This window comes from Ictidomys tridecemlineatus, chromosome 12 (assembly GCF_052094955.1).
Source record: "Ictidomys tridecemlineatus isolate mIctTri1 chromosome 12, mIctTri1.hap1, whole genome shotgun sequence".
In the NCBI taxonomy this organism is placed as follows: Eukaryota; Metazoa; Chordata; class Mammalia; order Rodentia; family Sciuridae; genus Ictidomys; species Ictidomys tridecemlineatus.
The window spans coordinates 72,380,293-72,452,381 of NC_135488.1; the positions used below are offsets into that span (position 1 = coordinate 72,380,293).

A 72,089-nucleotide genomic window follows, 5' to 3' on the forward strand; every position below is an offset into this window, starting at 1 on the left:
TTTTCATGAGAATTGTGGATATTCTTTGATACTATACTAAAATTTGACAAATTTATATCATGTAGAAAATGAAATGGATATCAGTGAACTTTTCCAACTCTGTTTCATTAAACTCCTCAGTCTGTCATTCTTGGAATGGATAAAATTAGATATGCTTTTATAATATTATGTGTTTGTTATTTGGAAAATATTGGTTCACTGAGTTATGCAGATCTCCAATTATTGGCACATTCCATTACGTGATTTCAAGTATACAGTATGGAATATACAGTATCCAAAAGTCACTTGTTAACATCACTACAAATCTCATTTGAAGAGTACTAGGAAAATGTCAAGTGCATCGTGGCAAATAAAATTTCACCTAACTTCAAAATTTTATTTGAAAGCTTGAATTTTATCGTTGCCAGGAAATACTGTCAACTATTTTCCTTTAAGCAGTGGACTCAGTTATTTTGAAGATAATGTCTGCCTCTTATTCCAGTCTGAAGAGCTACTGTTTGTTCGTTCTTTCAAATAAAAATGGTGTTGCATGAAAACCTCTGCTGGTTCAGCCTACAACTTAGCAACTGCATGGTGCTTTTGCTCAGGATTTTTGTACCAGAATGCGACAGATACGCTTTGTGTACTTCCCATTTTGTTTCATAGAATATTAAGTCAAGGGTTGAGATGTAATAAAATTTATAATTTTTTAGTGCTTCATTAAAGGCATTCTTATGGGATACTGGCTTTTATCTTTTCTCCCTCCCTCCCTTCCTTCCTTCTTAGTACTGGAGATTGAACTCAGGGGCAATTTACACTAAGCTACATCCCCAGAAGGCTGGATTTTTCTTTTGTAACTACTACTAATAGGTGGCAAAGAGTACAATGACTGTTAAAACAGTTTGGTGCACTGGCTTGATTCATGGTAAGGTACCAGTAGTTTTGTCCACCATTGCTTTTTTTTTTCTTCCACGCAATTGGCAAAAGGGGATTTATTGGTGATCCATTCCAGCGCGCTGGGGCCCCGTGCTCACTCAAGAAGGGAGAGCAGCCCGGAGCCCACACCATTGCTTTTGTATCATGAATGCAAATATTGTCACAGTGAAAAAGGAAATGTCTTAGTGTTTTAGTCAGCTTTTTTGCTGCTGTGACTAAAAGACCTGACAAGCACAATCAGAGGAGGAAAAGTTTATTTGGGGGCTCATGGCTTCAGAGGTCTCACTCCATAGATAGCTGACTCCATTCCTTGGGGCTAATGGTGAAGCAATACATCATGGTGGAAGGGTGTGGTGGAGGCAAGCAGCTTACATGATCATCAGAAAGCAAGAGAGAGAGTCTGCTTATCAGATACAAAATATATACCCCAAAGGCACACCCCCCCCCAATGACCCACCTCCTCCAGTCACCACTCAGTCAATCCCATCAGGGGATTAATTCATTAATTGGGTCAAGGCTCTAATAACCTAATCATTTTACCTCTGAGCCTTCTTGCATTTTTTTCTCACACATGAGCTCCTGGGGGACACCTAATATCTAACCCATAACTCTTAGTACTATTGTGAAATAAACTTTGACCCTTCAGGTGCCCCTGAAAAGGTCTTGGGGGCCCCAAGGAATCTGTGCTCTGTATTTTGAGAACAACTGGATTTGATCTTCTTGAAAGTCTTCTGCCTTGCTCTAAGAATCTTAGATGAGGACAAATCAGATGCATTTACTTTCCTATCTGATCCCTCTTTGTGTGCATTTTTTAGGCAGTTGTTTGAGTCTAGGTGTTCAGTGTGTGACCCTGGAATAGATAGTAATTCAAAGCCTAGTAGTTAAGGATGTGGACTCTGGAGCTATACCCTTGAAACCTGGCTCTATCCCTTCCCAGCTGTATCAGCGGGGCAAGTTATACCTCTCAATGCTTTTATTTTTTCATCTCTAAAATGGGCACAATAAAAGTTCACAGGTTGTTGTGAAAATGAGGAAAGCTCATTACACTTAAAATGATTAGAACAGTGCCCAGGATATAGCCTGTCCTCAATAAACATTACTTATCATTATGATCGCTGACCCGTAGGAGGCCCCATCACCCTGGCTTCAAAACTATGACATATTACTTTATACCTGGTAGGGTGGCTATAATCAGAAAGTCAGACAATAAATAGCAAGCATTGGCGAGGATGTAGAGAAATCAGAACTCTCAAACATTGCTGGTGGGAATGTGAAATGGTGAGACTATTTTGGAAAACAGTTTGTCATTACCCCAAGAAGTCAAACATAAAGTTATCATTGACCCAGCAGTTTGATTCTTTAGTATATACCCAAGAGAAATGAAAACATATGTTCACACAATCACTTCTACACAAATGTTCACAGCAGCATTATTCATAATAGCTAAAATCAAAAAGTGAAAAAAGTACATCAATTGATGAATGAATAAACAAAATATAGTATTTGTATGCCATGAAGCAGTATCCAGCCATAGAAAGGAATAGAGTACTGATTCATGCCGCAAAGTGGAGGAATCTTGAAAACTACGTTAAGTGAAAAGAAACCATTCACAAAACTCACATGCTGTATGGGTTCATTTACATGAAAGGCCCAGAGCAGACAAATACAGAGATGGGAAGTGGGTCTGTGGTTGGTCAGGGATGCAGAAGGGGTTAATGAGAGGATTAGGGGTGATGGATTAAAGCACAGAGGTAATGAAAGGTCCTTCAGAGGTAATGAAATTGTTCTAAAGTTCGTTGTGGCCACTATTGCACAACTCTGCAAATGTACTCAACAGTATTGAATCGTACACTTTAAGTGGGTGAATTGCTTGGTCTGTAAGTTATAGCTCAATAAAACTATTACAAATAAAAAGGAATGTCATCAATGAAAGCTTGGCCATGGATGTCTGTAGAGAAGGGAGGCATGAGGCTCTTCCTCGACAAGACTTATCTGATGTAAGCAAATGCGTCTCAACTCATTCTACCTCCCTGGGGTCTGCTTTGATCTCACCAAGAAATCTGTAGATCATTGATTCAGCATGACACAGGGGAAGGGTGGAAGATGGGTTAGTGGACTGGAAATTTCTGGCTTCTGGAAGGGGATAACCCATATTTTTAAAAAAAGGCTAAACTGGCATTTGGATTTATATTTTAGCCTCTTGTGAGTTTAGTTAGCTATTGTTTATAACTGAAAATTTGCTCATCTTGGGGTTAGTAGATCAAGTCCATTTTCAAATACTGCAAGGTCACGGGTCTCATGCTGGACAATAAAGTGTTCACCAAGAGCAGTTTCAGTTGTGAGGCCTCTTGAAGACCCAGCAGCTAACTTTCCCTGGACAACACCATGACCTTCTTGCTCACATGTCTTTCTAACAGCCTATGTGGCACCATAATACATTCACACACATTGATCTTCAGTGTGCAGCAAGAATCCTGCCAGTTCCATGGACTGACCATCTGGTTTTTAAGCAAGACCCTTAATTGCTATTGACAGATCTGACATTCTCAGTATGGGCTTGTGGTCATTTATTTGGCTGCTTTGACTTGGGAGGGTGAAAAATGCTCTCAGAAATGGAATAGTGTTTGACCCCATCAGGAGACTCAGTGGCTTAGAACTTGTTACTCAGGCAATTTTGTGCATATCTCTTCTGCTCTCTGCCCTGCTTCCCCAGCTGCCACAAGAAGGCACTTCCTCCAAGGACTACAATGGAAAGTGAGGTGAATGAACCATCTAGGAAGCAGGTCACAGGTGTGGGCAAGGATGACTTAAAGGCATATATGGAGCCTTACTCTCTCCCTGGGGGTTTTCATTTATACAACAAATACTTGGTGAGTTCCAGGCGAGGCAGTACCAACAACAGACAAGAGAAACCAGCCACTGCCCCCAAGGTGTTTATATTATGAAATATGGATATGGGGATCATATTCATTAATCTGCTAATGAGGACATCTACCTGGTTTTATAGTTCTACACATGGTCATTGGTTCCAAATATTTCAGTCATGGGGTTGCCAGAAGGGTCAGAAGTTTCAGGTCTGGGGAAGGTGGGAAGGATACAGATAATGTATAATAATAATAAAATTCATGTGCTCCAACACAAAAAAAAAATGAACGCCTGGGGCAAACTTGAGCAGCAGATTCCCAGAGTGAGATTTACATGTTGATTTGAATATGCATATTGCATGTTGACTACACCTTCCCCCTTTTATTCTCCAACACCCATCTCAAGGTACCCTCCAAGGCCCCATGTTTTAGAGATCCTGTAATAATCACCCGATTTGCTGCAATGCATCAGGGGTACCACATAGAAAAGAGACAAAGGTTGACCTTGAAGGGAATATCAGACCTGGGTGGTGACCTCAGACCTGTTAGAGGCTGTGAGAAAAGAGTTAGAAGAATGGTAAATTTGCAGAAAATTTGGAGACTGAACCCCGTGCAATGATGCATGCCTGTAATCCCAGTGGCTTGGGACTCTGAGACAGGAAGATTGCAAGTTCAAAGCCAGGCTCAGAAACTTAGGGAGGCCCTGTCTCAAAATAAAAAAGGGCTGGAAATGTTGGAGAAGTGCCTCAGTGGTTAACTGCCCCTGGGTCCAATCCTCAGTACCAAAAAATTAAAAAATAAAAAAAATTGGAGACTGGAAAAGGAAGAACCCCAGAAAGGATGGCCAGAGTAGGTTAGCAAGACGGAGCAGAGGGGCCTGGCAGAGGTGCTCTGCAGCAATCAGCCCTGCTCCACGATGGATGGGGTCCTAACAGTATTATTGTTTCCATTTCACCAGACGGTTGTCATTTATACTTTAAAATATTATGAGGTGCAGCAGGGGAGAGGGAGATGGTATGAGATGCAGCAGAAGTTTGACAGTAATAGGCATCACTAGGCAGCAAAATGAAAACAAGCAGATAAGAATAGATTAGGATGTTAAGAAAAACAAGGTATTTCTTTTTTTAAAAAAAAAGGAAGAGAAACTGAAGTCAAAAGAGAAATTTAAAGAAGGGTGAGTTTTATCACAGCACTGGGAGTTAGAAGCCGGCATGAGCAAGTAATTTCTGTTCACAGGGGCCAGATCTAGGCTTTGGGGGCTTAAACCAGAACAGTCTGGGGAAAGGTGGGCCCTGAGTTTTGGCTGCAATGGCTTCACAGGAAATCCTCCCATGACTACATGGTGGCACCTGCAGGGACCACCTAACTAACTCCTCCAATATGGTCTCCCTTAACCTTCAGCATAACTTCTAGATGGCTCCATTGGAGGCCTGGCATGGGTGAGGCATTCGTAAACCTGCTGGTGGGCACCTCAGACTTCCCATGGGCCAGCCTGTCTCCCCTTCCCCTTCACACTCCACAGCTTGCCAACCCCACGTTACCTGTCACTGCCTTGAGGTCAACAATACCAAATACTCATTTTGAGGCCTCTGCCTGCATTATCTCCCATTCATACCCCCACCTCTTCTTTGTTTTCATCCTTTGAGAGTGGGGCCCCTACTCCCCCTATCCTGGGCAAGGTGACCTGTGCAGGCTCATGCTCTCCTAGAACTCTGTACATATCCTCATCACAGAACTTTCCACATGGTCCTGTATTTACCTGTTACCTTCTGTTGTCTGCATCGCGGACTGGGTAGTTGAAATCCTGGGCACTGGAACAGACTGGATTATATTGTGGTTTCAACCTTGAGCAGGTAGCTTTACTTTTTCGATGCTTCCTCAGGCAGGAGAGGAGTAATGATAGTTAATGCTTACCTTGAAGAGCTGTTGCAAGGACCACAAGTAATGGCCTTCAACTCACTTTAGCTGGAATGAATCCAGGCAAAGTGATAAGCTTGGCAGGTGGATGGTGATGGGTGGTACTTAGCCCACAGCCACGGAGAACAGGGACTACTAAGCCCATTCTTGTGTCTCCTGTGTCATGCAAAGGGCCTGGTGTTTAGCAAGCACCAATGAATTGAGCCAGGACAGATAACTTTGCATTAACCTGGGAGATTTTAGTTTAAATGACCAAGAAGTAAAAATTACAAAATGCTTTCAGGCCTCCTGAGAAAATAGTCATTTTCTTGATTATAAGAAGGAAGCATACTAAAATGTACAAACACAAAAATAAAGTAAAACCACCAATAGCTAGGGTGACTACATAATTTATCATAAAACAGGAGTGCTTTTGAGAGTGAACCACAGTGCTCTTAAAATTAGACTGTTTCTGGTAAACCAGGACATCTATATGCTCTGCTCCCCAGAGATGGCCAAAGTTAACAGTTTTGTTACATAGTCTTCTAGTCTTTTTTCCTTATGCTTATTCTGTGAATATTTTTTCTAACTTGGTTTCCTTTTACTTAATAATACATCATGACATCCCTTCATGACATAAATATAGATCTTTATCATTATTTTTAATGAGTGCATACTACTTATTTGGATTTACTTTAATTTATTCAACTGATCCTGTATTGATGGATATCTAGATTGTTCCAATTTTTGAGAATGATAAAATATTTATAAAGAAATCTTCAAGTTGCTTGTTATCACTTTGTGGATTGGAATTTTGCAGGGACAATATTCAGATGGCCAATTATTTTCTCTAAGGTGCTTTTCCCTCCACAGTGGCTGTATCTGTTGCCTCCAGGGACTTAGTTACAATCTTGTGGACTGGCTAGCTATTTTCCCTATGGGCATATGCAGAGAAAAGTTAGCATATCCTCCCCCTCCATTAAATATTATTAAAAATAGAGTCATTTTATAAAACCAACCAAACAGAAATAATAACTAATGTTACTGACAATTGCATTTAAATAGGTGACACACTATTTCAAAGAGGTAAGGATCTGTGAATGCTGGTATTTAATTAGGTACCATTTTTATTGGCCCTCAATTCTGATGCTACTTGAGTAAAATGTTTAGTTCATTCATTCATAAATTCATTCATTCAAAAAATGACTAATTGCAGGCTTGTGCCAGTCATAGAGCAACTTTCAGCAATTTAAATCAAATACAATAAAACCTCATTTATGCAGATTCCACTGACTCATTAAGAAATTTTACTGTACTCCTGCTTGGCGTCATTCATTCAAACACCTCACTTTAATTGAGAATCCTGGCTACTATCCTATCCCGTGAGCCACTCCACCGCACATCAGCTTCTTGATATCCTCAAGGGATATAGTCAGGAGAACTTTGCAATCTTCAAATTTGGGAACTCCATTAAAGCACTTTTTGCATAGTGTTGTGTAGATGAAGATAAGTAGAGCAAAACAAAGCTGTGCTGATGCAGATGCCCGGCTGTCAGAGAACCTAGCAGGTTGGTGTGGCACGGGAGGCTGAGGATTTCTGGAAGCACTGAGTATTGGCCAGTTGTTTCAAAATAGGACAATAAGCCAAGACTTGAAAGCATACTGGTAAAAAGATAAAGAGAGTTTGAAGATTAAAAATGGAGAGATGGGTGAGAAGTTTTTTTGGGGGAAGAAAAGATAAAGATGATCAAGCTAAACAGAAACTGGCTTGTATTAGTTAGATCCTACTTTAAAACTGGCAGGATATGTAGGGTTTTCTTTTCTTTTTTTTTTTTTTTCTTGGTACTGGGGATTGAACCCAGGGGCACTTAACCACTGAGCCACATCTCCAGCCCTTTTTATTTTTTATGTTGAAACAGGGTCTCGCTAATTTGCTTAGGGCCTCAGTAAATTGCTGAGGCTGGCTTTGAACTTGCCATCCTCCTGCCTCAGCCTCCAGAGCTGCTGGGATTACAGGTGTGCACCACCGTCCACAGCATAAAATTGTCAGGGTATGATGAAGTCCTAGAGGGAATGCTAAGGCTTGGCAGGTGGTAGGTGGATTCACGTTTTAGAAACTTCGTCTCCAAAGTTGTGTTAATGATATTTGGGAGTGGAGACTTTGGTGGTAATTAGGATTAGATAAAGTCATTCCTGCCATGGCATTGGTGGCTATATAAAAAGAGGAAAAGACGCCTGGGGGAGTGTGCTTGCTCTATTTTGCCATGTGCTGCCCTCCACCTTTTATAGCAGGAAGGCCTTTCACAGATACTGAGCAGATGCCGGCACCATGCTCCTGAACCTCCCAGCCTCCAGAATTATAAGAAATAAATTTCTTTATAAATTACTCAGCCTCAGGTGTTTGCTATAACAACAGAAAACGGGCCCAGTCAATGAGTGCCTCAGTTTTATATTGCTATGTAACAAATTCCCATGAACATGAACGTGTCTTAACAACACCCAGATATCTTACAGTTTCTGTAGGAAGTCTGGACATAGTCTCTCTGCTGAGTTCTCTTATATAACTGGAATCAAGTTGTCAACAGGGCTCTGGTCTAATCTAGAGCATAGGGTTCCCTTCTGCACTCATTCAAGTTCAGGTAGAATTCAGCTCCTTGTGGTTGTAGGGCTGATTGCCGCTTTCTTCCTGGCTATTGGCAGGGACTGCTCTGCACTCCCAAGGGGGCTCTCAGGCCCTAGCTACATGGCCCCCTCCACCAGCAGTTGCTTTCTACCAAGCCAACATATGTCTCTTTTAAGGGCTCACATAATTAGGTCATGCCCATTGAGACAATCTCTCTTTTAATTAACTCAAAACCAACTGATTAGGGACCTTAATGACCTTTGTAAAGTCCTCGTGCTGGTATTCATAGACCTGCTTGCACCCAGGGCAAGGTGTTATTTGGGACACATACACCAGGGGGCAGAAGTCGTAAAGGACATCTTAGGATTTTGCCAAACCCAATGAGATAAGCAAAAACAACTAGAAAAAGCATTGCTATCGTGGTCTTGAAGTCACTTGGGCTCATAAACATGAATGTGGTTAACAGTTCATGCCAGGCCAAATGTTCTGTTTGTAACAATTGCAAACCTTTAAAGAGCAGAAGGAGAATCTCCAGGAACCATGCCTTGGGCCATCCTCTAGGTTAATGTCCCAGTTGAGAGGTCAGTACAGGAGGGGCAGGGTGGCAGAGTTTGACTGGGGACATCATTCTTTCTACTGAGGCCAAGTGAGTCTGTTTTCTGTCTACTAGTTAAGTCCTGAGGGACCACTCAGGGTAAAAACTACTGGCAATGCCCAAGCCTCTAAGCAAAGGTCTTCAGGAATGAACACCTAGCAAAGGATGGTTAGGATGGTGCTGTGTGTGTGGCAGTGTGTATGTGTGTGTGTGTGTGTGTGTGTGTGTGTGTGTGTGGAGGGGGACGGGTTAACTTTCAATTAAATATCAACACCCCAAATAAGTGTGGCTGCATTTAACCTCCACACTCATTCTTAATGGACAGACATTCAAGATGTCACATACAAAAAGGCAATTTTCCAGAGGGAGAATCTATCCCAGACCTGCTCTAAATCAGTAGGTCCATATTAGGAGACCCATGGTGATTTATTGCAGCAAGATTTTACCCTCTTACCCGTCACAGGTGCTTGTGGGTGGGAGAACAAGGCACCTCATTGTGGTCACTGTCCTATATGCAGCTGTTTTTACCTGACACACCTCCAGCTGCCAAGTACTCTATCACCCCAAATGCCAACATTCCTGCAGTGGTAAAAACGGGAGGGAGAAGTAGGGGGCTGTTAGGGCCATTGTGGTCTGGAACAGGTACCCCATTAGTCAGATTCCTACAGGGGAGAAGCTTAGGGGGAGAGCGGGAATCCTTGCCATCATGGGAACTGATGATATAAACTCAGAAAAAAAAAAATAGATTTGAGCTCTGAGTCGAACACAGTTGAGGGCCTAGAATCCGAAACTCTTGTCCCTGAGGCCTCTATCTTGGGCTACAGACAGACCAGGTTAAGTCTATGTTTGCAAAGCTAAGGGACAGGCATCCATTTGCAGTTTCTGAAAACCGTCAGCATCAGAGAGAGAGATCTGGATGGAACCGAAAAGAGTCGCAAAACTTGGAAACCCCAGAATCTGCAGGAACTTAAATCACCCAGGACCTGGGGACATACAAAACAGAGAAGGAGGGGAGATGCCAGGTGAGGATACAGCCTCTGAATTTTGTGGACACTCTACTGCTGGGCAGAAGATGAGGCTCACTCATTAGTGATGTGAAGCAATGCCCAGTGTCCTCCTTGTTGGACTCAAGATTTAAATAAATGCCTCAGAAGAGTGACAGCTTGAGTAGGTCATGGGCTTCAGGGTCCCTGATGAAAAGTGCTGCATTATTGATGAGCACTGAGGGTCACCTCTTTTCTCTGCATGAAGGCCTGGGCTGAAAAATTAGAAGGAAGAAGGGGTCCAGCCCCATGCCTGCCATCGAATGGTCCACTATCTGCCAGGAACTCTTCTAAGTGATTTATGTAGGAATGGTTATTTTTGTTTAAAGGGGAAGCTAAGGAACACATAGAGAGATGAGGTGTTTGAGGCTACATGAATAACAAGTGGCACACCTAGGATTTGAATGGGCTTGGAATCACAGTAGGGTCAGAGTCCTTGTGGTTGGGGGTAGGGGCAGGCTATTTTGGTCTCCTGTCATGCTGGGCTGCTTCATCCAACCAGAGCAGAGAACCCACAGGATTTCGCAGTCTTTTCCAAGCATGCAATGCCCACAAAACAGGTAAAAAAATGTCAAGTGCACAGAAGCCAGTAAAATGAAGCCTGGAGTTGCTGGGTGGCAATGACAGGCCTAAGGAGGTACCCCTTTCTCTCCACTGCACACTGCCTGCAAGATTATTGATTGCCACATTACAGAAATGCCACTTTCCACTTCAGGGCAATTGTTACTTGCAGTACCAGATGGCTGTCCTCAGGGTTCACCTCAGCTCAGCATAAATATAAAACTCACTATTTCTGAGGGGGGTCCGACGATGCCCAGGTGTGTGGTTCCAAAGCAATTTTACTTCGAGTAAATCAGTAGGTCCATATTAGGAGACACATGGTAATTTATTGCAGCAAGATTTTATGTCTTTGTCAGTCATTAGCAAAATTTTGTACCAGAAATTCTTTCCTCTTTAATCTTGGCGGGATTGGCATTACACATAACTCGACGATTAAGACAAGAATATCTTGCAGATAGGGAGGTCGTTAATCTAAAGGGTTTCTGCAGTGTGAAATGCAAATGCTCAGTGACAGGTATGTCAGGATCCCCCAAAGCCTTCTTAATCTGCCATAAAGGGATCCAAGGAAAGGTTTGATTATTTTGTTAACACAAATAAGAAGCCTGTTTGCAGCTCAGCTCTCTTTGCAGCTCCAATTCCTTTACCATTTGTTCAGATAAACTTTCCAGCCCCTGGAGGGTCAGCTCATCAACAGCTTCTTTCCCTCTGTGTTCTCAATGACAGACCTGGGATTTGGGGGTCTGCATGCACAGAAGGTGAGGGTAAAACAGACAGTGTTGCTCTCTCTCTTTCTAGTGTTGCTCTGTGGATCATGACCAGCTCTTTTCTCCTACACCCCCCCTTGGGTGTGTGTGTGTGTGTGTGCGCGCGCTCACACTCAGAGCAAGGGGGCGCGGCGGTGGAGGGGGCAGACGTGAACTTTCCATACTCATCTTCTGGAGTGATGCTGTTATTGGTTCATTCTGGGAGATGAGCAATGTTGGCACATGAGTCAGCCTTGCTGGGTTTTAGGAAGCTCCATTTCTAACCCAGCTTTGCCACCGTAAACTGTATGACTTTGAGCAAGTCATCCCTGTTGCTTTAGTTTCCCTGACTCGAACTAATGATTACAAAAGTCTTTTTAGTTTTAGATCCCACACCCCTGTTACCTTTGCTCCACAATACACTCAGAGGCCCTCAGTGAAGAATCTCACAATTGGCTCACTTTATTTGGTTAAGTTTTGCCTTCTATTGTCTTACACTAGCCCAGACAATAATGTGCCAGATAGAAAACAGTGTGTTCAAAGGGTGGAGGCTGGTGTTGGATTTCCAGTTCAAATCTTGGCTCTGCATGAGCCACAGGAAATCTTGTAACCTCTCTATGCTTTAGTTCTCTTGTCTCAAAAAATAGACAGGACATAATAGTACCAACCTCATAGACACCTTGTGAAAATTAAATAAAACATTTAGCACAATTCTTGATCTACACTGAATACTAAACATTAGCTATATTATTATTTTCATTATTCTCTATACCTTGTGGGGAAAAAAAATCTATGAGATCTCATTCCTATTACAAATTTAATCAGTACATCACTTCCACCACCAGTCAAAACAATGAGTCTTTATTTAGAGATTGGTATAAAATAATGGGGACTCCCTTCTTCACATATGCCCCAAGATTTTGTGGGGCTGTCCATCTTATCTGGGAGGATGAAGATGAGGACAGCAACATTTTTGGGTTCTGCAGCAGGGCTTCCCGGCATTGGCCCATGATCTGCTTCCTTCCTGCTTTTCTGGAACCCAAGATCCTTACCCTTAACCCAAGTGTGCTGCCTGTATACAGCTTTCTGGTTTGCTCTCAAAACCTACGGAGCATTTGTAGAAACTTCCATGGTTTCATGCCAGTGAGGGATCTTTGTGTCTTTCTTTCCCCTTCACCATTTTCTCTCCCTCCTCCTTGGCTTTTTTCCCTTTTTCTTCCCCAGGGGGTCTCTCTGGTTGCTCTCTTCATCTTCTCTTCATCCCCAGAGTTCTCCAGGGGCTCATCCACCATGGTCTCGGCTTAGTGCCTTGCAAAGAAAATTCTGTCCCTCTGCACCTTTCAGCAAAACTATCAGCCCAAAAAGTTTCGGAAAAAAAAAATTCATTATCTTTAATGGGATTTCTTTACCAGTCCTGGCCAGGAGGGACCCGGGTTCCCAGGAAATCTAAATTAATGAATGCCCTACCATGGGGTGTGGAGGGGAGTGGGGGAAGCCAACCAAACTGAGATATAATTTCTTTTTGAGCTTTGCAATGAAGGGTGAGAGTCTAAAACAGAAAACCTAAAAGACTGACTAGCTAGGAAAAAAGAATTTAAAGTTTTCCCGAGAACCCCAGGCCTGTTCTGAATCCGTTCTGAGCCAAGTAGAAATATTTGGATAAGGGAAATGGCTGCTCTCTTGTAATTGGCATCTCGTTGATCAGGGACGACTATCTAAGACCATGAGAGGGTTGTCAGGAAAATCAGCGTATAGAACATTTCACTAACAGATTCCTAATTTCATCTGTGCCAACCATGAAACTTATTGTACTCATTTTGGCTCTTGAATGAAAGAGCAACTGGCGGGTACCTTTGGGGTCTTGGAAGGAGATTTAGAGAGGTTTGTTAGTCTATTAGAAAGCAGAGGGAGCGGTCTTCCCTTCAGCTGTAAACTCCAGAGAAGTCTATTAGAAGTCTCCACGTACAACTCGAATCTCTTTCCCCTTTGATTCAATCACCCCGAGTCATTAGGCTGGCTGAACAGCACTTTGGACTGCGCACTATAAATAATTAAAATGTAGAAACATGTGTGGTCACCTGACACAGCCCCCAGAGCTGGGCAGAGGCAGAGGATGTCTGGCTTTGTGCTGAGCTTCTTGCTGAGGCTGGAAGTTTTAAAGCTGCCTGTCTAGTCCCAGCCTCGTCCTCCCAGCGACAGCCTCACATTCTTCACTGACCCTGAGCTGGCATTTGGTACACCTGTCACACTCCGCAGCTCCTTGGGGAACCTGCCCTTCTAGGCCAGCTCTCCCTACTGATGCTATGTTTCCAGACTGTCCCTCCAATTGATGTCCCTCCAGGTATGGCAGATGGCATTTTCCAAAAGAGGCTGTGTGTTAGTTCCGAGGGCTGCCATAAGTTTACCATGAACTTGGTGTTTTAAAATCCTACAAGTACCTTCTCTCACAGTTTTGGAGGTTGGAAATCTGAACATGGAGCTGCCCACAGGGCCATGCTCCTTCTGAAGGTGCAAGGGGAGGGTACTTCTGTGCCTCTTCCCACTTCTGGTGGTTCCTGGCTCTCCTTGGCTTGTGGAGGCATCACTCCAGTCTCTGCTTCTGTCTTCCCTTGTGCCTGCCTCCTCTGTGACTGTGTGACAGATCCTCTGTTTATAAGGACACTAGTCACTGGACTTAGGGCTCATCCTAATCCAGTATGACCTCATCTTAATTATATCTGCAAAGACCCTTTTTCCAAATAAGGTCATATTCTGAAGTTTAAGGACACATGAATTTGAGAGTGAGAGGACACTATTTAATCTATTACCACCCTCTATCATCTTTCCTACCCGCATGGCCTTCCAGAAATTGACACTCTCCCATTAAGAGCCAAAGTCTGTGCCCCATCCCCTAACCTGGATGAACTTCTGTGACCACTTCAACTAACAGAGTATGGTGGAGATGATGTTGTGTGGCTTCCAGGGGTCCCAAAAGACATACAGCTTCTGCCTGCCCCTCTGTCCCTTGCAGTGCATGCCAAGATATCATGTGGCAGGTAACTGTAGTTCCCCAAGCTTTCTAACAGCAAAGCCAGGGGCCAGTCATGTGAGTGAGCTATGAAAGAAATGGTGTTGCATGGAGCCCAGACTTCGCCACCTAGCCAGACCCAAATAGCATATTCAAAAGCAAGCAATGACTGTTGTTTTAATTCTCTGTGTCTTAGGGTGGTATTTTATGCAGGTTTAGGTATTCCTGGTAAATACAGCCTAAACTTCAGAACTTTGTAACTCTTCTCCATAGTCTCCTCTTTTCTACCTCTTGAGTAGTTAAGTCCATAAATCTCCCCTCTTCTTGCCCTGCCTAACTGGGCATTTCACTCTGAATTGGATCATTAGCATCTTAACTGGCTTCTAAACTTTGGTCTCTCCCTTCCTCCATCCTATCAAATTATCTCTTTAGCGCAATTTGGCTTTGCCACTATTGTGCTCAAAATTCACTGATGGCTCTCCATTTCTTAGGGGATTAAAAAAAAAAGAAAATTCCTTAAATGAGAGTCAAGCCTTCTTTTATTTAGCCTCAGTTTACTTTTCCTGCCTCATTGGCTGTATCTTTTCCATAAAGATTCTGTGCATCTAACAAGTCAGACTCTTCACTGTTCCAAACACACCTTGAGCCGGATCTTTCTCCTTGGTATCTTGTTCAGTTTTTAGTTATACTTTCAACCTTTAGTCATACTTTCTGAGCACCTCTTCATGCCAGGCAATGTACAGGAAACTGAAGGACCCTGGAACACTTCTCCTCTTCATCTTCTCACTTCGTCTCACTGGAGTCCTACCTACTTGCCAAGGCATAGCTCCAAACTTCACTTGCTCCATGAAACCTTCCCAGATTTCTTAGGCAAAAGTTATCTTTTTTTTTTTCCTTTCCTCCCTCTGAAATCTTGTATCTTTTTCTCCAGTCAAACCCATGTAACCACACCCATGCTTCTCAAGCCTCTGGACTCTTATGCATGCTGGGTTTTCTTCCTTTGCCCTTTCCAGTTGGTTGACATCCAGTTACCTTCATACCCATCTTTTCAGAAATTTTCTGTGACCCACTTTGTTTGATTTAGATACCCTAATGTACAACAGTCTTTGTCCTGGAATGGATCCTGTGGTTACCTCTGGGGGCTCTGAAAGGGCAGGGATTAGGTCATTTATTCCTGTTTGTACTTCATGTAGCTAGCCCATAGAGAGAGCTATGTAAATGTTTCTTGAATGACTCAATATTGAACACGTGAAGATCATGCTAGAGAGGTCTAAAAGGTTTTTTTTTTTTTGACATGATTGGAAAAAGATTTGGAAATGAATTAAAACTAAAACAAACAAAAAGATTTGGAAATGAGAATTTGCTTAACCACTAAAGGTTCATGGTTGCATTTTAGGTTCTTTGAGTTGATTATTGAGCTTGACTCCAGGTAAAAGGAATTTATGTATTAGTCCCCCCTTTACCCTCAGGGATACATTCCCAAGATCATAGGGTGAAGACATGAAACTGTAGATAATGTCCAAGCCTATATGTACTAAGTTTTTTCCTATATGTATATACCTATGATAAAGTTTAATTTATAAATTAGGCACAGTAAGAGATTAACAGCAACTAATAATAAAGTAGAATAATTGTAGCAATATGCTATCATAAAAGTTTTGTGAATGTGGTCTTTTTCTCAAAAGACTTTACATTGTACTGTGTTTTCAGACTGAGATTGACCTCAGGTAGCTGCATCTGTGAAAAAGAAAACTGTAGACAAAGGGGTTACTACACATAGTCCTTTATTGGCCCCCAACCATGTTTTGGTAACAAAGAAACATTTTAACCATAAGATATTCAATTTTGTATTTTACTAATGTTTCTTTTGTTCTCAGTATAAACATCTTTTATCTGTTCAGCAAAATTATAAATTTACAAGGATAGATTTTGCATATTTCATTTATTTTAATTTTAATTTTATTTTCTTATAATTCTGACGCATAGTGAAATTTTAAAATCATGGCTCTAAAGAAAACAATTTGGCCAGTTTGGCAAAACCCCCCAAAGATCCAATCTGAGAATAAGTGTTTCGTTAAAGTTGATATCTTTGTCTGCCCTTCATCTTACTCCAAATCAAACCCTATATCAACAGTTCTGAACCTTTGACTGGAAAACTTTTATTTTTTATTTTTTATAATTTTTTTGTTGTAGATGGACACAATACCTTTATTTATTTATTTATTTATTTTAAATATTTATTTTTTAGTTTTAGTTGGACACAATACCTTTACTTATTTTATATTTATTTTTATGTGGTGCTGAGGATTGAACCCAGGACCTCACATGTGCTAGGTGAACACTTAACCATTGAGCCACAACCCCAGCCCCTTATTTATTTATTTATTTATTTATATGTAGTGCTGAGGATCGAACCCAGGGCCTAAAGCATGCAAGGCAATTGCTCTACCACTGAGCCACAAACCCAGCCCCAAAACTTGTATTTTTTTGACATTTTTAGATGGACAAATAAATATTGTAACATTTATTGTGTACGGGTTGTTTTGAAACACATTGTCCTTATCATCCTTGGAGGATTGGTTCTGGGATCTCCTGCAAATGCTCAAATCCATGGATGCTCAAGTGCTTTATCTAAAATTGCATTGTTTATACATGTAACTTACCCATGACCTCCTGTGTTCTTTAAATCATCTCTAGATTACTTACAATACTTAATACAATGTAAGTGCTATATAAAGAATTGTTATATTGTATTATTTATGGAATGATAACAAGAAATATCTGTACATGTAAAGTGCTATGCATTTTTAAAAAAATATATTTTTTGATCTGTGGGTTATTGACTCCTTCAAAGCAGAGGCCTAAGAATATGAAGGATCACCTGTCCGAATATACTGTGGAATGGCTATGTCGAGCTAATTAGGATATGCACTAACTTGCACACCTCTCATTTTTTGCAGTTAGAATACTTAGCTAATCTCCTAGCAATTTTGGGGGAATATAATATGTTGCTATTAACTGTAGCCACCATTTTGTACAATTGCATATTTTTTTCTCCCACAATCCCTATTTTATTTTGGGAACATATAACCCCCTTAATATTTATTTTCATGAGGAGACAACTAGTCTTCCACCTCCCAATTATTATTGATTTCCTTTGAAAATCACTGCTTTCACATGTACTAATCTAGAAAGCTGCTTCCTTACCTTGAATGGAAAAAGAAGCTTCTAGATGTCGAACTATGGGAAGTGAATTCTGAAGAGAGATGCTTTCTGGGAGGGAAGCGCCATCTCACACTCTAACTCATCTTTTCTTTCAAGGATAGGATTGTGAACCCCGAGTTTCTTGAGATGTCATTATGCATGCTGGGATTTAATCATCTGAGACCCCCCCACACACACATCACCTAAAGTGCCCCTGGGGACCAGGAGGACATTACTGTAGGAGAGAGGTAGGAGCTTAGAAAAATCCAGAGTGTGAGCTATGTAGTTCCCTGACCCCTCCTAGGCTCTAATATTAAATCCGTGACTCTTGAGAGCATTTGCTGAGGGAATCCATCATCCTTTTATTTTGTATTTCCTGGGTCTTATTCAATATTATGACCCTAGGGGGGAAAAATACCGCCACTGGTAGTACTTGAGTTAATGTTACTTGCAGCTTTATCCAGGAACAATTCTGCCATGAAATACTCAGCTGTAAAAGAAACGAGATGACTGAGAAGGATTCTTTTGAGTGTCTCTGGCATGCAGAGAGGCGATGGGGATCTTCGTGTGTACGTGTGGGAAAGTGAGGCGGGATGATAAATAGTGTGCTACCTCTCCTTTAAGAGCACGTCCTTTTATTTCTGACACTTAAAAAGACACTGTCAAAAAGATGTTTTACTGATTTGACTTTCTGTGCGGGAGAACGTGCAACAGTTACCTAGTAAGTGGTTTTATAGGGAGTTTCACCCACACGTTATAATAAACTGAGCCCGAAGATAACATATCTTTTGTGCTTTTACAGTGCTTGGATGATAACTGTGAAAAATTATCTAGTGGAGGTTAGCAAACTGTACCTGTGGTCTTTTTCTCATGACCTCTGTATGATAAAGTTGACTATCTTGGAGCATGATGCATCGTCAAATAATAGGTTTGCTTGTCTGGCCAACAAGAAGTAATTGAGGAGTGTTATAGTTTTACAATCGTGTTTCAGTGACTCTGTTGCTTTTGAGTTGTTAGACCTGAACAAAATGGGTCAATGTTGAAAGAATAAAGTTTTCTCTCTCTCCCCCCTCCCTCATCTCCCACCTTCCTTCATTTCCAAGTCTTTATTTTTTGTTTTGTTTTGTTTTTGTTTTTTTCAAGGGTAGGATGGGGGTCATGGGCCTTGTGTATCATGATTTTTCTGCCCAAGAATTCTGGACTCTTCTTTTGGGGCTTCAGATGGAAGGTTTGATCTTAGTTTAATGACTAAAAGCCAATTTTATTTGACTTATCCATTGAGAACTCTTGTATTCTTTCTGTCTTTGGGGAGAAAATAGGTTAATAAGATTATTTTGTTCCTGGGGTTCTTGAGACTCCAGATGTATGTCTTTAAGGAATAATTTCCCCTGTACTTTCTTAAGACTTTTTGGGAATAGAGCAAAGATGAATGACCTAGGGTAGGTAGCAAATTAAAGGACATTTGATTTTGCTACATTCTATGTTCTTTGGGGCAGGTCTCACCAGAATTTCATAAAGTATTACACCTAACACTAGTTCCATGTAATGTGTGACGAAGTGAGTTTGGGAAACATTGTGTACCTAATCTAAACCCTTATTTTGGGGTCTCCATGATGAACATCAACACATGAGAAGCCTGGAGAAGTCCAAGAGAGAAACGTTCAATACTGGCATTTCCCAAGATGACCACAGAATCCCCCAAGAGCCCCAGCCTCCTGTACAGCTTATGTGCTGCACAATGTATTTAGGAGAATTTTGAAAAAACGGAGGTTTTTGTGATTTATAAATATAGCTGTTGTTCTTTCCAAAAAGAAACCATCAAGAGACCAATCACTGCTTAGCAACAGCCCCCCCACCGCCACCCTAGACATATGCACATATGTACTTATCTTAGAAATAATTTTTTAAAAATTGGGCTATCAGAATCAAAACTTGAGAACTTGTGCATGCATAGAAAGAGTTATTTTACTGTTATGATAGCCAAGGAGCTTTTTAGGAAAATAAACAAGATAAATGATTAAGATTTGCATTTGTGTAGGAGTGTTTGATGGACTTGTTTGTGTTTGCTGCTGGTGAGAGTTATGGGAAATGAAGGAGGGAACTACTGGGGTTTGGGAGAGAATTTATTTCAAAGAACAAAAATCGCAGGTATGATTGACCAGAGGTGAAAAGGAAGTGATGGGTCAAGGATGTAGATCGGAGGTAGAGCACTTGCCTAGCATGTGCGAGGCCCTGGGTTTAAGCTCCAACCCCGCATAAAACAAAAACAGAAAAGCTAAAATGAAATGGAGCAATGGTTCCTCTCTGGTGTGTTGCCTGCTGCCTGAATATGGCAGCCGAGCGGTGGCACCCTCCCTGCAGAAGGGAAGGCTGTGTGCCAGCCCCATACTGCCTTGGGACTCCTATAGGAGATATGAATGGAGGGATGATAGCTATTAGATAAACCAGCATCCAGTGACAATGACATGGCTTAGGGAGCATGACTCAGTAGCTGAGAAGTGGGCAATGATAGCAGCGTGAGCAGTAGCCCTGGGGAGACAGAGAAGGGCCTTGGAGGTGAGTTGTGGCAGCTGCATGGTATGTGGAAAGTATACAGATTTAAACTGGGAGTTCTGTGGACATACCTCCCCCTCTGCCAGGGGCTTGAGAATCTTGAAAGCAGGTCATGGGGGCTAATAGAAGCTAGCACCTCTATAAAAATAGAACTTAATTTGCACCACAGGGTAAAGTCCCATGACTCTAGCAAATTACACTCCTGGCCAGTCGAGTCCAACTGTTGCAGACAGAAGAGACAGACACTTCAGGGAGTGCAGCTGGGCCATCAGATGAGGTCCCATAGGATCGTTGTATTAGTTATGTATTGCTGCATAACAAATCACCTCAACCCTTAAAGGCTTAAACCCATATAAATATTTATTATCTCACATAGTAGGGCAGGAATTCAGGAGCAGCTTATATGGGTGGTTCTGTCTCAGAAACTTTCATGAGGTCAAAGTGAAGGTGTCATCTGAAGGCTTGACTGGAACTCAAGATCTGCTTTTCAAGATGGCACACGACATGGCTATAGGCCCAGTCCTCAGTGCCTTGCTGGCTGTTGGCAGGAAGCCTCAATTCCTTCCCATGTGCCTTTATGACATGGCAGCTGGCTTTCCCCAGAATGAGTGATCCTTTTATAACCAAGACTCAGAAGTCTAACACATCACTTTGCTATATTCTCTTTGTTAGAAGCTTAACACTAAGTCCATCCCACATGTAAGGGGAAGGGAATTAAGCTCCACTTTTTGAAGGGAGAAGTGTCAAAGACATTGTGGATGTATTTTAAGACCACTACAATGGTGGTTCACTTCTATTTAATCCCTTCAAGAAGTTAAAGGGTAATAGGAGTGTCAGGGAACATAGGAGAGAAAGGTGTGGATAAATGTGCTGGCCTGCCCAGAGGTGAAATCTATTATGAGTTATAGAAAAATCTTTTTTTTTAATTTATTTTGAAATCAAAAGATGGGCTCCAGACAGGATTGCTTGTTAAGTTGGATGAAATTAAAAATAGCTTAAACGTTTGGGAAGAGGGGGGAGATGATTAGTTCTCAGGATATATTAAATGTCCTCACACGAGAAGGGAGTCAGCTATTGGGAAGGGCTGCTTTGGAAAACATATGCTGTGTCAAACTCTGCCAGCAGATGCAGAATCTGCTGCTAAAGTTAGCTCCCGAGAACAGGGCTGGATGGGCTGCCATCACAGATGTCTCTGGAGCCAGCACCCGAGACAAATATAATTCTTACCCCTGGAAAGCAAGGCTCCATGCTAGAGCTTCTCACCCCGGTGGAGGGGTTAAAGGGAGGTGTGAAGGCAGATTTAGGACCCCAAATGCCGACTTCTCTGTGATTCCTGAGAATAACGGATGATTTTGAAGCCACAAGGTATGCTGGTATTTTGCATTTCTAAATTTGGGAATCCTTCATAAGGTGAATTCTTGTTTCTTTAAGAGGAACCCAAGGCCTGATTGGAAGGCTTTTGAAACATATATTTTGAGATTTATAGTCTGAAATGTTAGAGGAGATGAGATAAGTGTGCAGAATGCCTAAAACAGCCGAAGAGGAGTTAGAGCACAACAATAATGAGAAATGATTTAAGTGATTTCTTTAGTGCAGGAAGCAAACACTTTTCCCCCAACAAGAAGGGGACCCAGTTTTATGGCTGATGACAGACAGATGTTGTCCCCATGCTGAGCAATCCAACATCATAGAGCAGGGTTTCCCAAAGTAGATTTCATAGAATTCGGTCCACAAGGATGCCTCACTGAAGAAGAATACTATGACTAATGAATCTGGGGAAGGGTGCAGCACGAGTCTCCTATTAGAAACGTTCAGCATTGTAACGGCTTTGAGAAGTCCTGGAATGAAGAATCCTGCTTAATTTTGTTTGGTTCCTTAGTTCCCAAATAGATGACCCTGGAGTTCCCCTCCCCCAACTTCTATGGATCTTCAGTTTCTATTTCTATCTCTTCAGAGTGCCAGCTTTGCAGGGAAAGTTTTCATCTGTTTTATTCATAATTATGGTCCCACAGCCAAGAACAGTGCCTGGAACTAGAGGAGAAAGTGCTGAGCTGTAACAGAGCTTTAGCTTTGGACCCCTCCATTTACACACGTTTCCTTCCGGGGCCCTGGATCCACTGCTGGCTGGGACATATTAGGTGCTCAACAAATAATTATTGAGTAAGTGAATGAACAAATGGGCACTGTGAAGCCAGTGTTCCTTGCAACATACACATTGGGAAATGCCATTCTAGAGACAGGAGACCCCAGACAGGGGAGCACAATGGTTAATGTTCACATTAACTTGAGGAGGAACGAGAGAGGAATAAAATCTCATCTGGGAAAGAAAATAACTGCAAAATGTTGGAGTTGGAAATAAAGTCCAATTGATTTACGATTGACTCTGTGGGCTTAACAGTGTCTGGTGTTTTCACCAGGTAGGATTTATCTGATATAATGTGAGAGAATTTCATTCCAAGGGTTTAGAGGGCAAACAAAAATCACAATGTGATATTTAATCATCTCACCTAGTCACAAAGTTTCCTGAGAAGGGAAAGTCTGGGGAGGGACCCCCGGCACTCCTGGGCTCCTGGCCGTGGCTCTCCCAGCCTGGTGTGGGATCCCTCTTAGATGCAGCAAATTGGATTCTGATGGTGGAGGATGATGAACAGAGAGTTGCCATAAAACCTGGGGGTTGCCTGGTTCTGACCCTTCCCACCAGTTTTCCCCCTTTCGCTTCTAAATGTGAGTTTGACCCTTAAGTAATGAGGCAGGTTTTTAATAGTCCCACCAGCCCTTGCAAGTCCAGACGAACATTGTCTCTTAAAGACTGTGCTTTGGGGAGCAGCACACGGACTCCAATACAGCTGTTACTAATAAAAATGTTTGTGGCCCTCTTTTGGAATTGCCTTTTGTGTCAATTATGAGGTGCAGGAGACAAATCCAGCCCTCTGGCCATATGTTGTTTTTGACCAAAAATGGTCTTACCCAGCTTATCCGGCAAAATGGCCCAGCAAATTCAGCTAGCTGGCTTTGGGAAATGGCTTAAGGATTTTTGTCCAAATTCAAATCCGGTGTCAAAAGACAACACTTTGCCAGTATCGAGTGTTCCAAAGTATATGCCTTGTGATCTGAAAGCAACTCCTCAAGAGGAAACCAGAGCCATTTTGAGCAAGGACATTCTCTCTGTAGAAAGCAGAATCTCCCCAGAGGCTGCCTCCGAGGGATGGTCAGTGTCTTCATTTGTCAAGTTTGAGTAGAGTTTTGAAAGCTCTGATTCTGAATCCCGGCTACTCATCAGAACTGCCTGGGAAGCTGGCAAAACTCTTCATGCTCAGACCTACTCCCCAGAGGCTCAGATTCAACTGGCCTAGGGTGGGGCCCAGGCATTGACTCTGTGTGTATGTGTGTGTGTGTGTGTGTGTGTGTGTGTGTGATTTCAATGTCTAGCAAAGATAAACCTCTCTGTTAAACAATCAATCTTATTAATTTCAGTCACAGTTGTTCTGTTTAACTTTTTTTTTTTTTTTTTGGTTGAGATAAAAATCTGTTGCAGCTAGGCCAAGAGGCATCACTGAAGGTTAATCAAACACAGATGGGGGAAAGGGTTTGAGGGGGGTTGGACTGTTATTAGCATAAATTGGCATTGTGTGCCATGACCACGAGGGGGCAGACTGTAATACTTACCAATAAGTGTGCAAAGAAATTAGCTTTTAATAGAAAAACAAAAACAAAAACAAAACCCAAACCCAAGAAATGAAAGGGAAACTGGTTGGAAGTTTTGTTGGTGATCAGTTCACTCCCTCCTTTCACTAGGTCTTTCAGATGCATGAGTCCCTCTAAGATGCCACAATGGAACTGCCAGCGCCCACTAGAGAAAATGGGGTGGCATTGCTGATGGGTTTTGAGCATTGTGGCTGAGTGCATGGGGTGTGTTGTATCCGTCAGTCCATCACCTTATGTAATCCCTTAGTAACCCTAAGAGACAGCATTATCCCCTCCTTTTTGTAGATGAGAAAACCGAGGCCCAGAGAGGTAAAGTCTCTTCCATAGCATCACATGACTATTAAGTACCAATAGGAGATCAGAGTTTCAAATATGGGTCTTTTTGATTCCTAAATCCATGCTCCTTCTTGACGTACACTGCCTCTATGTGGAAAGATGTTGCTCTAGTGTGTGAATTTTCATGATTGCTTTGTTATTGTGGATCAGGTAGATTAAAATGGTGCTCTTCCTGTCATTCTTACAAATGACATGCACTACAACTGCAGATGCACCATCTCAGATGTGAAGAGTCAGATTCTGTGTCCCAATAGCAGCTTGAAGTGTAGGGGAAGGAGATCAGGGCTAAAGGCCTATGAGGAAATGGTCCCTTGGCTGCCTATGTCCCCTGAGAGAATGAAAGCCCTGTGGGGATAAGGCCCTGTCTGACTCACCAATCTAGTTTTGGCACATCATGGATACTTAGAAATATTTGTCGAATACCCTAGTTGAAGAATGCATGCATACGTGAAAGTCTTGAGGTCTAAATTAAATTCCTGATCTGAAGAGTATTACCTACCTCATCTTGTCTAAGTTTCTCTGCATGTAGCCTCCTTATCATTAGGTCCAATTGATGGTTCTAGGTGAGATCTAAGATTCTGCTAAGATCCAGCACTTCCAGACTCAGCTTCCCCCTGCTCTTTGGGTAGATGAATATGAGCAGGACTCTGGGGTTCAGCTCCAGGGACAGAGGGAAGGAAAGGAGAAACGCTCAGAGTTTGACATGGCTATTAAGGAGCCTTCCCACTCTACTATCCACGGAGGCCTGAACGTGGGACAAGTGACAGGATGGGGTGATAGAGGAATCAGAAAGGCACATTCACTTTAAATGAGTCCCTGTTGCTTAATTTTTTAAAGTAAAAAACAGAGGGTGGTACTCTAGAGGGTGAATTCTTTCTTTTTTTCTTTTTCTTCCTTTTTTGGAATCAGGCATTGAACCCAGGGGCACTTAACCACAAAGCCTTATCCCCAGCCCTTTTTATTTTTTTTTTTATTTTGAGACAGGATCTCATCAAGTTGCTTAGGGCCTCACTAAATTTGATATGAGGCTGGCTTTGAACTTGTGATCTTCCTGCCTCAGTCTCCTAAGTGCTGGGATTACAGGCATGCACCACTGAGCTGGGCTTAGAGGGTAAACTCTTCATTGAATCAAACATATTGTGGGATCTCACCATGATCTCAGGAAGGGGTTATTTGTCTCATTCATGGTAAGGGGCCCTGTTTCTCCCATCCTTGGCTTCCCCGACTGTGATCCCGTGGCTGTGCCATCTCCATGGGATTTTGGGTAGTAGAACCTGGGGAGGGAATTTTTTTTTTCATTGGTTTAAAAATAACAAATTTGCCAAGTTCTTGAACATTCCTCAGCCCCCAGAAAGCTGCTTGCTGCCGACTGTGCAACACACACTGTGCCTCCATCACACTTGGAGTCTGGGTAAACACACGTCCCTTGCCAATGGACACTTTTTGAAAGATGAAGTTTAGTTTTTATGGACTTTTGGATTTGTCTCCAGACAGACCAAAATGACTTTGATCCTCCTGTTATGAGCATAATTGCAAGGGCATATGGAGTCTGGCTTTGGAGAACTCTTCCAAGGATCCAGGCACATGTCAAAGGCCAGGGAGAAGACACACAGGTCATTTTGTCACCTGTGGAGAAGGGGAATAATAACTCAAGACTGGTGTCCCCAATTCAGCCCTTGTTTCTTTTATAACTGACTTGACTCACATTCATTTAGAATATGGTACCATCCGTTAAAAGCCAAGTATGTCCTAAGCACTTTCTAGCTATTAATTTAATCCGTACAACATTTTCATCAGATAGGTACTATTATTGTCCTCATTGTGTGGATGGGGATACGAGAGGAAGAGAAGTCCAGTCCCCAAGGGCACAGTTAGTGCTGGAGTGTTTGTACTTTAAACTGCACACAATAGCCTCTCTCAAGAAGCATCTAGTAAGCACCACGGTACAACAGAACTGGCTCCTTGCCATGTTTTGATGTTGCTATTATTGTCACCACTAGCAGCTGAACTTAATTCTAACGCATATAGGTCCTTTTTAGAAATCAGGTCATGGGGAAAGCTCTTGCTTTCCATGGCTTTGGAAGCAGGTCAGCAAATGGGTTTCTGAATAGGGCCTGGGGCTAATGGTATTAGAATGACAGACCAGAGTGGGTTTAAATGATGGTAAAGATCTATAGGGACCAGGGGCCTGAGGGGACTTTGTATTTGTTGTTGTGTTCTTTTTCTTCAATGTTACAAACTTCAGGCCCCACAAAACCCAGATCCAGATCCAGCTCTGCCATAGTTGGATGTTCTAGTCTTGATTTGCAAGGGCACAACCCTGAGATAACATTGGGACACCTCTGGGAAGACAGTCTGAACTTGACCTTAATACAACCTCTTCTCTCTTGTCTTATTTCCCCAGTATCACAGCCCTAGTGCCAAGGATTTTTTTCCCCAGGATGTTAAGAAGAGTATTCAATCACCATGGGCTTCGTGAGTCATCTTGCCCCACAACAGAGCCCACTTCTCCAGAGAACAGAAGGTTTGCAATCTCTGGATTAAGTGCTTCCCCCACTTGAACACCAATGACTAAATAGGGTCAACTTTCCACTCCTCTGACTTCTCCTTCTGTGTTCCAGGTTTTCTCCTAATGAGATACCATGTATTTGATTTGGTTTATTACTAAATTACAATCACATCCAAATCTGCTTCCTCAGGATTATTCTCTGATTATTTAAATTGCCTCAATTGGTGCTTGCTTTTATCTATGGATGTATCTATCAGAGGCGATTTGAAAATTGTAGTATTCATCCTCTTTATGCCAGATGCTGTGACTGATGTGCGGTTCATTTGATCTTTGTGGATCTGTGTGTCTTTCTGAGGGTGCAAAGGAAGTTACTGATTTGGGGGCTGCCATTATCGATTGGGGTTTGAGGTTCCCCATTGTTCCCAGAGAACCTGGGCTTTCTCCCCACAGAAGGGCAATCACATCCATGTGTGATTCTATTTTTTTTTTTAACTGGTTTAACTTTTATAGGGAAGTATGGATTTTAAGAGGTGAGGACATCTCATTGTTGTTTCTTCTGGATCAGGGATTCTGGGACGACCTGTGCACTGGATACTTGGAAGATGCTTGTGGTACTTTGTTGGACCCTGTCCTGCATCTTCTGGCCTTACTGCAGGAACTGACTTGTTGATTTTTATTGCCACCTGTTTTCAGCCCACCTGAAAAGGATCATCTGAAACTGCTCCGGCTGGCTCTATCACCAGGCCTTAAGCCATAATCCAATGCAGTTAAAAGGCACTTTCTCTCCTGCTGAGAAATTAACACCTTCTCCTTTGTCCCAACTTTCTGGGATCATTTCCAATAGGTCTTGGCTGGGAGTTAATTAAATCTGTGTTGACACATACTCAATTTCAAGTGGCTTTGCACATACAGGAAACCTGTTGAGATTTTCCCTTTGGGTCCAAAACTGCTGATCCATCTCTTTACCCCAGTTTTCGGGGTAGGTTTTTCCACTTGCCGGGAAAGGATGGAATTTAAAGTGGGAAATTTATGGGATTCCTCACCCTAAGAAAAATTACCGTCTGCCACTTTCCCATAAAGCTTTCTATATTTCAAGGCTTGTCTTCTGCATGAAACTTCATATTTTCTGTTAAAACAACTGGAATTGTGATTATAGGAAGCTCTCAGAGGCAGAGCAGAAGCAAATAACAAGTGGGGTCAGAATTCTCTGTCAGCAGCAGCTGGTTCAAGAACATGGCACTCAGAAACAGAGGCAGAAGATCGAAATGTAGGTCAAGTAATTATTAATTCCGATTGGATATTGCATATGCACAGCCGGGAGCTTTTTTTTTAATATTTCTTTTTCTTTTTTCTTATTTCATCAAGAATTAGAAATTTGAGTGTGTTACAGGAAAAGTTATTAGCAGGAACAGCTAGAGTCTTTAGGCTCTCTCCAAGAGCACATGCCAACCTCACTGGATGCTATGTACTTATTATTTATTTATTTATTGCTATATGCCTATTTTAGTGACCAGAGTGCCACCTATGTAGGGAAAGCATCCCTCCCACATAAAGCTGTGGCCCTGGCACTGGAAACTCTTGCTTAATTTGTTGGTCCCATGGCTGGGTCTGTCGGGTGACAGAGGTTTACACACTGGCAGTGGCAGCCTATCTGTTTAGCATGCACAGTTTGTTTTTTAAGGGGGAGCAACTTTAAACCTTTTTAAAAAAAACAGAATTTTATGTTTTTCTTTAAAACATAAGATTATTGGTGACAATGGCTGTTGCTGAGTGGGGCTAACATTTTCAGGTGGTTTGTGCTGGTCTACTTGCTAGTTCTCACATAGCTTACTTTACTCCTGCCATATACAAGTATATGCCATTCTGCCATCAAGAATACAATCAGAGATATGAAAAATTGTGCTCTATCTATGTAATAAGGATTGTAATGCATTTTGCTGTCATATATTTAAAAAAAAAGAAAAGAAAAAAGAAATGTTCTGCACAAAAGGCCTGATTCTATTCAACAACGTGAGACAGAGGGAGGGGAAAGGTGTATGGTATTCCTGGTTATTACAGCTAAGTCCAAAAGGAGCCTGAGAACAACTGGCCTGGAGCATATGAGTCAAGGATTTGGGTTTGCTGGCTGGTTTCTTTGTCTTTTGGTGTGGTGATGGGGAAGGAAGATAAAGGTCCAGAGTGAGTGTGGGAAAGAGATGGCTGAGGCTCTGGGGATGGTGGTACAGGAGGGAGGTTGACACTTTGGCAAAGCAGACTCTAAAACAGCATTGGGTTGTCTGGGATGATGTCCCAGGGATGAGGGGTTTATGGCCATGTCATGGCATGCATGACTATCTGAACCCCTTCCTTCTCCCCAAGAGACTGTGCTCCCTCAAGTAAGAGTTATGGGCAGAGATCCTACGTCATTCCCATCCACGTTTCCTGTGTCAGCACATATCTGCTCCATATGGGGCTCCGTAAGTGTCCAAGACAGGGAATCAAACAGTGTCACGGACCTGTGTGCATACTGTATTCATGTGTGCACATATCTGAGTGGGGGAAGGGGCAGGTGGGGGAGTGGATGAAGGGTGGACATTATCAGAGAGACAGAAAAGAGGAGGAGCATCTTAAGAGTATAAGATACACGCCAAGAAATACAGGGCTTTGTCATCAGATGACAATGGGTTCATTTAGAAATATGTCCCCTCCCTTTCTAAAGACAAGGAGCAGTGATGGTTAGTGGATTGCATTCTTGCCCCCAAGGCCCGGGACTCCACAGCGACAGCTCTGAGTAATGAAGGCTAGGGCCAGCTGCCTCACTTGGTGAATCGCTGGCTTCTTACCAACTTTCCACTGACATCCATTCTCTTGAACTAACTCAGAATACACGCTGCACTTCACATGGCACAGGTAGGGAAGGAAAAGGCAAGGTGACTGAGCAACAGGAACGGGAACTCAAACAGACCCTGATTCGAGTGTGTTCCCCTCTGGCTGTCCCTGCTCAGTTGTGTGGCTGCAGGCAAGCTGCTTGGTCTTTCTGAACTCTGGCTTCTTTGCCGAAGAGGGGGATAATCATCATGTCTACCGCTCAGGGTTTCTGTGAGGAGTTAACTGTGCCTGGCATGTGGTAAGTGCTTCAGTGTGATGTTACTATTCCAAAGTTCAAAGTTAAATGGACTTCCCCACTTGTGGCTTTCCTTTGAGGATGGTTTCTTAACATTGTGCTCTGCATAGTCAGAAGATGGTTGGCCTAGACGTTTCCAGATGAAGTGAGTACTCACTTCCCCAGTATTGCAATTATTCCAGACAGAACAGACTTCTGTTTGTGTGCTGTGACCCTCTTTGTTTTGGAGGAAGGATCTGACTCTGGTCCCCGCTGTGCCACACCAAGTCTCAGATCACTTACCCTTGTTAAAAAATGCCATCTGCCTCAGTCCTTCTTGCAGAATTCCTCCCTGACTCTCATCAGGGTATCCCAGGGAGCTTCCTGACCATAGCGCTCAACCCCAAACATGCTGACTGCCTGCAGCACAGCAGGGCTGGGCTCAAAACCTCACACCAATTTCCCCACCTCCTCCTCTAGAAACCTAGAACTTCTCCCAAGCGTAGACTGATGCCCACTCTGGACGTGAACTAGAGAAAATTCCTTATAGCCCAATATCTGAGATTGAAGACTCATTCTTGCTTCTCACCCCTGTCCCCTTTCCAGTCATGGGAAGGGAAGATGAACGGCAGCATTAGCCCCTGTTCCTACAGCCCGACTCCTCAGATGAGTATGTCAGGCTGGATACTGTAGCTAAACATAAATGAACGGTTATTAATGATGGTCATAATGTTTTCTAGCAGTTAGCTGGCTGGGATTCTAGGATTTTTTTTTCCACTGTGTTTTGAAGGGTTAGGTTATTTAAACTTACCATCAAATAGAATCAAATCAAAGTGAGCTAATTTTTCTTAAACACTAATCATTTTAAGGCTATTGAACTAAATATAGAGGCAGTTCATTAAATCATTAAAACAGCCTGCAATAATGCTCACAAAGTCATTATGGAGCTATTCCCTAGCCAGAGAGGTAGTGTTGCCTTAAGCACAGTTTAATCAAATTAGATGGTGGGCTATGTCATGGGGTTTCTCCTATTGATATTCATTAAAAATACATGATTTATCACTAATCTCTGTGAGGTAGATCCCACTCTTCCAAATGAATTTTGTAAATGTCAAGGGGAAGAAAACAGAATGGCGTATTGTTATAATAATTTAAGAGTGGTGTGATCACATTTACATTTTATATACTATGCAATTTAGGAACAGATAATAGCTTTAACAAGGCTAAACTTTTTTCCTTAGTTAAAGTTAGAACAGAAAGGCTGAACCCTGAGGATTAGCCATTATATTTTATTGCAGAATGGACCCCCACATTTGAAGGATCTTGCAATAAAATGGTAGCTTATTCCATTGTCGGTGAATGCTTTTTTCAAGTTCTTTGGTGGACAGATTTCTACATAAATTTATGCTGTCCCATTAGGTCAACGTACAACTCCTGATTTCATATGGACTTTGGGAGAGGGGTTTGTTTTCTAGCCCGTGGGTCCTCCTCCAGTGTGGCCCTTCACCCTCCATGACCCTTGGGCCTGCAGATCTGCCCTCCTGGCCCTGGTGAAATCTGCCCAGCTCCTTCCTCCTCCTGGACTGTGAAGGGCTGATAACAGTATAAGTATTACCCCACCCAGAGGTATTTGCATTTTAACAGGGATCAAAGCTGAAACTAAAGGGATTAGGTCCTAATAGTAGAATTTTGAGCATCAGCCAGTGGGTGGAAGAGGATTTTCTGTTGCCAGAAGGACCTTGCCTGCAGCCCTGAGCAGGGAGGAAGGCCATCCATCCACCAGGGCCAGGCCAGGCTAGGCCACAGATAGGTAGACGGAAAAGAGCTTTTTTCTTTTTCTACTTTTGTGACTTTTCTTTCCTTTTCAAAAACCATGCAATGAGTTTTCACTGTTTCAAGAACCCCCTTTCTAAACAGCTCTCTTTCTAGGGGGTACACTTTGAAATATTTTCCCCTAAATGGGGACTAACGTTTAACACTCAAATTTACAGTCTAGTTTAAAACTCTCAGTCTTGCCTTTAAAGTAGCCCTGAAGGAAGAAAGACACTTAAAAAAGGTACAGTACCTTTTCGATATGAAAATGTGCCTGTTCTTAGCAAGACACATGAGATGTCTCTACACTTAAGACGCTTATCAAAAGCTTTTCAGAATATGACTTACAGCCAGAATGGTCAGGACCAGCAGACAGAGGCACTCGATTTGTACAAGATATGCAGCTTTTAGCATCTTGGCCATTTAACCTAATCTAAAAAAAGAAACACAGCCTAAATGAAATCCTACTTATTTTACTCTGCTATATTGCAGAATAATGGAATGCCCACCCTTTTCTGCCCAGGAGATCTCTAACTTGACTCCTGGCTCGGTGGGAAGCTCTCAAAACCATTTCCAACGCCAAGCTCAAGATACAATAGGGACTGGCCATTAGCCACAACATCTCCTGCCTGTGAAGTAATGGAGATGTGAATAGGACAGTGCTGAATTATTGGCAGGAACTGACTTCTGAAAATAATAAATGAGGATCCCAGCAAAGTCTCTTGTTAAGTAGCTGAATGTCTAATTCACCGGGGACATTGTTTCAAAATTCATTTCATCTTCGATAATTTGATGAAAGAAAGCACTGTACTGGTGGTTTCTCTCGTGTAAGGCTGCACACACCTAAGGGCAGGGCGCATTTATTTTGATGATTAATAACTGTAAGTTTTGTGGCTTAATGGGAAAGTGCTAGATATATTTGAAATGCCACTGCCTTCTCCCTGTTCTTCATTCATCAGGTAAACACCTGGGTGACTTGCCTTCCAAGTTTGTGCTCGGTGGAACTTATGTTATCCACTGACACTCTGGAGATATTATTCTTGCATAATTGTGGCTGGAGAGCTTGGGAGTCTGTGGTAACTGATTTCGGGTGGACGGTATAGGGTGGGCATTGTTGAACTCATAGCTCTTCTCCACGATGGATAACAGGAGCCTGGGAGAATAAACAGAAGGAAAGAGAATATTTCTCCTTTTGCTCCCATGTGATCCCTAAAATCCCCCCCAAGAACCTCAGTGACTTAAAGAAGTGACTCTTGTTTTCACTGGGTTATTTTAAAGATGCATTAGAAATAAAAGGACTAAAATTAGAGGTCATAGAATCAAGAGGGTGCTTGGGGAGACCTCCTGGTCCTGGTGACCCCAAGAATTTTCCTGCTCCTGTTTTCCTTAAACCTCATTTAAATTATTGGGAGAGATGCCACTTGCCTCTCAAATATATATATATATATAATTAAGATATATATGTTTATCTTCATATTAAGGACATATCTTTTAAAAACATTCCACTCTTACCTTTACTAAGTTGAAACATTTAAAAAGATTTCTACTCTGTCAATAAAAATGATTTTTTACATCTATAATCCTCTTTTTTCTTTTTTTTTTTTAATAATGAGGACTTGAACCCAGGACCTTATGCATGTTAGGCGAGTACTCTACTACTGAGCTACATTCCCCAGCCTTCTATGATCCTTTTAACAATTGAAACATATTTTCAGTTGTTGTCCCACATGATTCTGAAAATGGAGGCAATAGCCCCATTTTAAAGGAAAGAAAACTAAGCTTCCAAATTATAGTCAGTTTCCTGTTTCTGCTCTCATCCTGCCCAGGGGGTGATGGGAAGTCAACTTGCTCACTGTTTAGATTTGAATTGAGTCCATTTAGCAGATCTTCATAAAGCATGTGCTTCATATGCCGGACAGTGTGATTTTTCATGTATGGCCTATGGGCCCATCCCAAAGGGTCCAGTTCAGAAACTATTACATTGACTTCTTCATGCTAAGCTTTAGCATTTTAGAAACTTCAAATGGGGTTTTCACCCAATAACCAAAAACAATAAAGTTCTCCAAATTTTAACTGTTGTCATGGTCATTGGAGGGGCCAAAGACAGTGGAGTGAGTCTCAGGGTTTGTCTGCGTGTTTGTGTGAGTGTACGTGAGTGTACGTGTCTTGTAATAATGACCCACATTTTTACTGCCTCGTCTCAGTACACCAGAGGAGTGGTTATGGTCAATTATGTCATTGTTAAAAAGAAGTCCATCTCTTTATTGACACAATACAGACTCTTCCAATATATAATAGTGCCATTAACCTTCATGTGGTCACCAGCCAGCCCCTTCCTGCAAAGTCTCTCAGAGTGCAAGCTCCCCAGGATGTAATTAACCTTAGACCCATCTCTGCCTCTTTTTCCCACTGCTTCCCCCAAAGAATCACACTCAAAAGTCTCATCCAAAACCCTAATCCCACCCTCAGCATGGGCTTTTGAGTTGCAGTTTTCTGTTAAGTTCGGTGTGTGCCAAAGTCCTGCAGGGAGAAGAGACGCACACGTGTTATTAGCAAGAGCATCTAGCACTGGGCTATGTACAGGTGGCAGCTTAATAAGTACTCTTGGGTGACAGAATTGAGTTGTCAGGTCCTCTGTTTTCCTAGCTATTAATCCTTTTTCTGTCATGGCATAAAAGACAGAACGAGATAACCAGAAAAATAAAAACAAAAAGAGCTTCAAGCCTGTCCTTCAATTGACCAATGGAAAAGGGTGTTTCAAAAAGGTGAGTGAGATTAGTCATTCAGATGGAATGGATGACCTCTGGACCCCACAACACCGGGCATGGTGCTAGACAGCTCGTTTCAAAAGTGAAAGGCAGAGAGGGGTTTCCTTTCCAAAACTTCTCTTTCCCTCTTTTTCCTTTCTTGGGATTCCCAGCTTTCGAGGTCAATAGCATGTCTCCTTTCCAGAGCACAAGGATCTGCCCTTTCAGTGCTTTTTCCAAGTGTAACAGTGCCTAGCACATGGTAGGTGCTCAGGATATGTTTGTTGAACAAAGGGCAAAAGGGGAATGGAGTAAAGGTCGTGTCTATTGTTGAGCACCTCTGAAATCCACACTTAATGACACAAGGCAGCAGTTTCAATCACGGTAAGCAATAGAAATGGCATTGCACAAACACAGGGTGTGTGAATGACATTCCCAATTGTATCCTTCCTATTACTCACATCTCTATGTAAATCATGAAGGCTATCACGAGGCTTGAGACCTGCTAGTAGCTGCCTGCCAAGCATGTTTAATGAAATCTTGTCTATTAGATGGGCATACTGACCACTGTTCCCATCTTACCTCTGCTGTAATTAAACCTTGCATTTCCTTCTTCTACTGAACAAGTACTGAGAATCTGGGAAATGGGAAAATGGATCATGTTTAGCAGTTCACTTATAAGGCAAGGATATAACTAGTTAAAGATGGAGCTGCCTGCTAAATGTCTCAAGAAAATGTTGTGGAATAAAGGGAGACAAGATGGTGCTTCCCCCTAGCATCACACTTCATAAGGCAGCAATCAATTCTCAGCCAAGTCAGCGCTGGTTGCCTGGAATGAGACACAAATCCAAGCTTTCTGTTTATGTCTATTAAAAGCAAGGACTGTTGTGCTTAAGTTGTTATGACCTCCTGAGTCGTTTTGACTTCCAGACCAGCGCTGATGCATCTCAGATGGTGCCCTGGCCAGAGGCATTTGCACTTGTTCCACTGGGAAGGAGTGGCAGAGTCCCCAGAGACTTGAGGATTATCTCATTTCTGTTCCAGGCCTGAGTCCATTCAGAACACAGCCCACAGCACTGTGGCTCATGGTTCTGTTTTCCTTAGATGGAGGCATAAGATGCCATGAAGAGCAGGTGTGAAGCTGAATACTCCAGGGAAGGAATACTTGTAAAATGAAAATGGAAGGAAAGATTAAATGGAGCCCTAAAGAGCAGAAGGAAGGAGAGCCCAATCTACAGGGTTCCATTTCTGTAAAACTAGAGAAGCCCAGAGAATACAGTTGACCCAAGACAGACCAGGCCAACTTGGAGCTGTCTTCACTACAGTGTGTGTGATGACATTCTGAATTGCATCCTTTTGTATCACCAACATCCCCACACTGGTGACAAAGGCTGCCACCAGTCTTGACACCGGCCAAGATCCGCCTACAAAGAAAGTGTGCTCGTGCCTTTCCAACTAATGAGACAGCAATGTCAGGGGACATGAAGATGAATGGCAGTGCCTAAAGGCACACCAGCCAAAAGAATCATGGTGTCCTTAAGAGAGCATCCGATGTGGTCGCTTTATGTCTCCATGGCCGACATGCTCCATGGTCAGTTCTCTCTAAAGGATGGACCATGTTTCTTGATGGCCACCCATGATAAGCAGGTAAGCTGATGAATTTTCATGTCAGTTGGAAAACAATTTTATACTAGAAGTGTTTCTTGCCGTTCATAGAATTTTTACCACCCAAAAACCTGAACTATGTATTTTTTTATTCAGTAAAAGCGCAGAGCCTGTTGAGAATGAATTTCCTTATAACCTTAATTCAAAAGGTTGGATACAATTTATCAGTGTGATGGGATTTTCTGTGGCATGTGGAAGAGATCAGTCTTAAGAAGCAAACAGATACATTTTTGGTAATCATTAAACATCTCCTTAGTTCATAAATCTTTTTTTTTCCTCCTGCCCCTTAAAGTTGAATAAGAATATGTGCAATAAGGCCCAGGACTCTTGGATCTTTGACACTAAAAACAAATACATACACTCTAGGCCTTCCATTTTAAATTTCCTTTCTCCTTTTGTGAATACATTTCTCTGAGGGTGAGAGCAGTACGTGTCATCCTTTGAAATAGACTCTTGTTTGCTCTACAAGATTGGTCATTGAGAGTAATTAAAATACACTAAATTAGGAAAGTCCACACATGAGAAGAAAAAACAGAGGAAGGGAAACAGGTATCAGAACAATAAAAATAGTGCAATCCCACTTTTGTAAATTGGAACAATTACGTGCAATACAATAATGTAGATGGATGCAGGTGTTGTTAGTGAGTGGGTGCTTAGATGCATGGGATCGTGAATGTTTTCTGACTGCTTGTCTTCTCCTCCTCAAATGAATACAAGTTGCTCTTGTGATCAGAAGATATAAAGACTTTTAAAAATCAAAAAATAATAATACTAAGTCTTCCAGAATTTGGTAAGCATGTGTTTTCTTAGCACAGCCCTGGAGTTCCTTGATATCACTCACTTTTCCCTCTGCCTCATTTTCCAGTTATAACTGCCTTCACTGCTTCTTGGGAAAAGAAAGAGAAAGGTCTCTAGAAACGTGAGGGAGAGGCTGGCCTGGGATGTGGGATAGCAGAGTTTACTTTGGGCCCTCCTTTTAATGGTATTAACATGAAAACAGGAAGAAACTCAATCCTGCCTCCCTTTTATAGTTTAATTTACCCCTGTATCCTTTTCTTTCCTTTTGATGTTTTCCTTTCTCTTTTTTATTTTTCTCCTACTATATTTGAATCTTCTTTAAGATGGATATCTTCTCTTAGCTTGCTATAGTGGTGCTTAGCACAACATAGATGCATAATAAACCTTTGTTGAGGGCTGGGGTTGTGGCTCAGAGGTAGAGTGCTTGCCTCGCACGTGTGAGGCACTGGGTTTGATCCTCAGCACCACATAAAAATAAATAAAAGAACAAAGATATTGTGTCCATCTACAACTAAAAATAATATTTAAAAAAATAAAAGAAACTTTGTTGAATTAAAGCCCAGGGATGTTAAGTGATGTACCTAAGGTCACACAGCTGATTTATAGCAAGGAAAGGGCTAGAATTCAGGCTAAATCAGGACGCCCTCTCACAATGGGAAGCATACTGGGCCAAACCAAAAGGAAGATTGCTGTCTCAGCTAGGAGAGCTCTGTTAGTAAATTGGTAAGAACATGTAGCATAGGTCATCTGAATAGGGATAAAGATAAAAAGGATGAAGACTGGAATCAAATTTATAGGCTCTCCCTCATGTTTGATGAAGCCCTTTGAAATATTACCACTGTTGCTTTATGGCATGACTACTTTTAACCACTGTTTTCAACTCCTCCACAAGTTAGAAAGTGTATAGCTTTGTTAAAAAGTGCAGCCAAACAGCATTATGCTCTTGGGCAGTCCACTCATGATACATTTATTCAGGAGAGGGAAAAAAATAGATCCATCTACACTGAAATCACAGAGAACCTGTTTTTATTAAAGGCTCCTAGGAAACAATGCACCACGTCTGAAAGCAACCAGCATGCAAGTGAGAGATTTCTCCCCGCTGAAACATCCACCCCGTGAGGCAGACTGTGCAATCTCCAGACCCAGGAGGTAAGAGGGAAAATCATCTTGTTGGGTAAAAGGACTCTGAGCAATCGCCTTCTTTGGAAATGGAAGAATTTCGTTTTTCCACCTGACAAGCAGAGAGGGAACTGCTTGCTTTCAGGGAAGACACTGGAGTTAATCGTCCCAGGGTAATGGTTACCTTTGGCCAAAGTCACAGCCCCAGGAGTTGTGGCTTCTCTCTCTTCAAATGCTGATCAAGTCTCTGAGTGCTTGGGATGGTTGTGACATATTCTATTTCTGTATCTCCCTTTGAGAAAAGCATCCTATAATTTGTATCCACTTCTTGTAGTTGCTGTGGATGGTGATTCTTAGCCCCACCAGCACCATGCTGTGTGGAATTGACCCTTTGCAAGTTTTCCTCCATGGCACATTGAATAGGAAAATAGAGGGGTGGAAAAGGAGAAAACAAGGCAGCCGTGGGAAGACGGAACCAAGAGGAATTGAGTTGTCTCTACAATTTGACCCTCACGTACCTTTGCACTCACATCCAATCTGTTTTATTTAAGACGTGTTGCCTTGAAAGTCTCTAAGTACCTAGAGAGCTGGGTTTTGAGTCAGGAAATCCTTCCAGTCATTCCAATCATTTGACTTCCTTTGAAACTAATATTTAAAAAAATGTTCACCTTGTGTTTAATAGGCTATGGAAAATGCTGATTTTCTAGAAATAAAAATTGTAGTCATGAGCTCATCTTCTTATTAATTCACTTTCCCTGGCAGAAACAGCATCATGTTAGAGTAGAGATCCAGCAGAATGTTCTCTACCTTTCTGTTCTTTTTTTCCCCCCTAAGTTTTCTTTTGTAGTGATTTTGTGAACTTGGCCACCGCCTAGAGGAGTAATATTAGAGTGATTAAAATTTAGGTAAAATGCACCACTTGCTTCTGACAGTAGCCCTGTGCCTTGCCTCATGCAGTTTCAGAATTTCACCGACTGTCATCATAGCTGGCTGATCTCTCAGAGTGTCTGTCTGTTGGTGTACAACTTGGGCGTGAGCATTGAGGAAATACTCTATTAAGAGGGCAGCTGTGAGCTGGGCGGGTGGCTCAGGCCTATAATCCCAGCAATTTGGGAGGTTGAGGCAGGAGGATCCTGAGTTCAAAGCCAGCCTCAGCAATTTAGCAAGGACCTAAGCAACTCAGCAAGACCCTGTCTCCAAATAAAATACAAAAACGGCCTGGGGATGTGGATCAGTCCCCATGGGTTCAATCCTCAGTACCAAAATAAATAAACAAACAAACAAATAAATAAATAATAAGAAAAAAAGAAAAGGCAGCTATGGTGAGAAGAGTCTCTGTTTATTAAGTTTTTGGAAACTTTTATACTTTTATTTTTATATAATTATAAACTCATGAGAACTTACAAAAAAAAAAGAGTCAAAAAAGAAAAGAAAAGAAAAAAAAAATTTGAAAAAGAGTTCTGAATGCTTTTCATTCACCTTCTCCCAGAGGTACCATCTTCTATAGCTATTTGACATTGTACCCAGTGTCAAAACTGGAAGTTGACCTTATTCAGTTTTCATCATTTTTTTTCAAGAGACATTTGTAAATTTTACTAGCTCAACAAAGTTCAAGAAATTAAAATTTTTTTTAGCAATTTATTTCCATAAATGTATTGGTTTGTCAAAACTGAAAAGAAGTCCTTTGTTATTTATATTATTCCACACACAAAAAAATTTCCAATGCATTTTCTCTAATAGCATTTAGTAATAGCATTATTTTTAAAATTTGTTCTTTTTGGATATACATGCCAGTAGCGTGTATTGTGACATATTAGACATACATGAGTGTAACTTATCTATTAGGATCAGTTCTTATCGTTTTTTAAGCCTGCCTTCTTCTGAATGTGTGTCAGTCCTATGTGACTTTACTCCATGTATGGGTTTATGTAATCATTGCTGCAATGTCCCCTTGCCACAGAATAACTCCTGCTTCCTACCAGGCTGTCTTAAAATCTCCATCTCAGGCTCCTGTGTGTTTCTGGAGGAACAGGGATGTGTTAGTCCGTGAAGGCTGCCATAACAGAGTGCCAAAAAATGATGGCTGAAACAACAGAAATTTACTGTCTCCAAGAGGAGGCTAGAGGTCCTCATCATGGGAGTGGCAGGGTTGGTTTTTTTCTTAGGGCTGCCAGGGTGCATCTGCTCCAACCTCTCTCCTGGCTTGGTGATCGCTGGCATTCATTTATTGCAAATGCATCACCCCAATCTCCGCCTCCCTCTTCACAAGGCCGCCTCTCTATGTGCATGTCTGTGCCCCAATTTCCCCTTTTTGATAAGGACACTAGTACATTGTATAAAGGCCCACACTAATGATCTCACTGTAACTTGATTACCTCAAAACAGAAGAACCTATATCCAAATAAGTTCACATTGTGAGGTGCTGGGAGTTAAATTATTAAATTTGAGGGGACAAAATCCAGCCCATAGGCAGGACTAATTTATATTGTTTCAATTTATGTTCAATCCCTGATGCACATTGAGTTAACTGACATATTTTCAGATTATTCTGTGAGGTTATGATGCCCTACATGGATTGGTACCATAGGCCACTGTCTAGAAGGTCTGGTCCAGCTGTCTCAGTGTGGGAATCCCCTGTGATCTTAGAAAATGCCCACATCTGCATAAGTGGAAAGAAAATAGAGAAAATGATGTGTGTATTGGAGAGCTTAGTAGTATAGAAACTTTCCTTACTAGGTCACAGGTTCTTAGCAAGCATGAGATAACCAGACGTCATTTCTAAACTGTATTTGTGTTTCCTGGACATTTTTTAAAAGAAGAAAACACTCTTAACAACAAGAAGACAAACAACCCAACTTAAAAATGGGCAAAAGACTTGAATAGGCAATTTTTCAAAGAAGGTATACAAATGATCAATGAGCACATGAAAAGATCTTTAGCATCATTAGTCACTAGGAAAATGCAAATCAAAACCACAGTGAGTTACTTACTATTTTGATCTTATAGAATGACTCTAATGATATTATTTTTTTAAATAGGAAAACAACAAGTTTGGTGAGGATCTAGAGAAACCAGGACCCTTGTTCCTTGCTGGTAGAAATGTAAAATGGTTTAACCACTGATGAAAACAGTCTGGCAGTTCATCAAAAAGTTAAACAGTACTGCTATAAGATACAAGTCTACAGCCAGGTAGGTACATTGCCAAAAGAATTGCAAGTAGGTTCTCAAACAGATATTTGTACATAAATGCTCATAGCAGTGTTATTCACAGTAGTTAAAAGGTGTCCAAAGTGTCCCCAGTGTTCATCAACAGATGAATAAACAAAATATGGCATATACACACACGATAGCATACTGTTCATCTGTAGAAAGGAATCAAATTTTGATATATGCTACAACATAGATGGACCTTGAAATTTTTATGTTTAGTAAAATAGGGCATACAGAAGGCCAAATGTTGTATGATTCACTTATAGGAAATACCTAGAATGGGCAAGTTTGTAGACACAGAAAATAGAATAGAATAAGGTTAGCAGGGGCTGGGGGAGGAGGAAGAAGGGAAGTATTATGGTTTAGATATAGGCTGTCTCCCCAAAGATCATGTCAGACAATGCAAGAAATTTCAGAGGCGAACTGATTGGATTATGAGAGCCTTAACCTGATTGGTGGATTAGTCCAGTTGAATGGATTGGATGGGTAGTAACTATAGGCATGTAGGATATGGCTGGAGGAAGTGGGTCACTGGGGGTGTATCTTTGGGGTATGTATTTTGTCCCTGCTAAGTGGAGCAATCCCTCTCTCTCTCTCTCTCTTCCCACTTCCCCACCCCCATCCTGATTGTAAAGTCCTGAGCTATTTTCTCCCTTTATACCCATCAGCCATGATGTTCTGCCTCATCTTGGGCCCAGAGCAATGGAGTCAGCCATCAGTGGACTGAGACCTCTGAAACCATGAGCCAAATAAACTTACCCTTCTCTAAAATTGTTCTTGCTGGGTCATTTGATTGCAGCAATGAAAAAACTGACTGAAACAGGAAGTATGGCTTAGTTTATAGAGTTTATGTTGGGGATAATGAAAACATTCTGGGTACAAGTGGTGGTGATGTCTACACAGCTTTGTGAATGTAGTTAATGACATTAAATTGTGCACTTACAAATGATTAAAATAATGAATATTATTATGTATATTTTATCATAAAATAAAAAGTGAAGAATATTCACTTAAAAAGCAAGGTACTCTCTCTTTGGGGGGAAAATAGATTCAAAAGCTTATTGGTTACTGCCACATTGGTAGCAGTCTCCTTGAAGTCCTATTTAGACAGGGCTTCTTTTCCTAAATTCTACATCATTAACTTACTGTATCTCAGCATTGAGTATCTACTTTATAAAGGGCACCATGTCTGCTTTAATTAGTTCACTAAGGACTGAATGGACAGAGAAATAAACAAAGTATTTGCAGGGAATGACAGACAGGAGAAGTCATATTCTATTCAGGAAATCATAAGTTTTGAGAAGACACTGGTCTTGAATCATGGATAAGACTTCACTCGGCAAAGATGGGCAGGGAGAACATTCCTTCTAGTCTAGAGACCGAGCAATGTGAGCAGAGATACCAAGGCAAGAAAATGCAAAGAAAATCTGAGAAACAGCAGATAGCTCATGTGATTATCAAGGAGGTTATACAGAGGGAACATGAGGAGACGAGACTGTGCAGAATGGTTGAAGGCCTCTTGTAGAAAGCTTAAAATTACAAGCTGGGAGCCAAATGCAAAGAGATGGTATGCCTGGAACTGCATGCCCTCAAAATCAGCCTGGGGTTCACTAGGGAATGGATAGGGGAGTAAAGAGAGAGATCACGGTGGTAACTCAGAAAAGGACTCCAATCAGGTGATGGCAGCAGATAAGAACAGCCCAGAGCCAGCTGAGGGACGTTCTTCAGAGAACAACCTCTTTGGGCAGATTGAGTTAAGTAAATAGGAAAGTTTGGGGAAGGAGCCATTTGAGAAGTTGCAGAGTTTTCTCCACAGATTAGTCCCGGGGATCATCACATATTAGAGACACTGCAAATTCATTCCTCTGACTTCCACCCAGGCCTTCGATGTTACCTGGAAACCATATTTAGTTTCTCTATTTGATTTTCTTTCTCATTCACCACAGGAGATATTTCAAGTCCTCTGTTTCCCTCAGATTTTCTCCTGTCCCCTCTCTCCTCACCCTCAGCTTCCAAAAAAAAAAAAAAAAAATCATTGAAATCATCAAAGCAGAATTCCTTCAGCTTTCTGCCTCCTGGCTCCAAACTAGCTCTAAACTATTCTTCCCCTCCCCCCTCTGCTCCAAGCACCTTGCAATAATCTGAAGTTTGTGTCCATCCAAATTCATATGTTGAAACATAATCACAAGATAATGTTATTAAGAGGTAAGTGATTATGTTGGAGGGTGGAGCCCTCATGAATAAAATAAAATAAAAAAGGCCCTAGAAAGCTGTGCCTTGATCTTGGACTTCCCAGATTCCAGAATTGTGAGAAACAAATCTCTGTTGTTTATAAACTACCTGTTTTCTGGTATTTTATTATAGCATCCCAAACAGACTTGAACTCTACCCACCTCCTCTGGAACCTGGGATGATCAACAATCCTCCCCTCTCCTATAACTCCAGCCTTTGCCTCTGATTGGATCCTTTCTTTGGATACTCTAAATGCTCAAATCTCTCTCTTAGAAACAACTCTCCATTAGCTGCATGTCCTTTCTAGATACTGCTCTCTCTTGGCCCCCTGGCCCAGCCATTCTGGTTAGAAGAATGGTTCACACAGGCTATGTGCTCTCACCCTGCTTTGCTTTCCACTCACTCTCATTCTGTCATCTGGCTTCCTCTTTCTGTCACTCCCCTGAAACTACTAGCATCACTAACAACTTCCCTGTAGCTGTCATGGTGAACATGGATCAGTTCCAGTCTCACTTGACTTCTCTTTCTTACATCTCTATTTCTAGTCCTTAGGATGGCAGACCACATCCAACCCATCTCCACTTCCCACCAGCTCTCTCTCATAGCCCCAAACCACTCAGCTTCTCTCCATTGCCCCTGCCACTCTCAACCTCCATGCTCCTTAGTCTCTTGCCCCTATTACCCCACAGACCTCCAACTTGTCTCCCTGCCTCCAGTCTTGCCTCCTTCCAATATGCCTAGTTTCTAGAGAGATTTTCTATGGTGTGAATCATATCATGGTGTCCAAGTCTAAACCACAGGCTCCCAGTCCCTTTGATGCTGCAGGGTCATTATGCTGGCAGTTCCTTCTGTTTGAATGTTCCTCTAAACCTGCTCCATGCACCTGTTTGACTTTTCCCTTCAATGTCAGCTTAGGCTTCACTTCCTCCAGAAGGTCCAGAAGCTTCCCAAGCCTGTGTAGTGGTTCCCAAGTACCCTGTAGCTCTGTTCAACTCTTAATTACCCATTAATTCTTCTGAATCTCCTGCTGGATGCAAAATCTCTGTGTGCTTACCTGGTCCTCGTATATATTGGCTTCATGAATTTGTGATATCTATGTTCTCACATGGGTCAGGACTGTTGTTCTGCAATTTGGTATAGAAAACTAGGCTGAAGTTCTTAAATGGAAATACCTGTGAAGCCTTGCATGGTCACCTTTACTTATATTTAGAATTTTAAGCCAATTACAAAGAATTTTCATGTCTCTCTTCAAAATTTTCACTTGAGTTTTAAGTCCAGAATCCTTAATAACTAGTTGGGCACCTGCATCCAGATGATTCCATTTCTGACTTGAACTGCACAAACTGGTTCACGGCTGGAACTTTTAAGGCGTTCCATTCCAGTGCTTCATGCTCTGCAAAGTCTCCTCTGTTTTTGGTTCTGTCTGACTGTCACTAGGAGTCTCTGGCTTTTGGAGAGATGCTAACTCCCAAGCTGAATGCTCTCTGAATTCTTTGGATCACATGATCAGGAAATAGTTGAAGCCTTGGTTTTTGATTATTTCAACTTACTCATGGGAGAGCTACTTGAACACAGCCAAGGACCAGAAGAATACACTTGGAACACAATAGTGACTGCTATGGTTTGATTGTGTCTCCCAGAAAACGTGTGTTAGAAATTTAATCCCAAATATAACAGTGGTGGGAGGTGGGGCCTAAAGGGAGGTGCTCAGGTTGTGAGGGATCTGGTCTCATGAATGGATTAACACTGATTACAAAAGGGCTTGGACTATGAGTTTGAACTGTTGATCCCTCTTGGTAATGCTCTCTCTTGCCCTTCTGCCTTCTGCCATGGAATGAGGCAGCTTCTTAAGAAGACCCTCACTGGATGCTGATGCCTAAATCCTAGACTTCCCAGCCTCCAGAACCATGAGCCAATAAGCTTCTGTTCATTATAGTGTGGTATTCTGTTATAGCAGCACAAAATACAATAAGAGAGTGACTAAGTATAATTTCCATAAAAGAAAACCTCCTTACATGCCTAGCTCCAAGAAATATAATGATGGCATTATTAAGCACTCACAAGTGTATTTTATAATCTCTGACTCATTTAGACTACATAAGAACCCAAGACACAGATATCATTATGTCCACGTCATGGATGTGGTTCCTGAGAATAGAGAAATTATGCTATTTTTTCTGAAGTCACTCAGCTTGTATATAGCAGAGTCAGGATTTAATCAGACTGGTCAGACTCAGTGCTAGGCTCACAGGCCCTGCACTGGCCACTCTGAAGTGGTGGCTGGAAGCCAAGTCTGGCTGCCTGATGTCTGAAGAAGGATGGATAAAAAGCCTACAGTGTCAAAAACATGGCAAATATACCATGGTCCTAATTCACAATGCGCTTCTCCTCTATCCCTGGTTTTTATCTTTGTATGAACCCCAATATGAGGACAGAGCCACCATCCCCATTATAGAGATGAAGGGACTGAGACACGGGCAGGTTAAGCAACTTGCCCACTGTCTCACAGCAAAACAGTGGCATGGCTCACACTGGAACCCAGGTCTCCTGGCTTTTATTTAAAAAGCTTTTCCCCATTACAGCACAACCCCATGGCCTTCAGCTTTCAGACTCCGATAGCACAGCAGCATACGAATTAACTGAGGTTACTATATTACCTCCTAAAATGACGGTTTCCATTTTTAAAAAAAGACAAAGAAGAATAGCAAAAATTCACCAAATGGAACATGTGTAAAATGCATTTCGTGAGGTCATTCTTACCCGGTGCTGTTTTAAAAATTATTATTCTCCATTTGAGCTTTTGGTCCATGATCCCATGGTGTGTATAGTTAAATTGCAATTTAAAATTTTAAACAAACAATGTTGCTGGATTGGTTTCTGGTTAATAGGCCCTATTTCTGAAGATGGTGGGTTTGAAGAGAGCTCCGATATTAAAAGGGAAGTTGTTTGATTAACACAGGGAATTTAAAGATGTTGATTTGGATAAGAACAGACCAAGGACAGAGATCAGCAGTTCGATTCAGTGGACCTGACAGTGTGATTACTACCAGGTTGGTGATGTGTCTTCCAAGATACCCACAGGCCCGGGGATCCTGGGGAGAGCGGCGGTATTTGGTTATGGAATACCACATATAATATGCACATGTAGCACACTTTTGGAGATTTGTGTTGATTTTACTCCCCCAATAATTTTACTTGTGGAAAGGATGATGTCTTTAAAACAGCTACAGATCTATGTATTAGTTTGTAATTCAATAGGTATTGATTGGGGTCTTCTCTGCAAGACAAAGTGCCAGGATTTTGGATGGATTTTGGATGTTACATGTGTCTGTGAGCTTCAGGAATGCAGGATGCCCTGTGAGTGCTGGTGCCCCATCTCTTGCCCTGCTCTGGGAAAGCCGGAGTCCTCACTTCATTCATAAAGGTGCTTGGGGGATTCCCAGTTTCGAGCCTCCCAGAGATCCAAGAAGCAGATGTTGGAAGGGGAAGCTCCGCCTACCTTTCAGCTTGGTTCCCAGGCCAAATAAAACCAGAGAAGTCTTTCTATTTTGAGAAAAGCAATTTATTCTGGACTCATGTTTTCTCCCACACTTGGGCAGGTGAGATAATCTTAATGCAGTTTTATCAGCCTTAACTCTTGAATTCTTGGCTGCAAAACTAAAAAAAAAAAAAAAAAACCCTCATAGATGCATAAACCCTAAATTTCCATACCAAAGAGCAATAAGCTCTTACTGGGAACTTTTATCTCTCTTGTGGTGGTGCTTGTCTCATATTCTGTAGCAGAGTGGTGAGAAAATCAGCTATACAAGGAGAAAATGCCGCAAAGACAGAAATTTAAAACTCACTCACTGATAACAATGAGGCAATACGCATATGCTCTTTTTATCCTTTTTCTTTAACAAACATGTTGAGAAGGAAAAATGTCTTGCATCAGGCAATTTCCCACATACATGAAGGCTCAAATTGATGCTACAATGTACAGATTCAGAACTGGTTTTATTTTTAATTTTTGCTTAAGTTTTTAAAGAAATACCACATCTCAAGATGGATTACAATAAAACAAAAAAAAGGAAAATTAAAAGGCATGTCTGAGTAAGTGGAACATAAACTGGCATTCATCTTTGACCAGAAATACAGGGGAGTCTGTGTGTGGTGGAAGTTTTTCCCCCCAAAGCTCCAAAGGTCACACAGATGTTAGGGGAAGTCTGTGGTTACAATTTCACGTCTGTGCTCATGCGCTCAATGATAAATCACATTTATCTCTCTAAACATTTCAGCCACTTGTTATCATTTTTCAATTATTTTTACTCTGTTCTAGGGGACTTTCACTGGGATAATTTGTCTCTTAAATCTCCTGTTTTTTATTTGCCCCCAGTGAGAGGAGCAGGAAGTATATGGCTAGTCTTGAAAAAGAAGGAGTAGGCTATTCCCTGTGAAACTGAGCAACTCTGAGCCCTGTCCTCACAAGAGGTTTTTTAATTTTTTATTTAAGACTGATTCAAAAATTGAATGAACCAAAGAATAGGAATAAGAGCTTAAAAACCAAGGAAACTTCCCGAAGAACGTAGTTGACTTGTGAGGAAGACCCAGATAGGATGGGACCTCAAAATACAATAAAATAAAAATACATATGAGCATACTTAAAATTTATATTTATGATTTTTTTGTAGATTTGCAGGTTTTAATTTCTATTTTAAAATATTTATATGAAACTCCTTCCTCCCTGATTTGTGAATGTCACTATTGTCACACTTTACGTTTAACAGTTTAGCTGACTCTATTGAAAGTAGTGAAGAAGGGATAAAAATAGCACCTCCATAGGGCTGCTGTGCAGATTAAAATGTATAAGATGTTGGGCTGGGGATGTGGCTCAAACGGTAGCGCGCTCGCCTGGCATGTGTGTGGCCCGGGTTCGATCCTCAGCACCACATACAAACAGAGATGTTGTGTCCACCAAAAACTAAAAAAAAAATTAAAATCTCTCTCTCTCTTTCTCTCTCTCTCTCAAAAAAATGTATAAGATAGTTGGAAAGGGACCCAGCATAATGGAGCGTGTTCAGTATTTGATTATTATTGTTATCGTTACTTTTATTTCTAAAATATCTCCATATTTATTCTTTTTAAAAAATATTTTCTTAGTTGTCAATGGACCTTTGTTTTATTTACTTATATGTAGTGCTAAGGATTGGACCCAGTACCTCTCACATGCTAGGCAAGTGCTCTACCACTGAGCTATAACCCCAACTCCCTCCATATTTACTCTTCATACAATTAGAATAAAATCATGCATACTTTCTTAACCTTAACATTCAATTTTCCATGTTAATAACTAAAAATTGATTTTTTTAAATTATAGGAGACAGTGGATTGTACTGGCTATTTGTTGGACTCAACCAACGTTGAAAATGAAGGCCATGAATTCACTAGTGTTGTCTCTAGATTCTTCCCACAAAATTCAATATGACCAAAGAGAGCAAAATCAGAAACATCCAGGCCCTGTGAGTTGATCTGCAATCTGAAGTGTGGACAAACAGAGGTTGATTTGGTTTGCAGGCATTCTCCAGTGACTCAAATCCTTGGGGTGGGCTCAAGAGTCGGAGGTGCAGAGGTCTTCTAGGGCAAGAATGTGGTGGGGTTACTTATTAAGGAAAATCAGAATTGCATTATTATTATTATTATTATTATTTTTAAATGCAAAGGGTAAGGGTTAGAATGTTCCATATGGCAATGGATTAGAGCTAGAAACATCAATACAAACTCATGTTTAGCTCAATATAGATACAAATGTTTTAGAAATTTTTGTAGATGTGAATACATACATGGCTTAGTATACACACATACCTCTTTTTAAAAATTTTTTTTTAGTTGTAGATGGACACAATTTCTTTATTTTTATTTGTTTTTATTTTTAAGTGGTGCTGAGGGTCCAACCTAGGGTCTCATGCTGTAAAACAAGAGCTCTACCACTGAGCTACAATCTCAGCCCCTTGAAGTTGCATTATTGTTTGGGGACTCAAATGCCCAACTCAGGTTTTCTCCCTAGATACAAAATGGTTCCAAGTTATGGAACTGGGACAATCTGGAGGCCAGTGGGCCCTGCCACCTGCACTGTCCTTGACACAGAGTTGTATCTGAAAGGCCTCTGGAGGGAGCAAATGGTGAGAGAAAAGAGGACTGGTTACAGGCTTGATGGTAACCTTCTGCACTGGGTAAATGGTAACCTTAAAAGCTAGTTCATGTCCACTGGAATCTGTGAGTGTGACCTTATTTGACCTTATATGGCTTGGCCCTACACCCAATATGATTAGTATTCTTATAGGAAAAGGGGAATTTGGACACAGATTCAAAACACACAAGGAGAAGACATGTGCCAATGGAGGCTGAGATCGGAGTTATGTTGCCACAAGCCAAAGAATGCCAGGGATTGCTGGTAACCACCAGAAGCTAAGATTGAGCAAATTCTTCTCCTGAGCTCCTGAGAAGGAGAAAACCTTGCTGATGCTTCAATTTCAGGTTTCTGGACTCCAGAACTGTGAGAGGGTAAATTTCCATTGTTCTAAGGGACCAAGTTTATGGCAGCCTTAGGAAACAAATGTACCTTCCTAATATATGCTATGCAAGGGATGTACCCTGAATAGATAAACAAGGAGGGGGTTGGACAGGGAGGGAGAGAGGAAGGAACGAAGAAAGGATAGAGAAATAACAAATGTTCAGTTGATAGATACTGTTTTATCAGTGAACATCAGATATGGCTTTGTTAAGGTGTTAAGAATAGCTCATCTAACAATCTAATCCTGAATCTATATCTGATGGAATATACATTCTGATAGAAAAATATGCCTATTAATATGTGTTAACTTTCTATTACTGTAACAAAATGCCTGGCATAATCAACTTAAAAAGGGGAAAGGTTGCTTAGCACAGTGATGCATGCCTGTAATCCCAATTAATTGGGAGGCTGAGGCAGGAGGTTTGCAAGTTCAAGGCCAGCCTCAGCAACTTAGAGAGATCCTGTCCTAAAGTAAAAAAAATAATAATAATAATAAGAAGAAATTAGGAGGTATCTCAGTGGTAGAGCACCCCTTGGCTCAACCCCCAGTTCCACAAAGAGAAAGAGAGAAGAGAGAAAAGAAGAAGAAAAAGAAGGAGAAAGAGGAGGAGGAGGGGAAGAAGGAGAGAAGAAGGAGGAGGAGGAGAGAAAGGGGAAATAGGAGGAGGAAGAGGAAGAAATAATCATCACCTCACGGCAGCTGGGAAGCACAGAGAAAAAGAGGAAGGTGTTAGGGTCCCGATATCCCCTTCAAAGGCAAGCCCCCCAAGACCTAACCTCTTTCCACTGGACCCTACCTCCTAAAGTTTCACCTCCCAATAGCACCACAGACTGGTGACCAAACCTCCAATACATGGGAGTTGGAGGGACATTCAAGATCCAAACTATAGCAATTTGTTTAAACAATAGGGGATTTGTCTGTAAGCACCTAGATGCCATAAACTAAATAGCATAAACTCTTAGACCAGGGTTTACAACACTCTACTCCTTCCTTCTTTGAGCTACTCAGAGAGACAGTGCTTGAGTTCTCATCTCCTAGGCAAAATTGTCTTTCCATTTCTTCTACACACAGAGAATGCCACTTGTCTGTTTCCCTGTGCAGTGCACCTTGAAGAAGGATGTGTCTTCATGGTGTTCTGCCCTGCAGACCTGTATAGGCCCTGACTCCTCTCTCCCCACGGCCCTGTTACTCATTTCATGCTCCGGCTAAACTGAGCTCTGCCCTCTGTTCACAGCCTTTGAATATGTGTTCCTTCCTGTGCTCCCCCTTCTCATCTGCCTTGCATGTATTCTATTTCAGGTCTCTGGGAAGTTTCCTGATCCCCTCAATGGAATCCTGCAGTGCATGTCTATGCCATCTTGCAGGACATGGTGACTGTCTCCTCCTCAGCTCCCCTGCAACTCCTTCATGTTCATAAGACCTTACAGGCATAGTTCACTTGGAGCCCTGCTCACTACTCGAACCCCAGAATCTGGCACATATTGGAGGTGTACTAAATATTCATTGAATGAAAAAAATTACTCAATAAATCATTTGATTTTATATAGCTCTTTGGAGTTTGTACTAATAAGGGAATTTGAAATGCATTAATGCCAACAGCATCATCTACTTATAAATATATAATCATCTTCATAATAGCCACTGCTATTTATTTGACAACTGAAATTTACCAGACCCAGTGTTATATTATTTATATACATCATTGTAGTACTTGCCATCACCCTGCAAGGTAGATATTATCCGATTTCACAGAGGATGAGCATGAAGATCAGAGAGGTTAAGATGCTTGCCCTGAGTTCCAAAGTCCACAAGTCCCCCAAATCATGCTGTGTCTAGCATGTCATATACAGTAATTTACTGTAATTTGGGGGGCATCTTCCATAGTCCACATCTACCAGGGTTGGTGGTGACCTGCTGTCTACATTCAGAAAGAGGCTGGGTCTACAGAGGAGGATAATGGACTGGGCTAAGAGGGTTTCCAGGAGCTGTGCTGACAATGGCATCTGCCCCTTTTGCTGCAGAAGTCCTGGAAGAGTCAAAGCAGGTATGTCTTAGTGCCCTTGGACCTCTCCTGCAAGGCGGGAGTGTCCCTGGCACGTCCTTTGATGGACCATCCTGCTCCATAGGTACCTGGGCTGTGTTGCTTTTCAGTGTGTCCCAGGACCTGAGCCCAGGCACTCTCCCATTCTCCACCCACAGATCCTTCTCTCAAGCCCAGGCTCTAGTATGGTGGGCAGGAGAGGATCTGATCTGCAGGTCCCTTGCAGTGGGAGGACCGACTGTCTCAGATCCTGCCCCCTTTTTAATGTTTTCCCCCATATTTCTTATTGGTGCATTATAGTTGTACACGATGGTGGGATTCATTGTTACGTATCTGTATGTGCACATAACACAACATAACTTGGTCAATATCATTCCCCCAGTGTTTCTCCTTTCCCTCCCCTCCTTCTTCCCCCAGTCCCTCTCCTCTCCTCTGTTGATCTCTCTTAAATTTCCCCTTTTCATAGGGATAGCAGACACATTGCATTAGGGCCTCCCTGAGACCTCACTTTAACTGCATCACCTGTCTAAGGACACTATGTCCAAATCAGGTCACATTCTGAGGTACTGGAAGTTAGGATTCCAACTTGTCTCTTTTGAGGAGACCCAGTTCCACCCATGACACTAACCAAGTGGACTCTGACCCAGACAGTCTTGAGTCACATCTTGGCTCTGCTCTTTACTTACTTTGTTCCTTTAGGCAAGTTATTGAAGCTCCCTGGGCTTCCAGTTTCCTCGTTGTAAACAGGGGTGGCAGCAAAAGAAGCTCCCTTTCAGTGTGATTTGAAGATTGTATGTGGCAGCGCTTGTCATATGTTTTGTGCAGTGCTGGTAGCTGGAAGGACCCACAAATAGACCTCATTGTGATTGTAAGGGAGGTTAGGGCTGAGGAAAGAGCATGAGGATACTGGGCCAATGCGACTCACGCTGACCCGCCGCCCTGTGACCTACTGCTTTCTAAGAGTAGGACCTGTCAGATCCTTCTGGAGTTTTTATGACCCCAATCCCCTTCATGCTGTGTTTCTGGAAGATTCCAAGGGAACAGTCACCATTTTCTGAAGGTTTGACCTGTGCTCTCTATTAGCTGATGTGAGTCTCTGGGCTGCTATTGGCTATCTCAAAAAACTAAATAAACCCCATCAAAATCAACCGGTTCTTGGGAAAAAAACAGTTTTGGATGTGTTTGTTCGTCTTCCCTCTCCAGAAAATGACAGCATGCCCTTCATTGAAATTAGAAGAGACTTTACTACATTTCAGCACCATAAGGCAACTCGCTGTACATCCCTCTCTTCCATTTCTTTAAAATATATATAAACAGACAACACTTTAGATACTAGGAAATGATCTGACCTAGAAAGTGAGATGACAGATGAAATGAGCGAAGGATCTCCAGGAACACAATCTTGTCGAGCTGGATCTTGTCAGAGCAGATTTTCTGTGACCATAATAAAGGGCTTTTAACACGAGCTGGGTTGCCTCATTTCCGAAGAGTAGAAGCTACAGAGATTCTTAAAAAGGAAAAATAAATATTGCTCTAATTGGAGCCAGAGGTGAGGCAGGGTGGGACAATGAGCGCAAGAACTATTTATGTTGGAAAAAGGGAAAGCGTTAGAAACGATTTAGCTGAGACTTTCAGGAAGATGAAGGGCTTGGTCAAAACCAAAGTAGGCCCTTGTTTGAGAAGAAAGGAGAGAATCCAGGAATGAAGGGGAAGAATCAAATTACAGGGCAGCCAAAGTAAGCTAAATGAAAAGAGAAACCACGGCTTTCCACAGGTATTGAGGCAGGGAAATTCAGTGTTAGGATGAGGTATGCTGGCTGAATCTCAGAATCTTCCAGAAAATTTCATGCTAATGAAATACAGGGTGTTCATATGTGGTCAAGATTAGGTAATAGATACCTGAACAGAGGCTGGGGGATATTTTAAAAGATTCTTATAAACAATAAAGTCCTCAACCAGACTGGAAATTTCTAGAAAGTTGACCCAATGTGTTCCATTTTTCTTTTATATTTCCCCCATTGAATGCTTGGCACATTTGTCATGGTTACCTTTTAGGTCTTAGTTTTTTTTTTTTTTTTTTTTTGAGGGATGGAGTGGGGCAGGGTGCTTTGTTCTTTTCATTTCAAATTTTTATCAACAACCTTCTTTTACATTTGGGAGAACTGAGGCTTACAGAGCAAAATAACATATACCCTGAAAAGCAGAACTGAGATTCAAACCCTGGTATGCTTTAGGTCTAAATGAGCACTGCATCTCAGTACATTTCATAGAACTCTGAGAATTTGACATGAAATAGAAATTAAAAAATACATAAGCTGACCACCTTGCCTCTTATTTTATAAATTGAAGATACTAGGTCCAGATGTGAGATGGAATTTGTCCAGGGTCCCAAAGGAAATGGCAAAGCAGGGAGTCATTTGCTAAATAAATGAATTTCATGAATCTGTGGAATTTCCGTAGCAGTCAGAAGAAAGATATTTTTGTATACCTCATAAGTTCAAGTTCCCTCTGAAATGTCTAGGAATTTTTACACTTCTCAAGTTTTAAACAATTAATTCATAACTGGGCAAATAAATATAAAAATTATACTCACCTACTTTTAACAAATCTCAAATAATAGAATTGCAGAATGTAAAAATTTTCTTATTAATCTTCTGCTTCTGCTAGTCTCAGTTTACTAGCACTCAATTTATATCAAGATTCCTTTGGGGAATAGAACTAGATTAATGATGGCAATTTTTAATCAAACAAAAGTCTGGTAGAAATTTTGAAAATATTCAACATCTGGAATCTCATTCAATAAACACTTGATCGCTATTGACTTCATAGGCCACTCGAAGTGTTAAGGACACTAAGTTGAACAGAAGAGTGTTGTGTCTTCAGAGGTCTCACAGCTTAATGGAAAGACAGACATGGTCTCAAAAGTGTTATGATAGAAGTAAAGAATATATACAAATAAGAATCCAAATCAGTAGAGGTTTTAGAGAAAATGTGAAATGAATACATAAATTGAACTCATGCTTAGAAAATCTAGTGTTTATAAATCAGTATCCCAGAAGTTCTACAAATATTCTTGAAAAAATGTCTTTTTTTTAAAAAAAAATTCTTTGTGAATATAACTCTATCTTGCTTATTGCAATGGTTAGCTGTTGATGTGTAACAAATTGCCTCAAAATGTAGTGATTTTAAAGTAATAGCATTTATCATCTTACAGTTTCTGAGGGTAGGGAATTTGCACATGGGTTAGCTGAGTCCTTTGGCTCTGTCTTCTCCTAATACTGCATGATATTGGATAGGGCTATGGTTACATTGAATTAATTGGGTGGATTCATTTGCAAGATTCCTCTAGTGATTATTGGAAGGATTTGTTTGTTTTCAGGCTATTGACTGGAGTCTTTCTTTGTTTTCTTTTCCTTTTTTGTTTGCTTTTTGTTTTCTTCTGGTGATAGAGGGGACAAGAAAGAGACACACAGAGAGAAACAAGATGAGAATTCTCTTTTACAACCTAATCTTGGAAGTGACATGACTTTTGTCATATTCCACTTATTGGAAGCAAGTTAATAAATGTTTAAAAGAAGGGGAATATGCAAGAGCATCTTCAATACCACAAGGTGATCACTGGGGACCATCTACCACCTCTGCTTATTCTATGAATTTATTCTCTCTGTGTCAGTCAGGGTTCTCTAGAGAAACAGAAACAGGAAGTATAATTTTAAAAAGGGACTTATTAGATTGGTTTAAGTGACCAGAAGCTGGATAGTCCACAATGGCTATCTGCAGGCTGGAGACCTGGAAGAACCAGTAGCTGTGCAGTCCAAGAGGCTAAAGCCGCAGAATGAGAGGGATCAACAGTGCTACCCTAGCAGGAGACAGAAGACTTCTGGAGAACCACTTGCAGACTCCGCTTTGAAGAGTGAAGAAATGAAAGTCCCTTGTCCTCAGACAATTGCAGCAACAATCAAGAACCCATTTAAGAAGAATCCCAGCTTGCATCTGCTGCTGCTTCCTTGTTTTTTCAATTTTTATTCTATCCAAGCCATCATCCTATTGAATGGTGCTGCCCACACTTAGGGAGGGTCTCCATTTCAGTTGGCTATCCCACATGCCAGTCATTCCTAGACACATCCTCATTGACACACCCATAAACCACTTAATCCTTGGTATCTCTTAATCCAGTGAAGTTGACAATTCTAATAAACCATTACACTCTCCACGAGCAACATTTGCAACCCCATTCTCCCATTGGCCCAAACTAGAAATACAAGACTCACCTTGTTATCCTTTACTTCTTCCACCCTAGTCAATCCATTATCATGCCTTTTCATTTCTATTCCACCACCTATGTATTTCTCAAGGTCATTATGACTGAGGGGACCATTTTCTCATTTCTGCTGCCATCTCCTTAGATCAGACCCTTCTCACAGACCCTTTCCCGGGTTTAGGATGGAAACAAAATCCTCAACATTCTTTCCAGCTCCCATCTGTGTTCCTTCCAGCCATTCTCTCCACAGACCTGGCGCCATCTTTCTAAGTCACCAAATTGAGAAGGTCAGTCCAGATTCAAGTCCCTCGGTGGCATCCCACAGTCTTCAAGACCAAGCTGGCACTCCTCAGGTTGGAAAACAGGTTCCTGGTGGTCTGACCCTACTACTCAAGCACCCCACTTGCCTGTACTGCAGCTACTTGAACAGTTTGCAACTTCCAAAGTAGTAGTGCACTGTCCCCTTGAAATAGTAGGTCCCCTTTCTTCCATTGAGTGATCCTCACTCAGGACTCTACCCAGACATTATGTTCTCTGAGGAGCCTTCTCTGACCTCTTAAAGGCAGGTTGGGTCCCCACCAAGCACTCCCTGAGATCCTGGGATAACTTGCTTATTTATCACATCACACTGCAATGATCTGTTTTCACATATGGTGCACTCAGCCCTCACCAGTCTCTAAGCCCACTGAAACTGTGTTTTTTAAGTCATTCTATCCCTAGGGCCTATTAGGTGCTTGTTAATGAACAGTTAGATAAATGATGATGGAAACTCCAGAACACTTTCTGCTTCTCAGTTCTCTCTACTTCTTTTCTATCAGTTATCAGGGACAGTTGCAAAATTTGTGGTCCCAGAGCAAAATGGAAATGTGGTGCCCCTTGTTCAAAGAGCAAGAAAAGAGCTGCTTTCCATCTTCTTTCTCTTGACTCATCATGGTGCTTTTTATTTGCAATTAAGTATGATGCCCCTCAGCATTGGGATTCTTGCAGGGAGAGTGCACTGTCCATGCATACTAGGAAGTATGCACCCCACCCTGCTGCTGTCCATGCATACTAGGAAGTATGCACCCCATCCTCTCATTCACTCACTTTGAGGGAGTGGCCATTGCTGGGTGCAGGGTGTGAGAGCAGGAGGCAATGTACCCATCCTGGGGAAGCAGAGCAGCACATGACCTAAAGTTCCAAGTTCTAAGTGCACAATCCTTTGTCCCCTCAGATTTTACTTACAAAACACAAGTTCAGAGATAAAGTTATTGACAATTTTAAGGTGGTGACCATAGACCATTAAACCCCAAGCCTGGGGTCCCCTTCTGAACCCAGAGCATTGTGAGAAAGAATGGCTATAAACCCATGAAACCAGCCTTACCAGTGATCCAAATGCTATTGAATGCATTCTTGTACAGTTGGGATCATTTCCACTGTTTTTGTTTTTTATCTCTACCAGCCTTGGTGGGATCAGACTTTGGAAAACTTCCTAAGGCAGATCTAAATGCTTGGGAGGAAGTAGTATTAGTTTTCAGGGAATAACAGAGAAAGCTGGAAGCCCTTCCTGAAATAATGCAGTCTCCATTTCCTTGGGCACAGATGTCTAGGAAGCCCAGAGTGCTCCACCATGTTTACCAGTTAGTTATTAATAAACATTGTCAAGATCAAATAAGGTAAGATTAAGGTAGAATAGAGTGGTAGTCCTTCTGAAAACTACCTTCTGTGAATTTCTTTGGTTTTCCTCCTCATGTCTAAGATTATCCCTATTCTGAGTTCTAGACCCAGCCCCTTCTCCCTCCTCAGTAGCTCATTCTCCCAAGGTCATCTTCTATGTGCATCTTTACCCTCTCTATGGGCTCCTCATAACCCTCAAGTCCCTTCCACCTTAAACCCCAAGCTTTCTCTCTCCCCCTTAGCTCCCTACAGCCATCTCTTTCTCTCTCCTCTCCAACCAGCATCTCTTTAAGTGTTGGCTGTAGAATGCTCACATCTTCCATCTTGCTTACAGTCGGACAGCAGTCTGACTTTCTGCACCCATTCCTTAGGCTTCTGGACCTGCTGTCTTCATGGCCACTCAGCAATATCCTGGTCATTAAGTCCCATGAGCACCTTGCTGAGTTCTTGCTTGAACTCTATGTTGCCATGAACACCACTGATTTTGCCTTCCATGAAGGTGTTGATCTTGCCCTCCATGAAGCACCTCTTCCCTGGTCCCAGAAGATGATGTACTCTTTGGTCTCCTTTCTCTTTGGCTTCCCTTCTGTTGGCCTCCTCTGTGGATTTCTCTTCCTCTGCCTATTTCTTAGCATGTGGTTACCTCAGGGTTCTTGCTAAACCTGCTCTGTTCTATTCACTCTCTGAACCAATAGTCTGGATCCGGGTTCCAATTTTGTCCCAATTTTCTTACAGATCTTGTGAATTCCTTAAACATTTTGAGCTTCAATTTCTCTTTCTCTAAGAGAGGTTTTCTCAATCTTGGCACTATAGCTACTTCTCTACTTACTATGGGGTCACATCCCAACAAACCTATCATAAGTTGAAAATACCCTAAGTCAAAAAGCATTTGATATGCCAAATTTTTTAATATTTATTTTTTAGTTATAGGTAGACACAATATCTTTATTTTATATTTATATGGTGCTGAGAATCAAACCTAGTGCCTCCTGCATGCTAGGCAAGTGCTCTACCACTGAGCCACAACCCCAGCTCTGATACACCTAACTTTCTAAACATCCTAGCTTAGCAACACAGTATGCTGGAGTATCGGTTGTTTACCCTTGTGATGATGTGACTGTGTGGGAGCTGTGACTTGCTACTCTTGTCCAGCATCTTGAGAGTATCATACCCCATATGTCTATCCCAGGAAAAGATCAAAATTCAAAATTGGAAGCATAGTTTCTACTGAATGCATCACACCATCATAAATTTGAAAAATTGTAAGTTGAAGCATCTTTAGTTGGAGACTGTCTGTAATTATACTTTGAGTCAGATAAGTTTCTTCCTTAGGAGAGACTGTTCTGTATATTGCTGAATGTTAACTAGTATTCCTGGCCTCTGCCTGCTGGATGCCAGTAGCACCTCCCAGCTGAGACACCAAAAATGTCTCCAGATTTTGACAAATATTCCCTTGAGGGGCAAAATTTCCCTGGTTGAAAATTACTGCTCTAAAAGGAGAAATTTAACTAGGACATCTGTATTCATTCTAGGGCTTCCATAACAAAGGACCACGAACTGCATGGTTTAAACACCAGTCATTTATTGTCTCACAGTTGTGGAGCTGGACATGCAAAAGCAAGGTGTCCAGTTCCTTCTGTAGTCTCTGAGAGAAAATCTGTTCCCTGACTTTCTCCTGGCTGCTGGTCAAGATTTCTGTCTGTCTTTGACCTTCCTTGACTGCTGTCTGAGCTCTTGATCACGAGGAATTCCCCCTTGTGCGTCTGTTTGCAAGTCTCTCCTATTAGACCAGTTGTGTTGGATTAGGACGCACCCTACTCTACTATAATCTCTTACATAATGACATCTGCCATGACCCTGTTCCCAAATAAGATCACATTCTGAGGTATTGGGGGTTAGGTATTGGAGGTTCATTTTGAGGGAGACACTATTCAACCCATAACATCACCCCTTATGTTTCTTGTGAACTCCTACATTCTATAATCCTATTTAAAATACAGGGAATAGCTGGTACGGTGGCATACACCTGTAATCCCAACAGATCTAGAGGCTGAGACAGGAGGATCTCGAGTTCAAAGCCACTTCAGCAAAGATGAGGTGATAAGCAACTCAGTGAGACCCTGTCTCTAAATAAAAATACAAGATAAGGCTCTGGATGTGGTCAAGTGCCCCTGAGTTCAATCCCTGGTACTCCCCCAACAAACAACAAACACACACACACAGGGAATATTGGTCTTAGTGGACCCCAATGTAGTTCCAGATTCTTTCTCCTCTGTTTCTTCTTGCCCAACCACATCTCTGGACACTTCTCTTTGAGCAACCTCTTGCTTTTAATTTCACTTACTTTTCAAAGCAAGTAATAAGACAATGGGAATTTTGATTATAGCTAATCTACTCAGCGTCTGGTGTGTAAGATTGACAAAAGACCTCAATAAATGTGATGGAACACCCCCACAAGGCTCATCTCCTGCCCTTCTGATACTACAGACACACATCACGAAATAAGTAATATGAATTCGTCTGCATAGTGAAGGGAATTATGTTATTTTGGAATAACTCAATGTTAACTCCCCTGTTACAAAAATTACTTCTGCAATTTCCAAATAAGGTCACATTCTGAAGTGCTGGGGGTTAGGACTTGAAATTCATTTTGGGAGACACTATGCAACCTATAACATCATCCCTTATGTCCCTTGTGAACTCCCACATTCTATAGTCCTAATAAAAACACAGAGAATATTGGTTTTAGTTTGGCCATGACTCTGCTCAGCCTGACCAAAGAAATGCTGTTTCCAGAATAGAACAGTGAGCAACTTGGATGAGGCATCAATGTTCAGTGGCTCATGGTATTTATTTAATCATCTGGTATCTTGGGTCCTCTGCTAAGGATGATCCCAGGAGGTGCTGACCAAACCCCTTCGGAGTCTTGATGTCTCCTGTGGTATCATGAACCCAGAGAGATGGAAAGTGGCTGTTGTAGGAGGAAGCACAGCATCCCCAAACCATGAGATCTTTTTGAGGTAGGTCTTCAGTGTAGAGCTCCAGCAGCTGGGGCTCAGGGGTCAAAGACATCAGGACATCAGGTCCATGGCCCTGTCTCAGAAAACTGACTCTTATGAACACACAAGAGTTCCCAAAATAGAGTAGCAGCTCATCTTCTGCAGTCCTCTCTGCTCCCCTTGCTGCCTTCATTTTGCTAATAGTATTTTGAAGGGCTTTGAGCCATGACGATGATCTCATAGCCTTGTCTTGAAGGCTTGAAGACAGCATGCTTTTGTTGTTATACTCTGAATATATAAGCAATTACTTGAGTAGTTTAAGTCAGAAGTCTCTTCTCTTAGTAATGGTGCTTTTGCCATGAATTTTCTGGAAAACACCCAAATCCTCAGCTCTCTATTCTCTGTTGCTTTCTTATAAACCCAGGCAAACACAAGTAGCAGTCCAGGAGAGAGATGGGCAAGTGTCCCAAAGGGTGGCTCAGATTCTAGGTACTGGTATCATTCAGAAGAGCAGGCATTGACTGAAATGTCCATCAGTACCTGAGAATGGAAAGGAAGAAGGACTTACAGAATCTTACTGGAGGAGGTAACTGAATTAAGAAATGGCAACGGGCCCTGTTTAGGCAGGCAGCAGAGAAGGAAACCTGAGTGGATATAAGAGGTTGTGACAAGAAAGCTGGGCACACTGGCAGTCCCTGGAATTCTCTGGCCCTTTCCACTCCTCATGGTTCTTTGCCAGACCACTTTTCACATTTATGTGACCCCAAGGTCCTCCCCAAGTTTTTGAATTTCAGGAAATGAAATCTACAAAAGGCCACTGACTCAGAGGTCTGCAGATGGTTAGCAGCACAGCTCAGCCTAGAATCCTGTCTCTCTCTGGCCCAATGTTCTTAGGCATTTTGCAAAGAGAGCAAAGTCTGGGCCTGGAGGAGGGGGGGGGACTACTTTTAGGCATGGGGCAGAGGGGGCCACCAACATTGATTTATATTGCTACCTCCATGGAGAATCTACCTCCCACATTCCCAACCCTGAGCTGGGCCCTGGGAAAGACACTGAGGATGGTTTTGATTTCAAGGTGTGTACAATATTATCAGAGAGGTAAAGAGTTAGAGGAAAACAGAAGAAGTAGTCAAAGTATTTCTTATGCATCTGCCACAGGGGAGGTGTCCTTCCTGCTCCTGGTGAACCAGAGTTGCAGCCTTCAAACGCCTTGCATTCCAGAACATCCAAGAAGCCCGTGAATGGTACTATATCAATAAAGTAACTTCATCCTCAATGATGTCCTATGAATATGGCAAACTGGGGTCATAAGATGGAGGGTGAAGGAGGAGTCGAGGTGGAGAGGACCTTTCTGCCAAAGTGACATTTGAGTTGAGGACTGAATAGTGAGAAGGAAGGAGCCATATGAGAATCTGGAGAAAGAGCATTGCAAGCAGGAGGACCAACTGGTGTCAGGACTGTAGGGTATGAACAGGCATGTCCGAGAGTGGTGTGTGCCAAAGGTAGACAAGTAAAAGAGTATGGGAGATGAGGTCCAGAGAGCATCAGGGGAAGAAATATGGAAGAACTCGCTGACTTTGGGGATATTTTGATTGCAATGGGAAGCCATTGAAGGTTTTAAGAAAGGAAGGAAGGGTTCTGGATTAAGTTCTAGAAAGATTCTCATGCTACTGTGTGGAGGGTGGGCTGCAGTAACAAGAGCCATCAGGATACTGTTACAGCCATCTGGGTGAGAGATGGTGGAGGCTGGGACCAGGATTTCAGCAGTAGGGGTGATAAGAAGCAGTCATAATGTCAGTGTGGTATGGAGATAAAGCTGACAGAACTAATTCATAAAAGTTTGTGATTTTCCTTTTGCCATTTACTGCAGGGAGGAGTTATGGAACAATTCTGTTTGGACCACAAGATATTTGAGATGCCTTTAAGATATTGACATCACTTCATGTTCAACCAGAGAAGCAGAACCATTACTATATATATGTAGTAACATATACATATATATATATATATATATATATATATATACACACACACACACACACACACATACACACTTACATACATACACACACACACACACACACACACACACACACACATATATATATATATACACACACATATACATATATATCTCCTCCTAGAATTATTAGAAAAGAGAGGGGTCTTCAAGGTCATTGCCATACACACACACACACACACACACACACACACATATACACACATACACACATATATATGTGAGTGGATGGAAGTGGAATTGGTCAACCACTTTCAATACCTCTGAGAATACCAGTAGGATGAAGACAGTATCAAGATGACTCTGTGAAGGTTGCCTCCAGGAGCTGCTTAGGCTGTCATTCCAGAATAAATACAGCACTGATCAAAGGAATCAAGGATGATCAGGTGTGGGAAGGATCAATTCATCTTAATCCCTGGGTTACTGGGGCAGACCTCAGAAACAAGTTGGAGCTTGAGAAGGGCCATGAATGTCAGGTAGATTTGGAGTATTGGTGATGAACGGGGATCTGCAGGGGTTTGTTCATCTCTAAACATTTTCAAGAGCCACTTAAAAGTCACAAATCCCTAACCACTTCCCAACCACCCACACAGGGACCTCTCAGCCTCCTATGCACATCTAAGAATAGCCCACTTGGCTGCAGTTGGTCTGAAATTCTTGCTTTTTACGTTAAAACAGTTGGCCACTATTTTAGGGCTGACACTCCCTTCTACAAATGAGAAGAAGTGCCACTGCTCCTTGGAAGCATTCTCACTTATTTGCTGTTGGCAAAGGAATGTGTCAGAACCTGGACAGTAAGTCAAAGTGTTTGCCGAGAGGAGTCACTTTGGTCCTTTGCCTGTGGGAAAATCTTGATTTCAGTGGCTCAAGAACAGGTACAAGCCAAATTAAAAGATTAAAAAAAAAAAAAAAACCAAAACCTTTTAGTCTATTTAGCTTTGGAACCATCCAGAAATCTTCCAGGGTGCTTTTCAAACAAAAGGAGTCCTCACTTATAAAGGGAGAAATATAAGGAATCTTGAGGGATGCCATTTCTATGTAACAGATGATTGGATGAGACAGGAGGAGGCAGACTCAGTCTCCCTTATGCTAAATAAGTCATTGGTGTGTATTTTGGCAAGTGAATAGCATACTCTTATGTTATTTAAAAAATACTGATTTATGAAGGATTTACGGAATAGCTATTTGAAGATTGGTGATGAAACCAATTGTTTAGTTCTACATCAGATTTGTGTCTTTTTATCCTTCTAGAATTGCTAGAGGAAGGGGTCTTCAAGGTCATTGCTATTTAAAGCAGAGTTACATTGTGACTCTTGCAGATCATTGATGCATTTGGCTTCATGAGCTTCTTCCTCCATTAAAAAAATTTTAAATTCTCTCTTTTTTTAGCTATATTGGTATAAAGAGGAGTATATTAAGATTACATATTAAATATTTTCTTTGACCTAAAATTCATTCTTTTCTCTTCTAAAAAGAAAGTAAAACATCTTTTTTGTGGGATCTTGTGTTAGCTTCCTGTTGCTGCTGTAACAGACTACCACAAAAAACTTAATGACTTCAAACAACATAAATTTATGATTTTACAGTTCTGGAGGCCAGAAGTCCAAAATCAGTCTCTCTGGGCTGGAATCAAGGTGCTGGTAGGTCTGATTTCTTCTGGAGACACAGGGCAAGATCTGTTTTTGCCCTTTTGACTCCTAGAGGTTGCCCACATTCATTGGCTTGTGGCCCCTCCTTCCACCTTCAAGCCTCTTTCTGACTCTGAACTCTGCTGGCATCATCACATCTCTCTCTGATTCTTTTCCCTCCCACCTCTCTTAGAAGGACCCTTGTCTTCATGTGGGCCCACCGTGATAAACCAGAATAATTTTCCCATCATCAAATCCTTAATTTAATTTCATCTGCCTGATAAACCAGAATAATTTTCCCATCATCAAATCCTTAATTTAATTTCATCTGCAAAGTCCCTTTTGCTCTGAAATGTCCACAGATTCTGGGGATTTAGACTTTAGATCTCTTTGCTGGTGGGAACATTCTTCAGCCTATCATAATCCCTGAAAGTTTCACAGGGCGTTGGGCACTGTACCTACTGGTCCTGACTCTAAGTAGTGGCCCACAACTGTTTGCACCAGAATGTACTAGGAAGTGCTTTCTTCATTGAGAAAGTCTTACTGCAGAAGAGCTGTGCTTCATGACAGAGTCTACTTACCTTCTGATAGAAGCTTCGTAGCTCCTAACAGACCAGCTTCAGACTGTTAGTGGACAGATAGAACTGCTCCAAGTTCTGTCTGCAATAGCTACAGGGATCTTCCCATGATTTTACTCACTCTCTTTATGCACATTGGTTTGGTCTGTCCTTGGAGGGTGCTGTGGACATGATCTGTCTTCTTCAAAGTGGACTGTCTGGTCAGAAGGTTGAGGTGCAGTCCTGATCTCTGGCCAGTGCTGAACCCTCCTGGGGGTTTCTACAGAGTTGAATTCTTATTGAATGACAGGTTGGATAGATGGGTGGCTTAACTGAAATGAATTGATTCAAATATTGCCAACTGAATAAGTTGGCTGTTTTTAAGTGGGTTTTAAAGACAAAAGTCTTTAAGGAAAGGAGACAAATAAAAAACTCTGGGCAAATAAATGTCTCGGAAGTCAGGTACCATGGGGAGGCAAATGTCTTAGGCTGGGTTAGAGGCTCCCAGTGCAGATCCTTGAGGCTCTGATGCCCTTGGGTCCTCTGTCCACGTGAATGGAGAGGGGCTCTCCCGATTCTGGAGGCAGGTGTCGGGGGCTGGCATTCGGTGGAGAGTGGGAGGAGAGGGCGTGCGGCGGAGGCGGCGGCGGCGGTGTCTAACGAACATGTAATTCTCTTCTCACTTCACGCGTCCCTCTCCATCTGACATGGCAGGTGTGTGAGGAAGAATGGTGTGTGAATCGATTCGGAGAGGATCAGTGACACGGCAGCGAGCCGGGCCGCGCCCCGAGCCATTGATCGCCTCCAAATCAATTTGCACACCGCTCCCTCTTAGGTCACCTGCCATTTCAGACAGGGAAGGGAACAGTGAAGTGAGAAGGAAATGATGCCACGAAGTCTGGGGACCCTCTCTCAAGAACGTGGGGGTCAGCCTTCCGCTGCCCTCCCCTCTCCAGCCCGTGGTGGGATGATGCTCCCCAGCCCAGGACCCTCTCTGCCTTGCTCACCCCCTGGCCCTGGAGGAGGGAAAGCTGAAGGCTGAAGCAAAACGGGGCCATTCTGAAAATCTATCAGCCTTGAGCTCACCTCTGGGGTTTGGGCTGCCACAGTCATATCCTAAGAGCTATTTCAGAAAACCCAAATTGCCAACAGTAATAATCTCTCCGCCGCGGGACTGGTTTTCATTTGTGCCTCTCAATGCACTTCACAATTAATTCTCACCAACCTCTGCCTCCCACGAGCCAGGAGCCCAAGGGGAGCCCAAGGCAAGTCTTGGAAACTTCATGGATCCCCCATGGAGAGTGCAGAGGACTTCCCCACCGGGAAGACAAGGCAAGGAGGCCAAAGTCTTCCTCAAGGAGCCAACGACAATCTTTTTTTCATGGAGAGAAGTGAAGAGAGTATGGTGGGTGGGTGGGGGTGGTGGTGGTGGTAAGGAGCTAGTGGATATCTCTGGCTCCTGACATGTCCTATAAGCCTCAACGGAGACTAAAGGCAGCTAATCACTTACTCAATCCAAAGACCTGATCAACGAGCAATTACCAAGGACACTGTCCATCCACAGCGCTTTTGGATCTGTCGTCTTTTCTGGAGTGATGGAGACAGTTGGGTCTATGACTACCCTTGTTAGGTCACAAAGGTCCCAATAAAACAAAATGGAAAATGATACTGTGCTTGAAAGTGCTCAGGCAGTGTAAGACACCAACTGGATATTCAATACATTAATCTTTTATCAGAATCTGCTGCAAGTTGACTTTGTCCCCTGTTCCAAGTGGATGGTTTAGATTGTAAGTATGGTTGGCCCTCCATATCCATGGGTTCTACCATCCATGGATTCTTCCAACCATGGATCAAAATATTAAACAACAACTACAAACCTGTCTTACAGTTCAGACTTCTTTCTTGTCATTATTTCCTAAACAGTACAGTGTAATAACTATTTACATTGTATCAGGTATTATAAGTACTCTAGATGTGGTTTAAAGTATACAGGATGGTATGCATAGAATAAATGTGAATACTATCTCACTTTATCTAAAGAACTTGAGCACCCTCAGATCTTGGTATTTGCAGGGGTTGCTGGAACCAGTCCCCTTCTGATACTGAGAGATGACTATATATTCCAGTTGGCTGGGGAGATTTTTCCAGGAAGTGGGCTCTTTACTGTTCCTGATTCCTTTTTGGGTCCCATTAGAAGCAGGACCCTGGATAATCACAGCAGGTCCAAGAGAACACAGAAGGGTGCACTTACCCTGAGATCTAAAGAGGAAATAATGCAGTTCTTGGATAACCTGCATTGCCTTCCCTTACTGTTCTTGCTCTCCTGCTCAGCTTCTCCTGCCCATCTTCAGAGATTCTTCAGAGACCCAGCATCCATATTTGAGTTAAATCTTGCATTTTTGGCACTTTTTGTCTTAGGAATGGCTTTAGAGAAACTGTGGCTCACCTGCTTCCTGATTCAGATCCTGTGCTCCCAGCAGGTGGGTGAAACAGGATTCCTGGATGCTCAGAGCCAGACCCAGCCATACACATATATGCATGTTCACACTCAGACTCCCTTCTCAGACTAAGATACAACCACTGAGCCCCACTGAATTTTCCCCTCCTGGAGGAGGCTGTCCCTGCTCTCAGGACTCTAGCCATTCCCACTTGGCAAGCAGATTAAGTCTTCTTAGAATCTTTTAACCCTTAAGGCCCGCCTCACTGTCCACACTCCTTCCAGCCTAATTGAGGAGATGCTGATCTTCCTGCCTCATCATTTTCTGTGACCCCCCCCCCCACACACTGACCACTTCCATATAAATAAATAATGAGTTTATAGTTCAGTCCAATACAGCGTGGGTACCCTACCAGGCTCTGTAAAGTCACAAAGAGGTCCCTGCCTGGAGGAGGAGCTCCACTGTCCAATGTGTTTGCCTAGGTGCCTTGGCCAGATCTAATGCTCCCCAAGGGCCATGCAGGACTAGGCCTGACTTATAAAAGCCTAGTTTTGCAAATTTATCAAGAATCAAGTGTCTGGGAATTAAAAGAAGCTTAAATGTAACCAATTCTAAATTGTTTATTGGCCTCTTGGTTAAATTTGTTGGAATGCTTTGAACCCATGCTAGAAGACAGGGTTGGATGTTAAGGATGGTTGGATTGGAAGGATATGGGTGCCATTTTTGAACTGTGGTTTCTAAGGTAAGTTTGAGGGCAAATGTCCCTATTCTGCTCATCTTTCCCAAGTGACCATTTTCTGAAACAAAAATAATGGTAAGAAAAATTTGGCCAAAAAAGAAGGACACAAACATTTTCTACCTGCTCTAAGACTACAAAAGCTTTGCCTGCCAGACACCTAATACTTAACTAAATATAATAAGAAATATGGTTTAATTACATTCCTGTGACTTGACCATGTACTTAGGTTTCCCCAGAGGGCAGGGATCTGGCATGTTTATTTACTTAACTTTGCTGTCTCATTTGCACATGATACATATCACATAAACATTTTATTAAATATATCTTTAAATTATTAAATGCTTTAGTTTGAACAGATAATAAGGACACGTGATTTTAAAAAAAAGTCAAAAGAATCAAGAGACACTCTCCAACCCTTGTGTTCTAGACAGTTTCCCTTAGGTCATCTGGGTAGCACTGTAAGCGGCTTCATTTGTGATGTCCCACAGATATTCCATTCGTGTTTAAACAACTATTAAATATTCTTGTTCATGATTATGGATATTTGTATGCATTATACATCGACAAGTATGTCCACTTCTTTCTACTTTTTCTGCTGGTGTTGGCTCCGTTGCCTTTATTAGAAGTGCTTATATATTTACACAACACATAGCAAACATAATAGAATGCACCATAACAGTAAATGCAGTCGCCGCCGAGTTGACACCAACATCCCCGGGAGGATTCAAGGCCAGCTCCTCGGTTCCTCGCACGGCGCCTCCGGGGGCGCAGTGCCAGGCTCAGGCCGCACGATGGCGCCCGCTTCCTGCGGACCCGGCCCACGGCGACGGCGCAGACAAAGGCGGGCGCCCGGCCTCCCCCGCCGGGCGGTGAAGGCGGTGGGCGCCCCGGGTGGCCACGGCCGCCCTTGCGCGCTGAGCCCAGCAGCTGCCGCCTGAGCCTTTGTCCTGTGCTGCCCGCCCTTGTGTATAGGAGAAGGCGAAAGGGCGCCGGGTGCTGGCGGCGCCAACCGGGCACCCACTGGAGACCCACGTCGGACCCCGAGCGAGCTTGGGTTCAAGGCTAGAGGCTGGAAACGCCAGAGCGGGCACGGCCCCCGGAGCCTGCCCAGGGAGCCTCCCTTGCTTTCCACTAATTAGCAAAGCATTTGCTCCAGAATTCCACCCTGTGGAGGTTTTCCACCAGAGCTCGGATTCCCCATTTGGAGGGCTAGAAGCCCTCCAAATGGGGAATCTGCCCGAGGGAGACCCTTACCTTTAGGTTGACTAGAAGCTAGTGGGCATCTGGGGTTGGCTCTCCCAAGCACGGCTCATCAGGGCTCAGGAAAACTTCTCTCTTGCCCTCACATCAGCTGGTCTGGCAGTCCAGAAGAACTTTCTGTGATGGTGGAAATGTTCCGTGTTTTCTGTGTCCACTAGCCACTTGTGACTATTGAGCCTTGAAAATGTGGCCAAAGAACTGCATTTCAAATTTATTAAATTTTAATGAACTGGAATTTAAAGAGCCTCACGTGGCTAGTGGCTGTGTAAGGGACCAGGCACCTTTCAGAGTTCAAGTTCATCTGGGCAGTTGAATTTGTAGTTTAATAGCAAAATTTTATAAAGATTCACACAGAACATGAAGCATTGCTTGTTGCACCGGAAAAGATGCCTGGAAAGAACGGGGTGAGGGGGATGGTGTGTAATCTCTAAACGCAGTGGCTGCAAATCACAGTTCATTTTGACTGTTTGGGGAGAGGAGCAGGGACTGCCCTGTGTGGGGTGAGGTGCCCGGGGGAAGCAGGTGAAAAGGAAACAGGCCCTTGTAATGTCTTGCTGTTCTTGGGAATAGGACTGCCCCATCTTTGATCTATCTTTAGAGAAACTTTGGGGCATAATCACTATCATCTATTAAGTGGCTAAGTATATACATCCCACATGCTGGGTTTCTTGGGACAGGATAATCAGACCCAGGAGTAACCTTGACAGAACTTGGGATCTTCTGCCATCCTGTGTGCTCATGAGGAGGCGAGGAGGAGGGCCTGTATCTGCTTTAGCTTGACAGCCTGGCTGTGGTGGTTGCCGCTGTTCTCCCTGGGCATGTGATAAACATGAAACAAAGACAATACCATTGCGTGTTTGAAGCCGTGCATCTGCGGGATGCAAGATGATCCTGGGAAGGGAAACTGTGTGCTTAGGAATGTTTTTCCTGGGTTGCAAAGTGTTGAGCTTACTTCTCATTCATCATCAGAGCCAAAGTTGAGAGTAAAATTCACAAGTTACCTGCAGCAGCAGCATCTGATACCTCAAGATTCCCTAATCACTTGTCTCCTCCAAGAGTGTAAACCAGTCAATGGCTTCCATTGATTTATTTAAAAAAAAATTTTTTTTTTAGTGGTTGATGGACTTTTATTTTATTCATTTATTTACATGTGGTGCTGAGAATCGAACCCAGTGCCTCATACATTCTAGGCAAGTGCTCTACCACTGAGCCACAACCCCAGCCCTTCCATTTTTTTTTTATTGAAAATAAACATGTGCACCTTCTGGAGGCCCTTTAGTCTATAGTGTTTTGAATGTTTCCAACTAGCAATCCAATTATGTGATTGTTTTGTACAATTTGAGGTAGATGCTTCCTTTTTATCTTCTAGCTTTAGTGGCAGGGATGGGGTGGCAGGGTGATGGAGGTAAATAATCTAAAAGGGGCAAAGATACCACCATCTCAAATCACACTTCAGCATCCCTTTTTCCTATTCTAAAGTATTCAGAAATAGACATTGTGGCCATTGACATCTTATTTGAACTGTACTGGAGCTGACTGAGGTGTCCTGGCAGGGTTCCTTTCTCGTAGTAGGCATTCAACAAATATTTGGTCGTTGTTAAGTGAGAAGAGAAATGGGCTGTTATTCCTTTTCCAAGCTATCTTTTCAGACTGTCCATCCCTTTTTTGTTTTTGTCATTTCCCCCTGGAGATGTTCCCAACCACAAATAAAGAACAAGGGGGAAAATAGTTAAGCACACCTAGAGCTGCGTCCAAACAAAAGAGGGAAGAGACTAAACAAACCCAAGGTTTTCTATTTCTCCCTGAGCCAAGTAATCCCTTTGATTACATCTAATACCTGCCAAAACCCAGATGGTGTGCCCACCCATCTCCCGTGTGATAATGCCACATTGTGAAATCTACCCATTAATATTAATTGTCAGCTAGAGAATCTGTCTGAACTACTAAAGCTTGAGATTGCCTTGAGAAAGCAGGCCCTGCTTTAGCAGGGATTTTAAGATAATTCTCATTCTTTCATTCTGTATCTCACATATGTAGAATGTTAAATAATAGCCCGAGAATGCTTTTCTAATTTCAGCACATGCCTGCCTCTTGCAATCCAGGTCTTAAACTACTGTTCATTTGGGGTCTACACCTGCTGACCAAAATATTACCTTAAACTGCTGTGGGCTTGCCAGCGACATGTAGGCACACACTGTTCACCATATAGAGAGAATTTTAACTCCCTGGGAGCTATTTGAATTGAATGTGCCCTAGCATGCAACGTTCAACTATTTCCTTTTTATTTTTCTCCGTCTCAGTAATTGACTTGGTAATCCTTGAAAAGTATTACAAAATCAGTTTTTTCAATTATTGTGTGGGCCTTGCTGAGGTAGGAAGCCAAGGGTGGAAGAGAAGGCCTTGGAAGAGAACATGAGGTCCAGGCTAAGATGCTGGGGGCCTCATGGAGGGGACCTTTGGAGGTGCAGCCCCTGATTGATAATCTGGTCTGTGATGTTGGATTTGGACCATGATCTGCCCAAGTCAACTCCACAATTGGATCTGTGCTTCTAGATCTCCACATGGAAATGTCTCAGCATTGCAGTTTCTGCTGTGCTTGTTGAACTTTTTTTTTTTTAAGCCACAAAATTTTAGAATCCATTTATGCCTGAAATAGATATGAAAATTTAGTAGGTGTGAGATTGAGTTTTTCCTCCAGAGTTCTCCCCTGCTTATTCTCTT

General features: G+C 42.2%; 1 long non-coding RNA gene across 1 annotated transcript; it reads left to right on the forward strand.

The window, feature by feature from the left end:
• The first annotated feature begins 21,172 nt into the window (after positions 1-21,172).
• On the forward strand, positions 21,173-40,961 carry LOC120885043 (uncharacterized). The gene is made up of 3 exons (XR_005727527.2): positions 21,173-21,368; positions 37,693-37,806; positions 40,815-40,961. It is a non-coding gene; the product is annotated as an uncharacterized LOC120885043 (long non-coding RNA).
• Positions 40,962-72,089: the final 31,128 nt, after the last annotated feature.